At 35.3% G+C, this 72,089-nt stretch overlaps 1 protein-coding gene across 1 annotated transcript; it reads left to right on the top strand.

Annotated features, from left to right (window-relative positions):
- Nucleotides 1–35,978: 35,978 nt before the first annotated feature.
- On the top strand, nucleotides 35,979–39,598 carry LOC123675189. The gene is made up of 2 exons (XM_045610499.1): nucleotides 35,979–36,286; nucleotides 38,749–39,598. The coding sequence occupies exons 1-2, from the start codon at nucleotides 36,009–36,011 to the stop codon at nucleotides 39,557–39,559; spliced, it is 1,089 nt and encodes a 362-aa protein (XP_045466455.1). The 5' UTR covers nucleotides 35,979–36,008; the 3' UTR covers nucleotides 39,560–39,598.
- The last annotated feature ends 32,491 nt before the right edge of the window (nucleotides 39,599–72,089 follow it).

Genomic DNA, 72,089 nt, shown 5'->3' with positions numbered 1-72,089 from the left:
ATTATTTTAAACGGCCAGAGGACGGCACATCTAGACTCTCGGGCTATGACCATCTGAAAATCGCTACCACCGTCCATCGACGTTGGAAATGCAGCAAGGCAGATAGATGGTTGTTTCTTGTTAGGATTGTACGCATACTCACTATACTAAAGATGTGGTTTTGGTTTCGTCAAAAAGATAATTCATGTTAACTCCTGTAAAAATGTTCACGGTTTATGTTTCTAAATATGAAAAATTAAATGGGAAAGCTCTATATATCTTATTTTGCTGTTCATCTCCACTCGAATCAAGGAATCTGCAATCCTATCATATTAAACAGATTGTTTCTACGACTGCTTCATTTTTAAGCTATTTGAACACTCACTGCATCATTCGGTCCATTTTCGTACGTAATAAATCTCCTTACACAACTCAAATTGTATCATTATGTGACGCATTTTTTCGGAGAAGAATCCAGATACTAAAAGTACTTAACCTTACCAAAAACCGGCACTGGATGGAAGTCTTTATCAATCACCCTTTTCGACCAAACACATCGAATACCAGTGGAAAATTCTCTTAAAAGGCATTGTTTACAAACCAACTTGATACTCGTCGTGATATAATTGAAATTATAATAATAGTTATTTATAATACAAATGCAGAAGACATTGATATTCTAGCACGAGTTCAAATTCAAAAACTCGAGCCACTGAAATTGTTAGCAAAACATCATAGGAAAAACTGACTAGACCATGGCTATTAAGCCCAGAATGTCATGAATTTTCTGGAAAATCTAGCTATGAAAGCCTTCAGTATCGCGATTTTTTTGTGTTTGAATTATAAAGAGTAATAATTATTCCTCGATTGAGAAAGTCCATAATACAGATATAGCAAATATACCATTTCAACAGATTAAGAGTGTCGAAATTTCTGTTGTCGCTAAGTTGGCGAAACTGTTCTCTATATTCACGTGAAAATAAAGCACGACCATCAATTATTTTGCTTGCGGTAAACCATCTCATCAGTTCATCATAACTTTTTTTGTGATAATTATAACGAATGAATCTGTCTGATATTTTTCAAATGGAATATCAATTTCCAACATTTTAATTAATAATATATAATCTATCTGTTGTTGTTTGGAAAATGGTGAAAAACTAGTTTCGTGTATCAACGACTAGATGAAAATCATGCTCTTTGAACTGCTTGACCAGCCAGCTTATTCTCCAGATCTGACCCCCAGCCATTACTGGCTTTTTGCAGACCTCAAAACATTTCTCCAGGGAAAGAATTTTGGCTCTAATGAAGAATTGAGTGCAGAGCTTACAGCTTACTTAGAAATCAAAGACAAAAATTTTTACAGAAGAATTATTGAAAAGTTGAAGGAGCGTTGAAATATATTTGCTTTGAAGAATACGCAACAAATTTAGGAGAATAATTCATATTTGTGTTTTATAGAACCATTTTCGGCGCTTTTGAACATAGTTATATCATAATTGAATATTTTTATGACATTTATCTCCACACCAATTACTTTCTGTACACCAATTACTTTCTGATGGCAACATATCTAATAGAGTAAAGAGTATCCACCAAAAATCCATATCGAATCAACGCCATTAATATAAAAAATTTGGTCCTTCGACGTGGAATCCTTGAGTCTCCACGTTTTTCTACCTCGTTGACCGCCACACTAACACAATCAAAGCACGCCTAGGAAACAGATGAACGCTGAAATCCTCCGGTACCATGGGCGTGTCCAGGGCCTTCCATGAATGATGATCCTTGGCGAACCCAAAGTTATTAATTTTTTTACATTTTTTCCACGTCCCATGAATATAAAAATTCTCATAAACAAGCTAAGGGATGATCATCGATAAAAAATTAATGGATGTTCGCCTGTGTGCGAGAGGAAGAGAGAGAAAGGATGCTTATGGTGTGGATTTCTACGCGGTCCGTCTGGTGCTGCTGTTAAATTACCACGTTTCTCTACTTTCGTAAAGCATTCATCAGCATAGAATTGAATATTATTGAGAATGAGAAGAGAGTGAATTAGAATACGATCGAGGATCTATCACTTGAAAATCTGAATAGATAACTCTCTGCTTCAACCCGAATTTGAATAGATATTAAGATTTCATTCAAACCATCATTTATGAGAGTGAACTTTCAGAAGAGATGCACTTTGAGTGTTAAGATATGATTATAAAAGGCTAGCGAGTATGTATAATAAGTAGGTACCGTCCTCCCATTGGTGACTTTGGAGAATTCTCAGGAGTTTTGAGTGTCCCTTGAACTTAATCGTCTAGTTTTGCATTGACATTTTCATTTGTAGTTATTTCAACATGCGTTATCTAGATGTCAAGTACTTAAAAAGATGTTTTGTTTATGATTCGATCACTGTTTTGAACTAGTCTGTGACTTCCTAATGTGCAACTAGATTTTTCACTTATAAACACATAAGCTTGACCATACAGGTGATTCAAAATTCAGTATCAAGTTTTCAAGGGCGTATTTTTCAGGTCGAAATGAAACCTTTTTTTCATGAACATGTTTTCGCAAACACTTCGTTAGCGAACTACAGAGCGTTAAAGTTTCAAGATTTTGTTAGTTTTTTCTTCTTAGCTTTTTCGGTTTTTGAGATATTAAGATAAAATTTTGAATATAAGTTATAAGTTAGGTGTCTTATTTTTTTAAGGAATCCTTCAATTCAGATTCCAGACCGAATACGTAGAGTTTATTTTTTCATTGTGATAATAGGTTCGTACCTCTTGTTAAAAATTGGAATTAAATATATAGGTACAGGATGTTTCACGTTAGCAGGTGACTGGATTTTATGGCTTATCCTAAAAGCAAAATTGACAACGGACCCATCGATATGATAGTATTTTTCACGGGCTATCCAAATATGTTATTAAAAAAACTATCGAACCAAGGCATGGAAAGTTATTGAGGGAAAACCGTTTTTTTTATGTAAAACCTGAAACGTAACTTATATTCGAAATTTGATCTCAATATCTCAAAAACTGAAAGAGCTATTAAGAAAAAACTAACAAAAATTTAAAAACTTCAACGGTACGTTTGCGGACACATGTTTACGGTAAAAAAGTCTTGTATTGACCTTCAAAATATGTCCTTGATACTGAATTTTGAGTCACCCTGTATATGGTGTAATTTTCAAGTTAATCAATGTTCTGTTTTTGAAGATAATCTGAGAAAACACAAAGCAATTACTCTTATATATGATTATAGAGTTGATTCTTTAAACAATGAAAATTTTGTACCAAGTCAATTCAGAAATATTTCTTATGGTAATATACAACAACTTACCAATCTCTCAAATATGGATTTTCGGGAAATTTTAGACATTGATGTCCTACTATTGTTTCTATTCTTTTTTCTGAGTTGAATATTAGTTGAATTTGATAAATGTTGCATCATTCAGTTTTCCCATGATGTTACTTCTAGCAAAAGTAGATGGATAAACTCTAAAATCAAAGAAGCCAATCAGCGACTCAAAATTTTATGATGGGCGTGTAAGAACGTGAATACCACTGATCAATGGGAAAATATAAGAAAAAAAAGATCAAATACTGAAAAATGTAACTACTATAGCAATTTTTCAGATGGGTCAGAAAACTATACAAAGGACATCAGGAACCTAATAAGTTATTAAACGGGGTGTAGATCACTTTAGGTATTGGTTGTGTTAGTCGAAAAAGACTAGGAAAATATAACCAAACAGAACTTGATGGATCACTTCGGTATATCCTTGACAGAGAATGGTACATTATCATCAAATGGTGGAAATACATTATTTCATACCAGTTACTAATAAGATGTCTACGCAACAGTTAGTACCTAAGAAAATTAGTTATCTACCTAAAAAAGCACCAGCGTTGATGGATTGTCGGTGAAGGTACTTAAATGAGTAATTGAAGAAATTTCAAATCACATAGCGCATCTAATGAATCTTTCAATTACCACTGACAAGTTTCCTTCGCCACTAAAATCGGCCAAGGTCAAAGCAATCTATAAGAAAGATGATCCTAAGGATGTTGTAAACTACAAACTACAGGCCTGTTTTTATACTCAATCTGTTTTTCAAATTATTTGAAAAAAATATTACAGAAAAATTTTTATTATTAATAAAATATATATATACTTAATATGGATAGTGTCTTGTTGTCAAAACGGTTTTCGTAGGAACCGAATCAATTCAACCCAAAAAGCTACTTCTATTTACTTAACTGTGTTTATGAAACTCTCGATTGGGGTAAGCAGATTGCAGGTGTGTTCTTCGATCTGTCTAGAACTTTTGTCTGCTTGAATATGGACTTATTCAATTGTGGATTTCGCGGTGTAGTTTTAGACTGAGTTTCCTTAGTAGTAGATAAATGATTGTGGACATGAGAAATGTCTTGTACGAAGTTGATAACGGGGTTCCTCAGGGATCAGTGTTGGGACAGATAATTTAAATTTGATTGATTAACTTTCAAAAATTGATGATTTCAACAGGTGATACATCGATATCGATCTCTCAACACAGTCTTTTGAGGAATTCGTAGCTCTCTGAAGAGTTTTTCTCAGTTTGCTTGTTGATTGGTTCAAAAATGTGATTTACTTTCGATAAAATAGCACACTAAATTATGGATATAAAAAAAATTTTCAGTTTGAACAAATCAAAATCTAAAAAATCGGCAGCATGACATTCTTGGGGATTTCTGTCGATCACTTTTTGAGACGGAATCTTCAGACGAGGAATTGTGCAAGAAACTCAATAAATTGTGCTACTCTGCATTAGGTAATTGATTAATCTCCATACCTCAAATTTCTTTTTTGTCACATAATATCATTCATTTCGGTAATGCTACAAATATTAAGAGAATTTTCATTGCACACAAGTGAGTCATACCTATTATATTTGATATTCCTTATAGCGATTTTTGTAAGCCTCATAGCTAAAATAGATACAAAATTCTGATATTTTCCTGTTTATACCATTTACAGAAAATTATAATTTAACCTAATCGAATAATTTGAGCAAAAATGCTGACTTCCACTTTTATAACACCAGATATTCTAATATGCTCAGTAAACCATCTCATAAAACTAGAGAAATTGGGTATTATGTATGGTATCATGTTATATAATCATTGTCTCCTGCTTTAAAAGGCCCCACTGATAGAAGTTAAAAAAAGGATTTGAAAATTTTGATTTTGCAGAAGACATACTATAGCACAGAAGAATAGAGGGAAGAAGAATAGAGGAATTTTGCAGTAGAAATTTGTTTCAGTGATATTTATGTGTGATTGCTATTGAAATGATCTTTCTTGATTATTAATTCTTGATTAATTGATCTGATTTGTTTGTTTTCCTCTACGATTTCGTGCCAACCAAGAATTTCGCAAACTTCATAAATATGGGGAAAACGAAAACAATTTTTTGCAGTATGTTTGTATACTGTTGAAAATAAAAAATAATTATTTTAACTCTACCTACCACTATATTCTGTGCAATTTTCAATCAAAATTATTGAATCAATAGGAACAATTTTGGCCTCATGTGTTATCCAATATTTCATTAGTTCCGTTGATACTCGAAATAATGAAAATTATTTTCATAAAATGTATATTGCGCCTAAATTGAAACGCTATCCTAATAACACATGGTCAAAACGGATCGATAGGCTACATATTATATTGTAATTACTAATCATAGTTAGGGATTCATCAAGCCAAGTAGCTTGACATTTTAACCAACTACTTGACTTGAAAATCAAGCTCGTGAAAAATTACATACTTGAGCTCGGCTTGACTTGATTTTAGATAATTATTGCTTGACTTGATATCAAGTTACTTGATATTACTTGAGCTTGATATACACGCGTCACACGGCATATATTTCTGCAATCTCGTGCGCGCTTAGACTAAAAAAGGGTATTCCTCGAGCACCAAGAGACTGAAGCATTCGCCAGTGTGACTTTGATAGTAGTTTTCTCACATTTCTATGAAATCTTCTGGTAGTTTCAGAAATATCTTTCCAAACTTGGCCAAAATAGCCAAAAATTTTTCATCGAAGCCAGCATCTTCAGCTCCTGTTGAAAGACAATTTTCCACAGCTGCTCTTACAGTTACGAAAACCCGTAATAGGTTGAGCGATAAATCTATGAGATGCCTTATAAGTGTCTTAGATCCTGGATGGAAAATTATGAAATCAAACAAAGCCTGGAGGTTTCTCAATATTAAGAATTTTTATTTTATTATGATTTTCTTACGATTTAATTTATATTTCTATTCCAAAAAGTTGATATTTTCGGTTCTTTTATACAATGAGTTTAATAAATGAATGTGTTTTTTGCATTTCATCATTTTTTTATTGATATGACACTACATAATAAAACTGCTAAAAATCAAGTAGCTTAATATGATTCGAGTGGATGAATAAATACTTGACTTGACTTGAGATTGAAAAACTACTACTTGCCAAGTAGCTTGAAAATCAATCCAAGCCGTGACTTCCTTATCATAAAGTATAATAATAATAATAATAAGGTCTTTATTTCACAAGAAATCTCAAGGGGAAGTTCACCCGAAGGTGCTCTACCACTTAACCCTTGTTATATACAAAATGCACATTTGAACATATCTTAATCTAAAATTAAAAACAAAGAGAAAATTTTAAATAGTCAGCAGGAGCAAAATATATAAACATTAGCATTTCAAGAGACAAACAACCTACAGAGATGACAGAGAAACTACACTGAAGCGGGATCGAGAAGATATCAAGAAGGTATCAATTAATTGAAATAGTATATTAAGTATCGAGAACGATAAGGACATTTTACCGAACGAAAACAATAGTTTGGAGGAGCTCAGAGACGACTCCAATTATTGTCTAAAATCGGTAGTCTTTAACGTTCGAAATACTTATAGCGTTTTTTTGTACGATAGACACACCTTTTACTTAAACTACAAAATAATTATACAAACAATTAAAATAGTCATTCGTGGCTTTAATGTCAATGCTCGGGAGGATTCCCTTCATCTCTCGTCTTGACTGAAAAAATTTTGCATACAGCAGAACGTAAAGACCTAGGTAAGACATGTCTCATTTTTTTTATTGATATTGTGACTATATTCAGCAAGTGATAAGCAAGAAATAAATTTTTTATATCCTTGTATTTTTATTTTCTAATTTATGATTTTACACTTTTTCATAATGAGCACTCTTAAGAATTAGGTTTTTCCTAAGAAAAATACCGAATTTTCGTTCTACCAGTCTAACACAGTTCACGGCCCCCAACGTCGAAAAATCGCTGAAGAAACTCTCCCACCCCCTCTCTCTTCTTTCCACCTCCCACCCCCTCGAATTTAATTTCCCGGTTTACATACTCCGGCGTCTTGACGAGACGTGCTCGACGTCCCCGTTTGGCGCTGCAGTCGTTAGCGGAAAGAGTGCTCCGGGAGCGTTTTCTTTATGAAGTCCCTGGATGCCTCCTCCGCCGCCCCTTCTCGTGCCACCCCCCGCCACCCCTCGGCGTAAATAAAAGAGTGTTCGCCATCTCGACTGCCGATTTCTTTCGTACCGCGTGGCGCCATTGGAGGAGAGGAGTCGGCGGGAAAATTGATTTTCGTGACGTCAGCGTCGCTTGGATGCGAGCGTGTGTGGGGGTGGTAGAGCAGGGGGCGGTTTTCGGATAAAAACAAAGGTGACTCGAAGGTTTCGGATGATATGGATCGGTATTCCATGAGATCGTTCGAGTCAACGAGAAATTAGGTTGGAGGAAAATAATGATGGGTTTTTGATTTTTTGGAGTAGTGTTTGGGGATGTTTTAGAGTTGGAAAGATAATTTTTCAGCTATTTTTCAATGAAAAAACTTTTCCTCTGTGTTTTTACTACAAAAAACTGAATATTAACTATTCAATGATTATATTGTGTAAGCGCGCAGTTTCAAACTTATTTTAAGTGCAAATTATTAATATCCACATTTCGGTAGTGAAAACATGGAAAGATTTGAATGTATGGAACTTGTTTTAATCATGGCCAACTACCAAAAAGTAAATCCTGAAACAGTTCAAAAGTTCTTCAATAGTAGTGCATCATTCCTTTCACAATTCAGCAGGGTGGTGTAGAGCAAAAATGTCTGAGCTACCTCTAAGAGAAAACGAAGTGTATTTGAATAGTCGATTTCCTTATAAGAAAAACCATAATTCAAGAGAGACAAAGTATTGTTGTCAGGAGCTTCTGAAAGCTCCTTCGTTCATGTGCCTATTTTACTCTTGGAAACCACCCCAATGGCACACGTACGTTGATTCAACGGTCTATCCTTGAAATTCACGTTACCGGTTGAATATTCAACGTTGTCATTTTGGTTTCTAAATCTAAGGTTTCCGATACTTATTTACGAAGTTATATTCAACTAATTTTTTCAATGGTTAGTTTAGAAACTAGTTTTCTTTTATTTATATTACGTTTTTATATTAGACGTTATTTCAATATTGCATTGAAACCCTTCAATAACCACCTATCTATCTATCCATCTTTTCTAATAACTTCATCATCACGTTTCAATTCAACGTTGATATAAACATTCATACTCTCTGTCGTTTATTTCGGTAACATACACGTTTGTGTACAACATTATATCATCATGTTCATGTTGAATATATCTTTCAATCAACCTCACAACTTTTTTTTTGACTCAAATGGTTGATAGTGATAATGGAATATCCCTTTGAAATTAATGATGAAAGTACGATCTAATCATGTTACTATATCACGTTGTTATATGCGCTATTATATTTAGTTATCTGTGCATAATCAACCAACGTTGTTTTCTCATTATCTCAGGAGCTATCAACAAAATTTCCATTTATGAGAAAAGCGGAAATTCAAATAAAGAAATATTGGTCACAAATTTTCTCTAAACCATTCAATAATAAATATAGGTTGAATTGAATTTTTGTTTGTTTGAAAAAACGCGTTTTCTTTAATAACTTTTCATGCCTATGTTCGATAGTTTTTCCGATAACATATATGGATAGCCCGTGCAAAATACTCATATTGATCAAATTAATCACAAAATCCAATGTCCGCTTATGAGAAGTACATTGTACAAAACTTGAAGGATTTCTATTATGTTTGTTATAAGAAAGAAGATCTATAATACAGAGTGCTATTTTGAGTAACCTGAAAGTACAAAAATGATATCTCTTTATATTTATCTCTGTGATGTCCAAACAATCACAAATTTACTCAAACGGTTGTTACTATATTATATATACACTTATAGTGACTATTTGCTAGTCCAGCAAAGTCACCCATAACACGCTGAAATTGTCAGTTCATGTTGGAAACTGACGCCACAAAGAGCCGTGCTCGATTAGGACTTAGGATGACCGCTTAGGAACACCCCATGCTGAAAGCTTTAAGTTTATTTCCTTCAGGCAAAGTCCTCTGCTATATGAGTGAAAAGTGAATTTGAGCGCTGAATGCCAAACTGTCGATTATATCAGTGATCGCAGGATAAATAGTGCAACAGAATTCATCTGAAATAAAACCAGAATAGTATTGAGAACCAATTAATTCCTAACTGACAGAATCATATCAATTCACACCACCAGATCTCCGCTAACATATGCTGAAAAATTTTTACAACAACACATAAACAAGCAAGCACATATGATACAATTTGACGATGAAACAGGTCTTACCATACTCATAACCACACATCATCAGCAGATCAACAAGTCTATTATAAATCCACTGATACACCATTAGAACATAAAAACCACATCTGCTCTCTTTAGAATAATTTTTTATTTCAATATTTTTCTGCCACAAAATGATTAAACATTCATAATTAAATATTTAACGGCCAGGAGGACTTCAGTTGATAGCTATTTGAAAAGAAACATTAAAGTTTGTTATCTCCCCTTAGTATTAATAAAAATTATGATCACCTCTCTTCCGGATCAAAATTTCTAGTTTTCATGATTTTGTATTATTATTATTATTATTATTACAAGGTGAAGAGTTGAGGCCAAGCCTATAAACTCACAAAAATTGAAATATATGAAAAAATACACCGAAACTTAAAAAAATGCATTACAAAAGAAAAAGCAATTCACAGCTCCACAAGTAGCACTCACTCGCGACGAAACCAGGTGTCATAGTTGTTTTTAAGAGAGTTCACAGAAACTGAGTTCACCACCGATGAAGGTAAAGATGTATGTAGATAGAAGTACATTAATTTTCTGGTTTTAAAATCTTAGAAAGTTAAAGCACTTTCAATTTCATGGTTGAGTAGATCAAAGAGTTTTCCAATCAATACATTTCGTATTCACTATGCAATTTGTAGTTTAGGTAAAAAAAAATAATATAATAGGAATAAAACTTCACATTGCTGTCAAAAACCAATTATTTCACACTTCTGATAACACTGAGTCTATAACCAGTCATCTTACAGGGAAACGTTCTCCCTCTGCAAGGTGCTCCTAACTCACCAACCTGAAAAAAGGAGAAAAGTCTCTTGAAATTGCCTCTTCTACAAACGCAACTTGGTATCGCGATTGGAAAGCATCCGCATCAGCAGCCGATATTAATGAATACATAATTCTCCGACCGGGAATTGCTTTGGGGCGTGTCCGCGTCACCTGAAAACCCATTCATAAAATATTACCTCACTTCCTTTTGTTTCTACGGGTCCTGAGAGGTACTACGTCCGTGTGTGCCGGCGCGGGCGAAGCGGAGGGCGATAAATCCAACCGCCCGGATCGCAGAACGGCCAACCTGCCGAAATTTATTGCGGGCGATAAATTATTTTGAGGTTGGCAACACTTATCGCGAGGTCGTCAGAATTAAGAACTAAAAACGTCTAAGCGGGAAGATGGAGTGTGTGATGCCCGAAAGGTTTGCTGCCATGAATTTTGATGCGAATTGAAAAACTGGTCTGATGTTTCGACCTTACAGCTTCCATTTTTTTTCTACGAATTGTGTTTGTAAAATTTTTTATTTCATAGATGAATTATGAAATCAAATATATAACACATAAAATTTCTAAAGGAGTAAATAATTATCGGTCAACATAAAAATGCAAACGAAAGAGTCGAACTAGATACTCAATCTGGGAAGATTGATATTGACTTTAATATGCTTGTTGAGATCACAAGTATCGGTATTTGTAGTTGGAAGATGTCCATACCACTTATTCCCATAGTTATTGTATTTGATAACAACGAGTTTTTGTTCTTTTCCTTAAAAAAAAAGCTGTTAACCAGAATTTTTCAATAATTTTTCCTGATCTTATTTTTTTTTTCACTGAATAATCGTGGTTGTTGAGGCTATTATTTTCTTGGTTTTGATATAGGAAGATAATTCGCGGAAAATTGATATTTTCCGAGTTGCATATACCGGGTGGTCCAAAGGTCTGGAAATTGTGAATTTATTTCGCGCACAGGTGGAAAATCGGAATTCTGATACGGAGTCTTTAGTAATTTCGCCCGAAGAATCGATTGAGCATATCAGATTTTGAATCCACAAGGACCTCTTTTATCTCGTATAAGGCCCTTTTGAGTCCAAAATCTGATGGACTCAATCGATTCAACGAGAAAAATTACTAAGGACCCAAGTATCAGAATATGAATTTCTGCATCCTGATCTGAATGAACGCCTCCGGATTTTTGAACAAAAAACGCTGCATAGGGCCCAAAAAAGGAAGAAAAAATGTTGGTTTCAATCAATTCGGCTGCAAAATTTCCCGCTGAATCCAAATCTGCAATAAAAAAAATGGGTTTGCATTTGAAATTTCAAAGTTGGGCCTCATATCTTGTAAAAGTCCTTTTTGAGTCCAAAATCTGATGGGCCCATTCGATTCCTCGGGCGAAATACTAAAGACAATATCAGAATTCCGATATTCCACCTGTGCGCGAAATAAATTCACCGTTTCCAGTCTTTTGAACTCCCGGTATACAACAAACCGTAAAAAAATTATTTTTTAAAATTTTTTTGACACGAAGAATAAAAACTACCTCGAAAAAAAAGTTTTCGCCTCTGCGTATTTTACTATTCAATACGCCTATTTCCAACTATCGTTCGAGCCGAAACGGTTTATCGAACAGAAAAATTTGAAGAAAAGAATCTGTAGGAAATTTTAAATTTTTTCGTATTGATATGAGAAGATCTTTCACGAAAAATTGATATTTCCCGAGTTATATGCAAAAAACCGCCAAAACATGAAATTTTTAATCTTTTTTTCAATCTTCTGTCACGAAATTCTTGTGGCAAACCTCACATTCAGATTCAGCACCCCAAAAATATATAAAATCGAAGAAATCAAAACAACCCCAAAAATTTCCTGTGAAAAACACATATTGACTGGACCAAAGATCCTTGCACACAAAAATTTTCTGCGATCCATTTCCCAAATAGCTGAGGCATTCAAAACTCACTCTGTATGTTGAAGCGGAAGTGTTCAATCGACTGCAATTCATCGATCGATTGAATGCATCGAAAAATAACGTAACCACCAACCTTCCCCACCGAAACAATCACGACTGATGTCGATGCAAAACAATAAGAAGTAAGGTTTTTGATTGATGGTGGTCTGGACGTTTCGCGCCAAGGACTATGCGTGCACTTTGTTGGACGTTCACAACATATCGATAATCCATAACGAGGAGACGTTCTCGACCAGCGCGAACGATCAATCAAACAGGGGGTGTAAACTAACGTTATTTCTTCTATGCATAAACGACGAGGTAGGTATACAGGTTATGTCCGAAAATTCGAGGAAATTATAGAAGATGAAGTGGACAGTTCCCACTCTTTTCTCGATAAAGTAGTTATAGATTACCTTGTAGGACACAAAAACACAGAATTTATTATTTCCGCGCATAACTGGCATAACCTCACTTTCTTTGTTTAAGTTTACATACTTGAACTTTTTTTGATTTGAGATATTTATTCCTTGACTCGATTTCAAGCTACTCAGAGCCGTTGCTAGCCAAACTTCCGCCTTCCGCCCTAGACAGAGACCCTATTTGCCGCCCTAACAGAAGCTAACTCTGCAGAATGCTAAAAATTAATATTGATTATTGAATGATTCAATCCCTGTTCGTTCTTTCGCCCCGGTCAAAACCGCGCAGGTTTGAACTAATCAAAAAAGAGCGGGAGGGTTTTAATAAGAATGTTGCAGACATTTTCGATGCAAAAATGTTTAGGATGAGTAAATTTTATAAAGAAAAATAATTTGTGTGATTGGTTGGAAAAAAAAAAGTTCAATTCATTCTTTCAGGAATCCAGATTTCTTGAAAAATGTAGATACCTAATACCGTCCCTCTAGAACGGGTCCTGCGGTTTCAGGTTTTTCCGCTCAGTTTCGGTTTTATAAAAAACACGAACATTTGGTTTTTTTTTATTGAGATTATCGAGTAAATAATCGGATGATGCGGATGAACCATTATTTCAAATTTGAATGCGCCCACGCCCAACACTAATTAATTTGATTCAAAACATTATCTGTGAAATTATTTTGAATTCGAATACGTCCACGCCCAAGACTTAATTTATTTGATATGAAAAATGAGAACTATTAGAATATAATGGAATGTGGTAGGTAGGTATTTAATAAAAAACTTCCTATATTTCTCAAAAAGGATAAGTTGTAAACTTATGTGATGAAGTGATGAAATTGAATCCTTTCTCGCATATTTTGCATTCCATTCTGAGGATTCAACATTCTGATTAGAGAATTAAAAAAAAATAATCCAATCCAGAAGCCGCCCAAGTGGCAATAAAATTCGGCAAGCCTGATGACTGCATGTGTTTTTTTTATCATTCAGAATGAATTTTTTTATTAGAAAACTTGAAAAAATTACCAATTCCTAAAGCATTCGAGGACTTTTTTTTCACCATCTTGTGATATCAGTACGGGATAACAAAAATTCTCAAGCAAAGTAATTTTGCTAGCATGGATAATTATGTCAAATTTCATCCTAATTTTTGAATTTCGTAGGTTCATGGTTCAGGATGGAATATTATTTATTCTTGATATTTAAAGATCCCTTGAAATCTGTCGCATTAGTTCGGAAACAGTCTGTAGTATTAAATAAGCGTATGATGTATGTTCAACTGTGAATTGATTGATGAAGAATATGCAGGGTGTTCTTGAATTTCAAGTCATTTCAAGTCAAAAAAGTCCTATAAACATGAGTCTGCAAACGCTTTGTTTTCGAGATACAGGGATTTATTTTCAAGTATTTTTCTCATAGCACTTTCCAATATAAATATACTGGGTGAGATTTTTTCTGGAACACAGTCCGTTTTTTTGCCCCAGAACCACTGTGGACCACTGGTAGTTTAGAAAAATGTAAAAAAAGACTTTGATCCAGTACTACACTTTTTCTTTTCTTGTAGTTTTGTCATACCTGCTACAGATATCGAGAAAAACATTTCAAATAATTCTCTAATAATCCTCACGGGAATCCAAATCATTATAAAGATCCAGTAAGTGAGCTATGATGAATTTTTGGTATTGGTATTTATTTACCCAATCGGTAGCGAAGATTAATAAAGATTCGATAAACTGGTTTCACCTTCTCAAAAAAGTAGGACTTCAAAAATCACCCTGTATATCGAAAACAGGGGGTCCGATTCTACCGCGTATTCTTCAATAATTTCCAAATAGATTCCATATCCGGAACGAAATTCGAAAATTAGGTACAGACATTCTGACAGAACACTAGTACCTAAAAAAACCTGCAACTTCCAACCACAAAAGACAACAGCAACAAGTGTGACCAGAAGCACTACCGATCCCTTCAAGAACCAACATCAATTCTTCTCATAGATAGGTCATCGAGATACAGCCCCAACAGTAGTATAAGAAAACCCGCGTGGTTCGAAAAGACCTTATATCAAACTAATTTCCTCCACTCCCTCGTATCTTTCGTGAAATATTACCGCGTATTGTTGTCTTATCCTCATTTAGAATCTTCGTGCATGCCCATGACGGGCTCTCAGAAGGGTCATAGTAGGCCATCAGTCATCCCTCGCCGATTGATGCCTGTCTATTTGTTGCACGTCAAGAGTGCCAAGATTGGTTGCGCCCTGCTGCTAAGAAGTCGTCAGGGCTTACTGCGATGAAACGACCGCGTGAGCGCGTTTTGTTCCAAGTCAGATAAGGAGCAAAAAGCCCGGGTTCGGTGAGGTTTACGACTGTTGAAGACGCTTTGTGTCTGTCTGTGGGAATATGCAAGAATGACCTACGATGGCTCACACACATACATGGAAACTAGGGGGGCATCCAGTAACGTATTTTGGGATTTTTCGTGTGGGCTGAATCTGAAAATTACTGCCCTCTACCAACGAATAACTAATGAACCATTGTCAAAATTATCATTTCAGTATTTCCAGCCAAAAGAGGCTGGTTTGTTAACAAAATCCTCGAAGCAATAGTCATTAAATTCATATACAATAATAATAGTCCATAAAGTCATAATAGTAAAAATTCGAATCATGATTGTTCCTGTTTATCACTCAATCACTTGTTGGCTCCTTCTTGACCTTTTATTCTATGAAGGAAGCAATCCCTAGGTCTTCTATAACGTTGAGCGTTCTTTCATCGATGCCTGCTTGGTCACTAGCATTGTTAAGAATACATTATACATACTATGGTAGTTCCTTCTCTTTCTTCCTTCAACTCTGAAGAACTCATATCAACCAGATTTGATGTAGTATGTCAATTTTTTTACCAAATCTATATATGTGGTTGGCAGAATCACCATATCATGTACTACTCAGGCTTTAGTCTCATCGTAGATGCAGGGTGAAAATAAGACACATACCTACTCATGAATGTGTCAGAGGAGGTTTAGTAACAGAATCACCAACTCGTACATTAACGCGAAATAGACGAGTGATCTCGTTAATAACGTCAAATCTGAATGAATCTTCCTAAACAAGGTGTCCCCTGAACCGATGTCAACTCGGTTCATGCTGATAGCCTCGGTCATGCCTGACCAGAATATCCAAATTTCAGTAAAAGTGTCTTAGTTTTCGAGATATCGTCAGGTTATGAAAATCATCAAAATCTACAAGTCAGTCATTGTTCGGAGTGCCACAGCTACAAATGTTGGTGTTTTGTGATTCTCCTTAAATAGGTACAAATTGTTCTCAATAAATGTGAAATCCTTCCACCTTCAATATGATTTATTTGAAATCTACATCTCTTACTTATGGGATCCAAATAAAAAGGTATAACGATATTGTTTTAATCTATTATGCTCGTGTTTTCAGTAGATATCAAGCTGCATGTGATACGCAGATAAATATCACTTTGCCGTTTAACAATAGATGACTGTAGCGGTAAGTGGTAGTCGAAATAAATAGATTGTAGATGTCATACAAAGAACTTAGGTATTTGTAAACATAACGTCATCGAAATATTAGTCGATTTGTGTCTGCATCATAAAGTTATTATCGATTAAAGATGTCAGCTTATGAGCCAAATTCTCATCATTTGCGGGACGTTTTAATTTTCTGCTTCAATATGAAGAAATCTGCGGCTGAGGCTCATCAAATGTTCTCAAATACCTATGGTGAAGCCGCTATTAGTGAAAGAACGGGCGCATTGGAAGCATCACATGATCAAGACTCATGACAAACGCAACAAGAATTGGCAGGATCATTGGAGTGACCCAACAAGCCATTTCAAAACGCCTGAAAGTCATGAGAATGATTCAGAAACAAGGAAATTGGGTGCCGTACGAATTGAAGCCGAGATAAGTTGAACGCCGTTTTTTTGCTTGTGAACGGCTGCTTGCAAGGCAAATACGAAAGGAATTTCTGCATCACATTGTGACTGGAGACGAAAAATGGGTTCATTTCAATAATTCCAAGCGCAGAAAGTCATGGGGATATCCCAGCCATGCTTCCACGTCGACGGCCAAACTGAATATTCACGGTTCCAAGGTCATGCTCAGTATTTGGTGGGACCTGTTTCGCGTAGTGTATTATGAGTCGTGAAACAATCACAGGCGAAAGCAATTTATGCATTTGGTCCGAGCATTGAAAGACAACCGGCCGCAATAGAACGAGAGACATAATAATGCTCGACCCCATTTTGCGGAAGTGGTCAGGCCATACTTCGAAACATTGAAATGAAAAGTCCTACCCCACCCGCCGTCTTCTCCAAACGTTGCTCACTAGGATTATCACTTATTTTTATCAATGACACACGGCCTGGCTGACCAGCACTTCCAGTCTTATGAAGAAGTAAAAATTGGATCGATTGTGGCCAGTTTTTTCAACGCGGGATTCGTACGCTGCCCGAATCATAAAAGTAAAACCAGTTTTTTACAATAAAACCTCGAATTTCTGACAAAAACGGCGGAAGCAAAGTTGTACGCCAATGTTGGTACTACCTTATTAATTTTAATGCATATCAGAGAATTGAAATGGTATAAAGTCATAATCCGCTATTTAAACGATGAAGAAATGCAAAGACGATGAATTTTTAATTCGCCATTTTGGGAGAGTCCGACTAAAGTGGAGGAAGCGCCTGGGGACCCATATTTCCAGATCCCCCTCAGCCCTTGATGACTACTATCAGTGGTCACAGCAGTTTTTAAGATTTCTCAACTAACTTCAATAAAGTCATCATTTCTTGATGTTTGCCTGGAAAGAATTTTTCTTATGTCCCAAATGATTCCAGCAGATCCAATGGTGGTGAAGCCGAAAACTTCAATTAAGAGCAAACAACCACCCCCAATCCAGAATCAAGAAGACCCATTATTGAAAATCACCGGATTAAAAGGCGGTAATTGATCGGAACGAGCCGTTGTCGAGAGCTGCTCCTCGAACTTTTCTCCCCCTCGTTCCCCCATAACTCCTCCAACTTCGGAAAGTCACATCAACCTGCCTCCGAAACTATAAAACTTCCCGCCCCCAGTCGCAGGAAACTTTCCGTCATGTCGAGATTAATGGCTGCGATGACTTTATAAAAAGTTTACAGCCTTCCTCGGTTTTTACGAGCGGGTCGCCACTTTCGATATGAATATTTTCGGGGGCGGTTATGAATAAAACGACGCCGCTGGAGGCGTCGAGAGGGAGACTTGGAGGACGTGATGGATTCGACCGGAAAGGTCTTGATTCAATTTCGGCCAGAATGGATGGGCGAGGAAGACTAGGCGGAGGGAAAAAAACAATCAGCTGTGGCGTATTTGGGGGTGGAATTATGTGAATAAAGTTTAGAGAGAAATTAAGATGAGGTAAAAAACTTGAGTCATCATATTTGCAAAACCGAAACTATTCAGAACAGACTCAAAGCTCCAATACAGGGTGGTGCGAAACTAATGCCGTAATCCAAAGGGTAAAATTTGAAAAAATATTAGGTGTACATCTTTGCTTCTGCCGTTTTGCAATAGTCGGCTGTAGCGATTAGTGGTATTTGAAATAAATAGATCGTAGATATCATACAATAAACATAGGTATTTGTAAACATCCTCCATCGAAATATTAGTCGATTTGTGGTTTCAATTTTCTGCTGAAATATGAAAAAATCTGCGGCTGAGGCTCAAATACCTATGGTGAGGCCGCTATTAGTGGAAGAACGTGCCCAAAGTGGCGACCAGCAAGGAGGTGAAAGAGAAAAGGTTTTTGAATATGCAGAATTGGATGCATTACTTGATCAAGACTCGTGTCAAACGCAACAAGAATTGTCAGGATCATTGGAAGTGACGCAACAAGCCATATCAAAACGCCTGAAAATCATGGAAATGATTCAGAAACAAGGGAATTGTCGTACGAGTTGAAGCCGAGAGATGTTGAACGGAGTTTGAAGAAGAAAAATGGATTCGTTACGATAATCCCAAGTGCAGAAAATCATTGGGATATCCCGGCCATGATTCCACGTCGTCGGCCAAACCGAATATTCACGGTTCCAAGGTCATGCTCAGTATTTGGTGGGACCAGCTCAGCGTAGGGTATTATAAGTTGTTAAAACCGACTGAAACAATCACATGCGATCGTTATCGAACGCAAATTGGTGCGTTTGAGCCGAGCATCAAACGACAAACGGCTGCAATACAACGAGAGACATGATAAAGTGATTGTACAGCATGAAAATGCATGTTGCGAAAGTGGTCTTGGAAACGTTGAAATGGGAAGCTCTACACCCTCCCGCCGTTTTCGCCGTTCTCCAGACGTTTTCCACTTGGACTATCACTTGTTTCGATCAATGGCACACGACCTGGCTGACTAGCACTTCCAGTCTAATGAAGAAGTAAAAATTGGATCGAATCGTGAATCGCTTCAAAACCGGTTTTTTCAACGCGGGATTCTTACGCTGCCCGAAAGATGGGATGAAGTAGTTGCCAGCGATGGATAATACTTTGATTCACAAATGTATTACCAGGTTTTTACAATAAAGCCTCGAATTTATAAAATTCAAATAATCTTAGCAACCATTCGAAACGTATGAATTTTCTGAAAATGCAGCAGGTTGAAATGTCAATGATCAATATTATTCAAATTTCATCTATTACATTATTTCTTTTTTGTACACTTATCAATTACAAATATATTTTCTTCGGAAAAAGTAGGATGAATTCAAAAACCTGAAGAAGAATTCCCCTTATTCAATAGTAGTCATTAGTAGATTTCCGACTAGGATATCAAGATGAAACCAAATAAAAACACAACTTTTATTTCAAATCGATCAGCGACAATTTTGAACAATAAATACATCTAAAGAACGTTCTCGACATCGTAGGATGGTAGAGTGCTTCTGCGGAGCTTAATTAATCCCAAACCCTCTGGTGACGACATTCAATTCCTTGACCGTGAAATTAGCGGGGTCTTTGAGCTTTCTGAAATAATATTGTTCCGCATTAGCCCCACCGGCAGTTGTTGAAACTAACCTGTCGTATTTGTTGGGAGACAAAATACAGTACCTACGGTTCATGTATTTTTGTGGATTTTTAAAGCTGCCTTTTTTCATTCGATTGAAAGTAGATAAAATGACACAGATAAAATAAATTCAAGAACTAAAACTGACAATTTTTCGCATGGGTTCATTATAGTTTTTTTGAAGAAATAAAAATGTATTATATTAAATACACAAAAACGTCATTATTCAATACTCGAGTTTTGTCGATGTGTGTGTGCTCTTTCGAGGAAATGTAAATTTTTAGTTTTGTGTTTATTTAAAAGTTGAGACAATTCTGAAGAAAGAAGATATTCATAGAGGAACTTTCAAAAATGATGACACATAGTACACATTATATAAAAATGTATATATTGTTTTGAACAGCACTTTATAATTGTTTTCTTTACTTCGAAGACCCATAGTGTGCCAAAATGTTCATTCTGACTGTCGATCCATAAATGGTGTACTGAGTTTGTTTTATCCTCGGATTTTTTTTATATGGTTTTTCCATTGAAATAGATTACCTACCTAGTGTAGCACCTAGATATTTGTCTCTATTTTATCAATCCTTCATCTATCCTTAGATTTGAGTTGATCTGTAGTCATCTTTTCTTTAGAAGAACAGTTTTGCTTTTTTGCCATTTTTTCGAACTTTCCATTTAATGAACCATTTGTCATTATCTTCTAGTGATCCTTGGTGTCTTCTGTATATGACTTCTGTTCGTCAATATCTGACTGCTATTCTCATATCTGCATATAGGGCTCAAGGTTTCTTCGGTTTTTTGAGATATGTCGTATGTATTTATAAATGTATAAGATGCTGAAGACGAGTATTGTTGAGATACAGTTCAAGGGGGAGTAATATATCCAGCTATGAAATTCCTCTCTCTGAATGGAGACCTCATAGGGTGGAAATCAATTATCTGGGAATAACCTTAGGTTGAAAGCTTCTGTCGAAGCATATTGAGGTTGCTGCTAACAAAGCCACTAAGGCATTGATGACATGCAGAAGTCTGGCTAGTAGATAATACTTGGGAACGTAACCCAAAAATGTTGTAATGTATGAACTAATAATGGCTAATAATGATTTATGTAGCAATAGTCTGGCATTCCAAAACAAGTCAGAATAGCACGAGTAAAACACTCAATATAATACAAATGTAAGCCTGTGTTTGTATCATTGAGCTATGAGGACGTGCCCAACTAGGGCATTGGAGATCAATACAGATCTCTCACTTTTTTTTCTTGTGATAGATAGAAACTGGCGCTGAAGTATTCTGGTACCAAATGCTCACTTCAGGCCGCTGCCTCAGTGTCTTTCAGGCAGAGATGGAACTATGCAATAAAAAGATGTTTGGAAACAAATCTAGTAACAGAAATATTATATTAGTGATACATTCTAACAATCAGGCTGCATCCAAGCCTTGAGCTCACATATCATCGATTCTAAGATGGTATTGGAGTGCCGAAATAGCAAGAATTATAAGGTGTTTTCAGTATGGGTTTCGGGTCACTCGAGAATAACAGGAAATGAAGAGGCCAATAAACTTGCCAGAAAAGGAGCAGGAGCACTTTCCATTGACCCAAAACCTCGCTATCGTATTTATAGGCAAATGTAGCTACAAGAGTTTCAAGAGGAGGAAAAACTGAAAGTGGAACACTCGGAATCTTTCTGGATCGGATTATTCCAAAAAGTTTCATAGGAACTTTGATACTGCGAGTATCTTAGCAAGAATATGCTATACCTCCTCACTGGATTCCTTACAGAACATTGTCACCTCAGGAAGCACCTAATGAGAATGAGTCTAGAATAAAACAATGGGTGCAGATTCTGTGTGGAGGAGGAAGCAACTCCAGACCAGCAGGTAACGGAATGCCTCCCCATCACTAGTCAAAGCAAAATCTGCTTCGGACTAGAAACTTGTAGAAGTGAGGAATTTGCCTCCTTGAAGCCATCTCAGATAGTGGAGTTCATTAGAACTTTGGAACTGAAAGGCCAGCTGGAGATCACTTAATGGTGAAAAAAGCTCATTAGGTCGCAGTGCAATAGAACCCCTTTCAATCTGATCGGAATGTATAGATATTGTGTGGTAGAGGTCCTAGAATTGAGCCTGGTGGTACTCCTGTTACTACTTGTCAATTTGTAGATACCATATAATCTATTTTAACGAGAAATAATCCTTCCTCTCAGGTGCACTCACTCATACACACTCATCAAATGAAATAATCACGAGTGCTTTGCTCAGTCAACGTCAAATGAATACCCTTCCTCCTCGAATAATTGAAGACACGAGTAACTCTCGTTCTTTCTTCAATTACAAGTCACCTGTCGTGTTCCGACAGACGTACCGACACTACGATCTCGAATCACGAACACTCATCGACCATATAAACATGAAAATGGCCCAGGCGGAGAGTCACGCGATCTCGCGGAAAAAAAAACGGCTGAGAAATCTGGAAACGCGACTTCCGCTGCTGCCGTGCACGCGCGCCTACTCCGATCTGTCCTGGTGGGCTTATCGTCGGCATGCCAACTTTTGACAACCCGCTATTATCGGAATTGCCGGTATTTACGGGCCGGTAAGGACGTTTCTCTAGCTAAGGGGCAGGACCCACAACCGGGAAAATGCGTCGAAAATAGGAAAAGAGCAAATCGAATAGCCCAAAGAATCGAAAAAAATGTCTTCTCACTGTGACATCTGCCGACTATAAGGTTGTTACTGAATCAAGTATTTTGAAATTATCTGTATTTGGTAAAAATTTTAAATTTATAATTCACCTTCTGATGAAGAATCACTTTCAATACTTTGTAAACCCCTTTCTCAAATATTCCGAACATTGGTCTTCTATAATTATTTCCACGTATCTTGGTCTCTTTTTTTCTATCCCTTAGTCACTGCCATAGTTGTCCATTGACTATGTTACCCATTCTACAAAGGTAAATACAAAGCTTTAAACCGAAGAGTTTTACATCTTTCAATAGTATTCCAGCCACAATTTTCTCAGAAGATAGAATTTCTTCTTGAACATCTCAAGTTTCCGCAAACTTTTCATCATCATTTGTAGCCTTCACAGAGAGTTTTTCATCCTTTCCTTTCGACCCTGCCTGTAGCTTTGTAGAAAGAAATGGTGGTCTTCCAATTTTGTCTTCAGTAGGTAGTCGAATTGTTCTTTAGTGTTAAGGAAGGGTTTCAAAGCCAAGTATTTTCCTCTCGGTTTTGAAAATTTGTATTTTGAACACTCAACGAAATAGGCAAGAATAAAAAAGTCTTTTTAGTCAGGGTAGCTAGTCACTCGGGAATTGAAGGAAATGAAGAGGCGAACACACTTGCCAGAAAAGGAGCACAAACCCTTTCCATTGGCGCGAAGCCTTTCTGTGATATAGGCCATTGAAAAGAAACAGTTTCAAGATGAGGATAAAACCGAAAGAGAAACACTCTGACGTAATCTTCCTGGATTGGATCTTTCCAAAATGTTTTTTCGAATCTTTGGCACTACCAGATCTTTAGCAAGAATATTCTAAACCCCCTCACTGGATTCCTTACAGGGCATTGTCGCCTCAAAAAGCAGCTCATGAGAATGGGTCTAGCAGAAAAGGACGATTACAGTTTCTTTGGGAAGGAGGAAAAATCTTCGGATCACCTGCCTCGCCATCACTAGCCTACGCAAAAAATCCTTTGAACAAAAAACTTATTGAAGTGAGGAAGTAGCCTCCTTAAAGCCATCAGAGATTTTTTCGCTCACGAAAATTATTTCATAAAAGTTTTAGATGATATTTGATAGGTTTCATGGCATATCGCAGATAGGATGCTTTGCCTTCAGATTTGTGTTTAAGAGGCTAAATAAAGTATATTGAGATAAACATCTTGTGATAAAATTAAATGTACGAATACGAATTTGATCAAGCGCACAAAAGATACTGACTAATTTACTGATTTTTGTGATTGAATATCGGCTAGTTTGTTAGCGAAACACATACCAGATCTAAAAAAAAAAGATTTTGATCTGTTTCGGTTTATGAAAAGTTTCGCTCTTAGAGGCTACAGGTACGGCAGAGGGATCCAGATCACCCTTTGTATTTTTATGACAAATTACCTGGGATTGGTTACGGCTGACGTCAGTATGATATATAAATATGTAGTAAAAAATATAATACTACACTGTTAGGTTACGACGTTAGATGTCATACTGAGATGACCAGTTCATTAAATACACTTCGAGAGAATTGAATATATTGTAGGTGATGACAGTTGGAAGATTTTGGTCTTTGATAGATGATTTTTATTTCGCCCACAACTACCGTAAACATTTTAATAGGCTCCTTCGTCAAACGTTGTAATTCAACAATGAATTTGTCAGAAATGGAGAAATGCATGGTGGAGTTGCTTAACCTATTTATTAGTCACTCGAAATACATACCTAACTACCTATTTCAGTTGTGGCCCTCAACGTTCCAAAAATGTTATAAATATATAGGGAATTCTTTCTGAAATATTGTAATTTGAAAGAAAAATTTTTTCGTCATGAATTCTGATGTCAAATATTAGATTCTAAAGTACCTAATAACTATAATGCGATTAAATTCAAGAAATGCTTTAAAATTCAGTGAACAAGTATTAAATACTAAATTGTTCCTAATTATTGAGGAATCCGTGAGATTGAGGAAATAATAAACCTCTGCTTTATATTCTGAATTTGAAAAAAAAGGGTGTAATAAATAGACCAGTGAAAAAAGCAACACTCCTCAGTAAGTACCAACCTATAAACTGAATTCCACTGTCTATGCCGTGCTTTAGAATAGTTTTATTGCTCCTAAACTCCATCCAAGTTATTATTTCGCACTTTGTGGACCCGCGTTGTCGAAATAACACGTTTCGGGAAAATTACCCCCTACTAGGGTATATTTATGAAAATTCGTGCACGATTGGTTAATAGGGGGCGGGATAGCAATAGGTTTAATTGTGTAATCTTCGTATTTTATTGACGCTTGGAGAACACTTCGAAGATTTATTATTTCCACTTCTTCTCATTTCCTTTATCTCACGAAATATCTCAACTTATTGAAAAGGATATGAAAATATACTAACTGACAAAGAACCTGCAACATCCAGAAAGAGCTGCTTATATTTTAAATTTTTTTTGGTGAAACAAAGATAGTATAGCAAGGAGTAAATGATAAAAAAAGGGTTTACAATTTTTTTTAATAAATTTGTTGGTCTATCGCGATTATCTATACACTCCCCAACACGTCTCGGCATTGATGTAATAATATGGTCTATTTCTTCTTGAGGGATACTATCTTGAGCTACCTGTAATACATGTCTCAGAGCCGCCAAGGTACAAGCCTTCTTTCTATCTATGATTCCCAAACATGCTCTATGGGCGATAGATCAGGGGATCTGGGCGGCTTTTGCAAAAGATTTCACATGGGTCGCTTCAAAAAAGTTTAAACAAACTCTGGCAACATGAGTTCGGGCATTACCTCACTGAAATATTGGATTCTTGTTAAGGTTAAGGACTTAAGGTTCACTCGGGGTTCACGTCTTTCTTCCCGACGTCGTCTAACCCTTCTTCGGCCATCATATGCACCCAAGGAGAATCGAGATTCATCAGAAAAGACGACCTGATGCCACATTCCTACGTTGACGTTCTCTGCACCACTGCAATAGTTGCCAGCGATGTTCAACCATCAGAGGTAATACAAGATGAGGTCGATCATGCTGCGGTCCAAAAGACCTTATCCCGCGGTTATCCGTTCGGACAGTTACAGAATGGCCTTGTTGTCCTAACCACTCATCAGCCAAAGATCGAGTTGTCGCAAATCTGTCTCTAATGACCATAAGTCTTAGAAATCGATCTTGAATTTCATTTGTGCCCTTTGACGTCGACGTCGACTCTTTTTCGATTTTGGGCATTATCAAACCACGCTTGACAACACCTCATAACAGTAGTTGTATACACGTTATCAAAATGACAACCCAGCCTACCGTAGACCAATAATTCGACCTCTTTCAAATTCACTCAGCTGGCGATAAATTCCGCGTACATGTGCTCTAGGCATTTTAACAACAACTAAACATCAACTTTGGATCTCCTCGAACAGCTGGTTTGTTGAAATATTTAAAGAACTTGCAAAAACCGTTATTTACATGAAAAAACTTTCACGATTTTTTTCTCCGAATTAAATCATTTACCCCTTCCTATACTATAAATTTTTTACCAGAAAAAATTTTAAATTTGCTTCTTCTGGGTATTGCAGTTTCTTTGTCAGTTAGTATATGTACTCGTATAATAGTATATTATGGCTGAAAAATCCCTGGTCGATGCCTAATTTGCTTGCCAATAAGAGACAGTTATTATCATTAGTGTATTGTTTTATTGACAATAAATGAGTGACTTAAGTTTTTATAATTGAAGTTTGTCACAAAAATTGCTTCTCCGAATAAGACATGCTTTTTTCAGTAAATAGCAATTTAACCATTTTTAATTATCGTTAATAATGTTCTCTCTAAATTTCTGTAAGACGAAACTGTAGGATTTCACGTATACCTACTTATGCGTTTCGTCCCTGGCACACACACCGGACTCATCAGTGTGACTTTGGTATAATTGTGTGTGCCGTGTCACAGACGCTTGGGGAATTTATTATTACCGGGAGCCGCCGGGACTCGAACCCGGCACCTTTGTCGTATCTCGGTGCGTGAGTCTACCTCTTAACGTCTAGGCTACCGAATGCTGTGTATATATTGTTGCTATGTGGAGCTTTATGAGAAGCCGCCACAAAACAATGAAGTGAACTGAATTGACATCAAAATAACTTGTTTTGGCAGATACTCAATTTTCTTCATTTTAAAGGTCAAATGAGTCAACTTGAAGATCCAAATCATGACATCATTGAAACAAAAACTAAAAAATAAATCATCCAAAACTGTGCCACCCAGTAAACGGCAAATAAATTTAATTAATGGTATATTCATTTCACTAACTAACTAGCATTCGAGAACACCCTAGGCTAACTCAAATGGTTTTTCTAGTACGTTGTACAGAGGTAGCTATCTCAACAGATAGTCATCTTCATTCTTACTCTTATGTGAAATGGATATGCAAGTCAACATTTACAATTGAAATAACATTTTAGAGTAATTAGGTAAATGAATTCTTCAGTTGAGGTTAACTCTAATCAATAAATGATTACTTTAAATTATAAAGATCAAACGAGTCTACTTGATGAAGACAATATAATAAAAATATCAAAATTATGACATCATTGTGCCAAAAACCTTTACTATCTGATATATCGTGTGCTTAGGTTGCTTGGAGCGCTACGAAAATACCAAATCTACAGTGGAATGGATTCAGTACGAGGAGTGACGCAGGTGGCTTTATGACACCTGCAAATCTTTTAAAAACTACTGTATGCTTTGTGGGAATAAAACAACTGCCGACAAGTAAGCATGTTATGTTGAGCCCCTTGAGTAATCTCTCCCACACTCAATGCGTCGTCTCACCCATGGGATGCAGGAGAGATTGCCAAAATCAAAATTTTGTATTTTATTTTATTTTAGAAAAATGTTTGAGTTCTTATTCATGTTGATGTTATAATATAAAAGATTAATAACCAAAGGATTATTTATGATTTTAGGACCACGATCAGTACAAAAGGTGCGTCATCTCTCCCTGTTTTCCTATATAATTTTTGCTATACCAACTGGAATGACCTAAGCCAGTAAGAGAGGTTATAAAAGCTAGATTATCTCAACTTAATTATTTTCGCTCTTCCAAGTGAAAAAAAGTCAACAATACCATCCATCGACTAGTTTGTCATGCTCGAATAAGCCAGCCGATTTTTTTCCTTCTCTGTATCAGTTGGTTTTCCCACGCAAGATGTCCCAATTCGAATCAGTTTCAACACGCTCTTTCATACGTCCTCTTCTTTCTGTAGCGATTCGTCATACCGCGGGCTAGTCATGCCGATTGAGAGATACCACGTATGGCTTCCGAGGTATCGCCTCGAAAAATCATCGCTGTTTAATTAAAAATACAATGGGGACCCGTAGACGACTACGAAAGTCGTGATGTTAGGTGGCTGCATCTTGAAAAGGCAGATCGACAGCAGGATAAATAGAAGTTCTGTGACTATGGAAGAGATAATATCCTGTGGCGAGGCGGACCAGTTTCCTTTTGGTCTCTGTATGGAGCGTTTGATGCAGGAGATATGAAAAAGTTCGCCGATCTCTATGCCACAAAAAGATTGGAATACCGTCTTGAAAATGGAATTAAGAACACTACAAAAATTTTAGAAAAGCAGCAGCTTGGTGTCAACGGCTTTTGAGTCTTTTCATAAGCCTAGTTGAAGAAAATAAAGATTCTCCTGAACATTAAAGTGATTATTCAACATATGATTATGGGATTTGTGGTAAAGAATATTTTTTGAAAATGAATTTATTTACAAGGAAAGAAGAGTTATATCGAACCGAAACTACACCTTATCAAATTTTATTAAGAAAGAGTAAAGTTCATTTGAGAAAAGCAAATTTAAGAATTGCAGAAGATGAAAATTTTATTCAGAATAGGAAATTTGAAATTCAGAAAAAGAACTTCATCTTCAGAAACGGTCATTTGTATTTGAGAATAGCAATATGTAATTCAAAACGGAAAATATTGATTTCAGAAAATATAAATTGTACCTATTTGCGATTTGCTGATTCACAATTCAAACATACAAAATTGTAATTCAGAATTGATGAAAATGAATTGCCATCTCTCCGTAATATCTGTGTTGCGTAGTGTACTGGTACCTCATTTTATAGGTACTGTTCTGAATTACATATTAATTCATCTGAAATCCAATTTTATTTTTCTGAAATATAATTTGCTTATTTCTATATATAAATTCACTATTCTGAATTACTACATTTTTTCTGAATTCCAACTTCCTAATCTGAATTTGAATTTCGTTTTTCTGAAAAAAATTTAATTATTTCCAATCCAATTTTTCTTTTCTGAATTTCACTTTCCCATTCTGAAATACATGTTTTTTCTGAGATTGAACTCTGATTTCCTAGACTACAATTGAAAAAGTTATATAGTTCGTTCATTCAATAAGACTATATAATTGAGACTGTTTCAATAAACAATAGATCTTGTATTCATTACATTGTCTTATCTCTAATGTTAAACGTAGGGATTCATCAAGCCAAGTAGCTTAACATTTTGATGAACTACTTGACTTGAATATCAAACTCGTGAAAAATTGCATACTTGAGCTTGACTTGACTCGATTTTAGATCCTTATTACTTGACTTGATGTCAAACTACTTGATATAACTTGAGCTTGATATGCATACGTATCGCTCGCATATATTTCTGCAATCTCCTGCGCGCTTAGACTGAATAAGGGGATTCTTCTAGCGCCGAGAGACTGAATCATTCGCCATTTGACTTTATCAATAGTTTTCTCACATTTCTATGAAATCTATTGGTAGTTTTCGGTAGTTTCAGAAATATCTTTCTAAACTTGGCCAAAATGGTCAAAAATCGTCAGCATCTTCAGCTCCTATTGAAAGACAATATAAGAGCTGCTCTTACAGTAACAAAAACCCGCAAAAGGTTAGGCGACATATTTATAAGATGCCTAGTAGTATTTATAAGATGCTAAGTGTCTTAGATCCTGGATGGAAAATTATTAAATCAAACCAAGCCTGGAGGTTCTTCAATTTTAAGAAACTTAATTTTTTCATCATTTATCATATTGTTATGATTTATGGTTATTTAATTTATATTTCTATTCCATAGAAATTGATATTTTCGGTTTTTTTATACAATAATTTTAATAATTAAAAGGGTTTTTTGCAAGGTTCCTACTCATTTCATTATTTTTTTATTGATGTGACACTACACAATGCTAAAAATCAAGTAACTTGATATGATTCAAGTACCTGATGAATAAATACTTGACTTGACTTACTGAACTATACTACTTGAGCTTGACTTGAGATCAAGTCAAACTCAAGCCAAGCCGTGAATCCCTAGTTAAACAGTGAGATCAAAGGCGCACACTTGCAAATTAGCAGAGTCAGCAAAAATATAATGTAGCAAAAGGATTGAAAATACGAAGTATAATTGAAGAAGACTCGATTCGCCCACACAGGAATAAAACGAGATACTTTATGAAATTTCAAATATTCTGGAGGTGAAATTTTTCATGAAACTACATATTTATTTTGTTAGATATTCAATGAATATTTCGATCCAATCTGATTTGTAAGTTAGGGTTGGTTGTTAATTTATATGAAGCAGAATGATGAAGATACTGGCAATTTCCATGGTTAACTGTTATAAAACAAGAATGAAAACAATTGAATTCTGATATCCTTTCAATTCTAAGAAATATTGAAGGATATATACTCGGACACTAAAAACTGATACGCTGAATTCAAACCCTGAAGGATTCTCTATAGTTAATCGTGTATCTCCATTATTGGATAATTACATGTTAACTTTTTGTTGAACTTTGGTACTTGCTTCTGCTTGTTCACCATTATAATACTAGTGCTGAATGAATAGAATTGGGTTTTTGTCCCAACAACAATTATCTTTAGTTAGGAATATATTCTTCGAACATAAATTCGTGAAATTGATTTTGTTTCTTAGATCGATAAGAAAACTTATCGAGTATATAATTGCTAGAGTAATCAATAGGTATTCCTGTTGAGTAATACAAAGAGAACAAGAAACAGTTTATTAGTTGAGAATCGGCACTGTATTCCAATAGGTCTCCTTCAGTTATATTTTCTCCAAAAAAGATTATGTGCCATAAATGTCTTGAATTTTTATTGGGACTTGTTTGAGATAACTTTTTCTTTTCATTAGCTCAGATTGAGCAGTGCTTTCGTCTGAGTTTTATATATTTTTCACAGACGAAGTTCAAACGATGCTTGAACTTGATAAAATATTTTCAAAGAAAATTCCAGCAGCGATAGATTCATGAATTCAGAAAGATGTAACACTTCATCTTTGTGTTTACTTAAAAGTTACTACTAGTTCTTGCTGAGAAAACAAAAAAAAACAAATTCAGTCAAGATGATTGTTGTGGTTAATTTTCATCTGAAGGCGTGAAACAGTGAACGAAATTCTGTAAAATAAATGAGAAAGTAAAAGTCCAGTCAAATTTTATTGGCCAACAAAATTCTGTTTCATTAGTAAATGAAATAGGAAATGCATTGAACTTGTGCAGTGAAACCAAATGTAGTTGTAATTTTACCATTAATAAAATTTTAAGTTAAACTTAAAACTTAAAATTTTATTTTATAATTTTATTTTCTTCGCTTACGATCGGAAGTTATTGTGACGTCTATGAACACAATCTCCAACATTATGGACTCACATCTATAATGTCGACATTTTTCAATGTTTGCAGAAAAAACTTATATTTATGGAAACAAAAGAGTACGCATCAACTATACTTTATTCTCGCCAACGCTAATAGTAGTTTTGGAAATAACGAACAAATCCTAAAGATATCGAAAATCTTACGGGTCATTTCCGAACAAAGAAAACAACTGCCACATTATCGTGCCCAATTTTTCATCCCGTACCGATCTCCAGAGATACAAGTAGACCATCAATAATGCTCAGATTGAAGTATGATTGATGGGTTCCACATACCACATCGAGTATCTTCCAAAACGGAACTGGCAAAACATTAAAGTATCATAACCTAGAGAATCTTTACGAGATGGTTACATTTTCTATTTTCTGCACAGCATCACGAGAATTTGAAATTGAAATTTTAGGAAAGCCTATTTGCAGATCAGTTCAAATTATTTCTTCCTCAAAATATTCCAAAAAAATCAATATGATTAAAATCTCGGAAATGGTGTGTCCATGATAATCTGTAATGCCTTATTCTTGGAGAAAGTCCACTGTTTGATAAGCAAAAAGGGGATATCTACTTATATTACCTTGCTGGAAAAGTACGTGAGGTACGCTTTCTGGATAAGGCAATAAACTGTTTCTTGGGCATTATCACTTCAACAGCTGTAATTAAATAAAGAAAAGTAGTGAGCGGCTACCATATACAAAATCACTTTTTATTATTTCTCAGCAGTTCTATTTACAAGCTTCCCAACATTAAGCTCAATATAATATCGTCTTCTCCTCTCTCTTGCTTATTTAGAGAAATTCGCTGAAGACATTTCAATTAGTACCTACAGGGTTTTCCAACAAGGGATTTAATTTTGATGTTAGAAAAACGAGTATATTCTAAGAGAAATTAATGTTTATTGCATTGTGAAGAGGAAGGTATGCTATTAACGATGGAAAACGGAAATCAGCCAAATAGCTGCCAGGGCTACGTTTGCAACACCACATTTTCCATGGCCATTTCGCACATTTGCGGCAGTATATTCTCGATAACTTCACAAATTCCATCTTTTAGGTCTTTATTCGATTGTGGAGCTTTAGAATAGGACTTATATTCCACCTGGTCTCAAAGAAAGAAGTTTAAATCACAAGATCTCGGTGGCCAATTGTGTAAACAAGGCCAGGAAACTTTTTTTGCAAAATTGCGAATGTTTCATTGCTTGTGTGGCACGTAGCGCCGTCTTGTTGAAAATTAGCATTTTCGCATTAATATCTTCCAATTCAAGCCTTGAAAAAGCATTAAGCAAAGCTCGGTAGTGCAATCTGATCATCGTAACAGTTGTACCAGTCCAATTTCGAATAAATATAAGATCGAATCACACCACTAGCCCAAAAATCACACAAAAGAGTGCCACGTCGAGGATGAAGGGGCTTTTCAACAACCATTTTCCGAGCCCCAAATGAGACAATTCTGCTCATTAACGTAGCCTCAAAGATTAAAAAGGGGCCTCATCACTGAAAATGATATTTCGATGCATTTCGAGTACCCAATCAGCGAAGATAAGACGTTGCTTGAATTTTTATGTTAACTGAACTTTGATAGCCTAAGACCTACGTCTTTATGCAAAATAGAGTGTAATGTCGTTTGAAGAATGCCTTATTCCCAAGATCGACGAAGAATTGACTGAATTGGGTTTTCGTCAACACTGAATCGCTACAGCAGCAATATCCTCTATTGCTTTTCAGCGAATAGGAAGTGCTAATTTTTGCGAACTGCGCATGCAAAATTTTTCCAATTTTTGTTGTTAATTCAATCAATTTCATTGCATTGTTTAATCGTGTATCGTTCAATTTTTAGTAATGATGTCGTTTTTACTTGTTGAATGTCAAAAAATGACAGCTTCAAAAAAGACAGTTGGTCAGATAGCAGACTATTCATTTAATGAAAGCATTTAATGAAGCTCCGTTCTCTGCGCGAATTTAATCAAGACGTCAGTGGTGCGTATAGTAAAGGAAGCAGTCATCTTGAAAAGTATGAAAAAGTGCAAAAGTCTATCTAAATTAGCAGGCTTATCTTCTTTCCTAAACAATTGGAAAGTGAATTAATGCGTAGTAGTACTAGCACAACGATCTTGTGAATTTAGTTGACTGAAACGTCAACGGTAATATGATACTCCTCGGATTACCTCTTCCTTCCTCACATTAATCTTCATTTTACCACATGACACACACGTAACAACATTGTAATATAATTAATATGGCAGCCAATTTCGATAGCTAAACTAACAGTTTGGAAAATAGGGAATAAGCATGGTATTTTTTTAGATGAATCTAAGAGATTACAAGGAAATAACATCGTGACATGCAGACAATTTTTCAATTCCTGAAAATGTAGCTCCTTGAGTAACAGTTGGAACTTCCCCGGTAGCTCAGTTGGTTGAGCACTGGACTAGTGATTCGGAGGTTGCAGGTTCGAGTACCGCTTGAGAAGGTATCTTTTCCGCAATTGAAAAATTGCCAGCATGCCACGATGTTATTCCTTGTAATTAATTCACAGACGTTATAAAACCACTATTTCGAATGTAAGAGATGAAATTTGGTTTTCACAAAAAGTTGTGAATATAACCTATAAGAGTGTATTTATGTAATTTTCTGAATAAACTCCATTATTATTATTATTATAAGATACTCCATAGTTGAAAATATTGAAGATGAATAAATGAATCGTTATACGTGTCACTGAATTCAATGTTGTTTCTTCACTCGATTCCGTTTATCGAACTCAACGACAAGCCAACCTTAACCTAGACCCCTGAAGACACACGCACACGGGCAAACCTAATCAATCATAGAGTACCAGATCACAATTTCTAATTCGCTTCGTATGAATCAACGGCCGACAAGCCATACCATTAATTACTAGTGCTACCAGTTGCAACAACCGAAATCGACGTCTAAATAATGGCCTACAACACCAACGTTGGCACCACTGCCCACGCAATGAGATATATCAAGTCCAGCATGAATTATCGCACAGAACGCTACGTTGGAACGACGTTCTCATGTTTTTCAATTGAAAAATGGCAGTGCTGATATGATAATGAGGCAAAGCTATAGCTTTGATATTATCTGGATATTGGCTACGGTTTTATTTATGTCTGGTTGTTATTCAGGTGTGTGAAAGTACGTATCATTGCATCAGGTTGAAGATGAAGATTGGAGATATGATTTGGTACTACGGGTATTATAAGCCAGAATCTTCTATGCTTATAATTTAAAGAACAAAGAGTCGGAGAAATTTTTCCTTTTATCAATTCCCAAAATCAATAAGAAGAGAATCTGAAAGGCACCACCACTAGTATCTCCAAATGAAAAAGATGAAGATTTGGCTTATTATGTAGTAGGTAGGGTACTACGAATGTCAAATACACAATATATTTACTATAAAAAGTAATTTCTCAACCTCGACAATAAAAGAACCTGCAAGATACTAGCACCAGTACCTCCATCTACCAACCACATCAAGCAAACACTCAATGAAGATAGAAACGAGGTACCGCCGTGTGGTACCCAGCTAGATGGGACACGCATAAATTGTAGTCTACCATCGTTTCCCATACCACCTACCATAGTCGCGTCTGACGACAGGATTGGAGCCGCAGATAGGTGGGTACCTATTGGTACCATCCTACGTCAACAATTTCTGGTACTGCTTATCGCTATGGTAAGCGGTCTGATTCGTCGTACTTCCAACCGGTTGGATGTTGAACGATTAAGGGTTTTGTCATGGTTCGTAATGGTACTTGAATGGTACCAACCTGCATATATACTGGCGGCCGAGGTAAAGGCCTCACATGTTAGAATAGAAATGAATTCCTTATATAATATTTTCTTGATTGTTCAGAAACTAGAACAATTCAGGGTGATTCTATTAAATGACATTTCCTTTTGAATAAAGAAAAAGATAACGGGCATCTTTTGAGGGATTTCTCAGGCAAGACTGAAATAAAATAAATTTTTCGTCAGAAATGATCTCCATAATGTATTCATGCAATTTCACGAAGAATACAACGTACAACTTTTCTATAATTAAAAACAGGGTGATCAGAGTTTGACCTTTCAAAGAATCATTTTCTTCAGATACTCAAGAAGTATAAGACATTTTCTTCTTTAATTTAGTGTTCTTATTGCTCATTAATGATTTATTGAACTGGAATTAAGGTCCCGAGAAAATATAATTCGTGACACAGTGTGGAGAATTTATCATTCTCACAGTTCAGTCAATTTTTTTGCACAAGGATCCAAAAAAATACTCTGCAAAAAAGCTATGCATTATAAAGTAAAAATTAATCTTACCTAACAGTCAAAATTGGATGATCACTTGATTATCAACTGTCCAGACTTGATTCTCCACATCACTAACTTGTTTAAACAACTCAAATCTTTCCCCCAATTCCACAATTGCCGAACGAGAAGGTTCGCAAAGACTCAAAATTTTCAAAAATATTCCAATTTTTCAAAAAAAAATTAGAAAATATGCAATCACTTCTAGTTGATATTCTGATGATTAACTTCGAATTTGGGTCATTCTGAAAATAAGAATTCTCACTTCAAATCTCACATCAATATCAAAATGGAATCATAGATGAGGCTGACAAAGTTGTCATTTTCTCTGTGCTACTTAAACGTCAGCTCCATGTGTCAATAAAGTATAACCTTATCAATACCGCTATGGCTTCCGTATATTACCTTATCGACGATGCAAGAGACATCGCAGACTACATCATCTGGAGCACTGATGAAAAGTTCGAATTGGACAAGAAGAGATACTTCGCAGCCCTGGTAATCCAAAGGACATTCAGGGGTTTCGCTGTAAGATGTCAGTATATGAACATTGTAAAATCCGCCATCATTATACAGAAGTACGTCAGAGGGTATCTTCTAAGGATACACCTTCATGAGATAGCTGCTTCTACTTTCAAGGAAAAATGCATGAGAACCTTCAATACGTAAGTTGGTATTTACAACACTTGCATGCAGCACACATATGTACAGGGTGGGCAAATTTCGATGTTTTATCACTACAACTTTTAAACCAGAGTAGATAGACAAAATCTGATACCCCATTCTCGGTCTCTTTTTCAGAGAAACTAACAAGGGTAGTATTCATTTTTGGCCACCTTCTTTTGTTTTCGTGTTATAAGCGAAAATTGGAGAAATGGTGATATCGAAAAACATTTAAATCTCCGCTAATACTGTTGATAGAGCTCTGAAATCAAAACATTATACAGGCACTCTTTCACGTAGAATCCAGTGGCGTGCTCGTCTTTTCAAAAGGGTCTTCAATTACGGAGCTATGACCCAAAGTTATGTTTTTTCAAATGGGAACACTAGGTTTCTGTGCCATTTTTTGAAAGCTTAATTTTTCCTGAACAAACCATACGATGTTATATATTTTTGAAATCAGGAAAAATTAAGCTTTCAAAAAATGGCACAGAAATCTAGTGTTCCCATTTGAAAAAACATAACTTTGGGAACACTAGATTTCTGTGCCATTTTTTGAAAGCTTAATTTTTCCTGATTTCAAAAATATATAACATCGTATGGTTTGTTCAGGAAAAATTAAGCTTTCAAAAAATGGCACAGAAATCTAGTGTTCCCAAAGTTAGGTTTTTTCAAATGGGAACACTAGATTTCTGTGCCATTTTTTGAAAGCTTAATTTTTCCTGAACAAACCATACGATGTTATATATTTTTGAAATCAGGAAAAATTAAGCTTTCAAAAAATGGCACAGAAATCTAGTGTTCCCATTTGAAAAAACATAACTTTGGGAACACTAGATTTCTGTGCCATTTTTTGGAAGCTTAATTTTTCCTGAACAAACCATACGATGTTATATATTTTTGAAATCAGGAAAAATTGAGCTTTCAAAAAATGGCACAGAAATCTAGTGTTCCCATTTGAAAAAACATAACTTTGGGTCATAGCTCCGTAATTGAAGACCCTTTTGAAAAGACGAGCACGCCACTGGATTCTACGTGAAAAAGTGCCTGTATAATGTTTTGATTTCAGAGCTCTATCAACAGTATTAGCGGAGATTTAAATGTTTTTCGATATCGCCATTTTTCCAATTTTCGCTTATAACTCGAAAACAAAAGAAGGTGGCCGAAAATGAATACTACCCTTGTTAGTTTCTCAGAAAAAGAGACCGAGAATAGGGTATCAGATTTTGTATCTACTCTGGTTTGAAAAATGAAAATGAAAAATTCACTTAGTTTCATAATGAAAAAGGAACAACAAAGAAAGAACCCATGTACTATTAAAACTCATTTCTTTTCCGGCTTTGCATTACATATCAAACATTCCAAATCATAAAAGACTCAATTTTCTCATTAAAAAAACTATTAAGATTTGATACATGGCTCGAAGTAGTGGGTTTTTTCCAAGAATTCAAATATTCCTTGTTGTATCACCTTCAAAATAGGCATCTTTCAGAAAAATACACTTTCACTAACGGATCTCATTTTCATTTACCTTCTCATCTTCTTGTTCAACTTCCGATATCCAAAAATACTAACGACAACACTTTCGCTTTTGATCAAACACATTATTTCTCGATATTTAAATTTACAATGAAGAAACTTTGATGAAACCTGCGTTCTTTGAAAATAATGTTTCCAAGCTGTTATCCAGCCAAGTACTAACAGGTCTCGATGAATATGCTATCCAATCTGATATAGCTTTGAGAAGAAAAAGAAGTACAATTTCCAATAGTGTAATAATATCATACGATATTAATTATCTATCTGGTTAATGTATCAGCAAAATGCCATCAACATAACCATTGTCAGACAGAAGATATCCACGTTATTACGTAGGAATCATAATATAAAGTAACCCAAGGAAAATGGATGTCATCGAGGGAGAATAGCGATATACCGGTTTCACCCTTATTAGGGATCATCAGTACCGCATAACTCTACCCAAGATGACAAACAAACGAAATAGCAGGCACCTTATTGAACGCTGGCAGACGCTACTCAGTATGAATTACTGCGGTGCGCCACCCAGCGGACAAAAACCTAACTACTTCCTCCACGGGTACCTCGAAAAAGTCATCAAAATCCATTCTCTTTGGGTTACTTTCGATTATGATTCCTACGTAATAGCGTGGATATCTTCTGTCTGACAATGATTATATAAATAAAATAAATAAAATAAAATAAATAAAAAAAAAAAATAAATATTGATGGCATTTTGCTGATAGATTAAACAGATAGATAATTAATATCGTATGATATTATTACACTATTGGAAATTGTACTTCTTTTTCTTTTCATCATTCATTTCCAAATATCAGCCGTTTTATTTACTGCTAGCTTTATTGTCAACGATGGTTAGGCTTCATGCATCCACTAAGTATAAGCGAAGTCCATTCTTTTTTTTTCAACCCTGCCTTACTTTTTACAGTTTAGCCACGAAGATCCAAGCGGCATGGAGAGGTTACTGGGCGCGCAAGAATTTCAACATAGATGAAATCTTGAACGAGCGAAAGGAAGAACAGGATACCCAAGCAGCCATATCAGACTTATTCGGCAAGATATTCCGATCTCGACAACCTGGGCAATCTGATTATTCATTGGATATGGATGGGGTTGGTATGGGAGAAATGAGTGAAGAAGATCGCATCGCCCGTAGTGCGTCCAAGAAGTCACCAGAGATCCTTCAGTCATTATTCGAAAAACATCACCTACTAAGAACTTACCAGATTGAAGGGGTGCTATCTGAGCACGGTTCCAAAGAATTATCCCTCATAGAAAAATTCCTAAAGAAGCTAGATTGTAAGGAATACATGACCAACGTTAGAAAACTGTATGAAGAAGATAACACTCCCAACTTCGAGTATATCTTCAGGAATAAGAAAGCCAGGATGATCGAAGATATGCTCAGAGAACATAAGCATAGAGAAGGAGTGGAAAAGAAAGAGAGCATCAATAAGAAGATACCGAGATGCATACATCCTAAACCCTTTGTGTTGAACAAGAAACTCGAAGAGGAACCCTACGAGATGAGGATGTTGGCTTGTGAGGACTATACAGGGTATCCTTTTCCGGTTTTCAGGGAGAAGGAGATGGAGGACAATACGAATCGTTTCAGATTGGATGTACATCATATTGATAAAAAAGTGAAAAAGGAGCCACCTTATTTCATCGATCATTGGAAGAAGGTTTGCTGCAATCACAATTTCATGTACGATTTTATGGATGACCGGATTGGTTGAAAGAAGCAATTTGAGAATATACCTATTTTTAAACTTTCAGAACAGTCTTTTTCATTTATGTGATTTGGAGCAAAAAATTAGAATTACGCGAATTATTGACAATGATTTAACACTATAATTGGTCACTGATGATAAATCTTATCTTGATCAAAAATGATCAGGGAGAATCTGGCATTTTCTCAGTTAATTTGAATGAAAACATCTATATTTTCCTATCGACCATAAGTAAGTCCTACTCTGCTACAATCTACTGTGAGAGTTTTTTTCACTGGAAATGATCAATTCCAAAATATCAGTTCCAGAGAGAAATTCTCTAGAATAATTCTTCAATTCTTCAGTCAAGGATAATATTATTTTCCAAAGAAACACAAGAATTTTTCACTTCGAACATGTTTGTAAAGTATAGTATTCCAAATTGTCAAGGTACAATTCAAAAAATTCTTTGCTCTCTCTTTTATTGGTCTTTTTCAACCAAAGATATAATTCCAGAAAATTTAGAGAATTATCAGAACATTCAAGAATACAATCATGACATCTTCTCAGGTAGATATATAGGGTTGGGATAAAGTATGGAACCAATTAAATATCTTTTGAACGAAAAGTATAATATTCATATGAAATTTCAGAGGTGAGGGCAATGTCGCGAATAATGAGTTAAGGTTAACTGAAGGTTCAAAATGTTTTGTTCTTATTCATTTCGGAACTGCTGGTTCCACAGGGTATCCGGGAAAATGTGGGAAATCTCTCGGATTCAGATAAAACATAAAAAAAAAGTTCCCATCATTTTTTTCCTAGAGGTCCTCCCTAGGGAGATACGGCCTCCTAAATGACGTCACTGGAAATCCATTTTAGTGGAATAAATTTCGAACTACTCAATATAATTTTGAGGAAATTTGATATGATGAACAGTAGTAAGGACCTCTTAAAATACTGCCCTTAAACTTGAATTAGCTCTTTTCACTTTGTAGTTATCATAGTAACGTTTGTATTCCTCTCCAGTTGATCTTTCATTGTGAACAGATTTTATCGGTTCGATAACATAAACTTAAACTTTCTTGTTCCTTGAATAGCTTTCGTATCACACTTTGTTGCCGACAAAAAAAATTAGAATTCACGGTTCTTTTTAATAGAAATAAAAAAATTAATTCCTTTGTTATTTTGTTTTTCGAAAATGGTTCATTTTATCGACGATATCAAGAGTACCTTTTTTCCAGATTAATGTTCAAGCTATCCAAATTTGTTTTTTTCTAATCCTCATCAAACAGGGTATTGAAAATGTAAGCATTAAAATGTACAACCTAGTCTTCTCCTGGTGAACTGAAAGAGCTCATTTAAATTTAGGGGCAGTATTTTAAGAGGTCCTTACTACCATTCATCATATCAAAGTTTCTTTGAATCATATTAAGTAATTTGAAATTTATTTCACTAAGATGGATTTCCAGTGACTTCATTTAGGAGACCGTATATCCGTAGGGAGGGCAGCTAGGAAAAAAAAATTATGGGAACTTGTCATCACATTTTTTTATGTTTTATCTGAATCCGAGAGATTCCCACATTTTCCCGGGCAGCTTGTTTAGCGATTAATTGTGACACTCAAGTAGCTCGTCTCAACAAACTGGCGAATATTACATTATTGGGTCGATGGATTGCAGAAATTGAGAAGAAACCTGAAATGCAAAAAAATTATATTTCACCAAGACAATGCACCTTGTCACAATCTGATGAAAACCAAGGTCAAATTGAACGAATTGCACTTTCAAACTGCTTGACCACTAAGTTCATTTTCCAAATCTGCACCCCATTGATTACTGGCTTTTTTTCAGACCCCAAAAGAATGCTCCAGAGAAAAAGATATGACTCTTATATAAAAGCGATTACCGAGGTTGAAGCCTAGTTGAAAAGCAATAAAGGAGCTTTCTACAGAAAAGGTATTGAAGAGTTAGAGAAAAATTATAATAATAATGAAGCTGGCTGACTACGTTAGCAGATAAAGGCGAATTTTTGAAAAAAACATTTTTACTGATTAGGTATGGAACTTATATTGAGTGAAATGTTATTCGAATTGAAATTAATTCGTACACTCCACTAGAAACATCCTGGGATCCACTCTAGAAGAACCCTTTTCGAGTTGTACCCCCAAAGGTCTTCTCCCAAAATTTCCACAAAAAAACGATTACGAAGTGACGTAGAAATGACGGACCTTTGTGTAAACCTCCCCGCGTTTTTCCACTTGAACCGAAATAATTGAATTACGCTGCCGTAAAAAGCCCCCCCGTCGACCCCCTCCCAGCCAATGTTTGCCCAGAACCCGTACCTTATTTTCACTCCTTTCAAAGACATCAAACGGCTCTGTTTTTTCCGATTGAAAAAATCCGCAGGATTCGCATTTTCGCCGACGATCCTGCCTATTCATTATCTCGCAGATAGCCCCGAGCACCGCGAAACCCCTAAAGAGCGACAAAGGCGCCGCGGGGGTGTCTCCATTGTATAAATAATTGGAAACAGTGGTCATGAACGCGAGATCGGCTGGGGCCCCACCTGATGGCTGTGCCGATATGGAAGAATACAATGGCAGTGTGTGTTTGCCGAATCGTGGGTTTTGACGTTTACGGGTACTGTTTTCGCGATTTTTCGTGGATAGCAAAGTCGAGTGGGCCAGTAGATCATGCCAGAATAATAGTTATTTATGCAACAAGTGCAAAAAGTGAATGTTTATTGCACTTGACGTGAAATTGTCCGACGAGGGCGTTAGGCCGAGTTGGACAACACGTCGAGTGCAATAAACAATTTTTGCACGAGTTGCATACAACATTTTTTCTACGTTCATGCAAAAGCAAAAAATGATTTATTGAGGTGCGGCACTAGGTGTAGGAAAATGAAAAGCTCAACTTGAATACTTTATTATTACAAATCGGTTTTGATTAACGAGTTATTCTCGGGAGGCATTGTTTGTTTATCTCTGGCTGCTAACATTAATACAAAATAATATAAAATATGTAACTGTTTAAAACGTATTCCCAATCTCACAGCATATCTGATAAATATGTAGTGGGTTTGAACGTTTATATTTGTCATGATGACAGCACGTTGAAGTAGAATGACACAGATGAGTGCAATAAAAACTTTATTGCACTAGTGCAATAAAGAACTTCTTTTTCCACTAAATATAGTTCAATAAAGTTTTGCTTTTTGCATTAATGTAGAAAAAGTATGTAATATCAAGAATATGTACTGTATAGGTTTTGAAGTGAGTGGATTCGGAAATGAATACATAGGCGTACAACTTTACTTCCACTGTGTTTTTCCTAAATTCGAGGCTTTATTGTGAAAAACTAAAACACATTTATGATTCAAAGTATTGTCCATCGCTGGCCACTACTTTCTCTCATCTTTCGGACAGCGTATATATCCCGCGTTAAAAAACTGGTCATCTTTTGAAGCGATCCACGAATCGATCCAATTTTTCACTTCTTCATAAGACCAGAAATTCTACTCAGACAGATCGTGTGCCATTGGTCGAAACAAGTGATAGTCCGAGGAAGCAACGCCTAGAGATTACGGCAGGTGGGGTTGGACTTCCCATTTCAACGTTTCCACGCATGTCTGGACGACTTTCGCAACATATTGTCATGCTGTAAAATCACTTTATCATGTCTCTCGTTGTATTGTGGCCGTTTTTCTTTCAAACTCATTATTTGCGTTCATTAACAATCCCCTGTGATTGTTTCAGTCGGTTTTAACAACTCATAATACACTACGCCGAGCTGATCCCACCAAATACTGAGCATGTCCTTGGAACCGTGAATATTCGGTTTGGCCTTCGACGTGGAATCATGGCCGGGATATCCCCATGATTTTTTGCGCTTGGGATTACCATAATAAACCCATTTTTGATCTTCAGTCACAATGCGATGCAGAAATCTCTTCCATCTTGGCTTTGCAAGCAACTGTTCACCAACTAACAAACGCCGTTCAACATATCTCGGCTTCAACTCGTACTGCACTCAATTTCCTTGTTTCTGAATCATTCCCGTGACTTTCAGTCGATTTGAAATGGCTTGTTGCGCCAATTCTTGTTGCGTTTGACACGAGTTTTGATCAAGTGATGCATCCAATTCTACATATTCGAAAATCTTCTCTCTTTCATAGCCATGCTGGTCTTTGACGTCAAAATCACCGTTCTTGAAGCGTTGAAACCACTCTCGGCACCTTCTTTCACTAATAGTGGCCTCACCATAGGTATTTGAGAGCATTCATAGGCCTCAGCCGCAGATTTCTTCATATTAAAGCAGAAAATTAAAACCTCCCGCAAATGACGAGAATTCAGTTCGTAAGCAGACATGTTTAATCAGGAATAACTTTATGATGCTGACACAAAGCGACTAATATTTCGATGGCGTTATGTTTACGAATACCTAAGCTTATTGTATAACACTCACCAATACAGCCTATTGCAAAATATAGGAAGTAAAGTTGTTGGTACACTAATAAAAAAATATTACTGAAAATAAGTATTTTTCAATTGTTTGAATATCTCGAAGAGATATAGCGAAGTATTTGAAACAGTTATTTTTCAGAAAGGTCCTGTAACTTGAAAACGAATCAAGATATCCATATTTTGTTTCTGATATCTTATTGTTTGGAAAAAGAGATCAAAGGTCTTCGAAAATTCTTCTCGTAATCTTATAGCTCTCGAGATGCTTTCTTTATCGAATTTGGGATTAACTGGCACCATTATAAATATAATTTACTACTCCTAAAATAGAGTCAATGTATGTAAAAAAGATATCTATTAATAACATAACCGTAAAAAAATTTATATAGGTATCATATGGAAATCTAATTTGCTTGAATCACATGCTTTCTAAAGAAACCTGTTTTCATTATGCAAAGGCTGAAACCAACCATGAATAATCCAGCTCGAAGGACCAACATTTGAATTTGTCGAAATGGACTGTGATAACAATTTCAAAAGAAAGGACAAAAAATAAGTATATTAATTCTGAAATTGACGAATATTTAACGGGTCAATGAAAAAAAGTTCACCTAACTTTACTATAGTTGATCTATCTTGTAGAAGTTGTAGCAGTATCTAATTGTAATTTGAATATCTTGAAATCAAAATATTTCGGAAGGAAAAATATGCTAACTTGACATATCAGGATACGAAACATAGGAATATGTTAGCATAAAGAACGATGTAGTATCACTGAACCGCTCATGAATTCGTGTAGAGGCAAAGGACAGAGGAACCTCATATGGTAAGAGCGTACGTAAACGTTGCCACCGACTCGGAATTCACCCTCGTGTATCGCTCTATAAGTACACATTTACTTGACTAATGTGCCCCGAAAATTCCTCGAACCACCCTCCCCTGTTGTTTCTGCCGTCCGTACAAGCGATACCGTGTGCACTTGCCTGATTTATAAGCGTTTGATGCGGTATGGCTTCCCCAAGAGCAAGTTCCTTGCCAAACAGTTGCGTAGGCTTCGCCCGCGGAACGTCTGGACCCGAAAGAATTCGAGATTGATATCGGGGGTGCAGGGTGGTTAATGCCGCGTGAGCAGATTCCGCATTCATGCGAAATCGGTATTTGGACTTTTCGGTCCGACCTCGTATTACTCACCCATATGTCTTATGACCCGTATAGATTTGTATAAATTTTTGTGGAGTTCATTCAGTTAGAAGAACAATGGATGGTCAAAAATCTTCTGGATTTTTACAAATTAACAATCATCATGTCTCAAAGGAAATACATAGAAAGGCCAAGCTTCGAAAAAGGTGGTCAAGTTTACAATTACAACATTATAGGGCGGACTGATTCCATTATTTCGGAAGTAAGTTGGATGAAGAGAGGAAATTTAGAATTACGTCAGATTATTTTTACAATTGTTTTTCATTTCAGGTGAAAATATTAGGCATCATTGCCGATATTTGAGAAGAGGAAAGGGGGCAGCTAGTTTTGAAAGAATCAAGTAAACACTATGATGAAGCCCAATTTTGACTCTGTTATGTTCTCATCTGGTGATAAGATATTCAAAACTGGCAAAGTAACTGAACCATTCGATGAACAATTTGCGTAAAAATTACTTTTAACACTTGAAATGATTAATTTTGAAATATGCTTATCACATAGTGTAACATGAAAGATTTCATATGAATTATAAATATCATATCCAAGTCTTAATTGTGCTGGAATAATAGGACTTTCCAGAATAAACTTGACTATTTTCCTCAAAAAATTTCAACCAATCATATTAAAAGCATATAATGCGAATAATTCAACAACGAACCAATATTTTTGAATATAAATGCAGCGTGAATATATCCTGGTATTTGCATGTGTGCTTCAGTAGAATATTCTGTGATGTTTTAAACATTCGAGAACATATGGGATGATTGCCAAAAAGATGTTATTCATTTAAATTACAGTTAATATTTGAACAAATATATGATAATTAAGTGAATGTTTTTTCGGGAAATAGTGCTTCATATATCCCTCTTGCTTGCCAAATTATCGAATATTATCCCTCCCGCACTTCCTGCAGTGGAAAGTATTTGGCAAGCACACGGGATATAACTACTGAATATTGCACTGATTTTACATAATATTAGAGTAATGTCCGTTTATAAAGCCTCAGTTTTTAGTGAACTTTCTGTGTCTTCTGCAGTTCATACTGGCAGTGCGAAAAATAGATGCTCAATAATGTGCAATTAAAATATGCTTACAAAATGACCGATTTTTCTAATTTTGAAAAATATAACATGCTGGAATCTTTCATTGAAGCGAATTCAGTAACCACAGGAGCCTTACATTTATATTCGAAGAAGTATTCAGGAATACGAATTTCGAATGCCATTTAGAACCATGTTCAACAGAAAAGAAAGAAGTTCAACCGGCAATTAATTTCTAGGATCTGTAAGAGTATCATGTAAACCATAAAAATTAATGAGCAAAACGTTTTAGAAATTTTTGAATATCTCGAACAGAAACCAAAATATAGGGAAATACATTGTTTTCAGATACGCCCGTTAACTAACGAAATAATCAAGACATCTATGATCTGCTTTCTGATATCTTATTATTCCGAAAAAAGTGATGGGGGTCCTTTGAGATGCTTTCAATGAGCATCGAATATGGGACATCCTGTATTTCGACGACAACCATATATTCATTGGAAAGACTATTAAGTCCAATAAAAAAAACTGAGAGACGCAATAGTCAATTTTTTTTCTTATGGACGCCATATTGGTTCTTCTATGAGTTGATGAAGAAAAAATTACGAATTCAACAATGTACCACACTCTTCAAAAATATTGAGTCTAGCTAAGCAAATTTGAACTTCCTTTTTATTTTTGTTTGAATAGTAGGCTGGTGCCAGAATTTTCATTTACTTTGTTACTTCGTTCAGTTGTTATGTGAAACCATCACTCCATTTTTGTAAAAACCTAATTCCTGTTCGATAAGTAACCTCATATTGCTTACATAATCATGCTGATACCTTGACACTCTACATAACGTTTAACTGGCAATGTCTGTAGAAATTGTTCTACATAATTTAAAAAACTCAAGTAATGGTTTCACATAACAACTGTCAACAAAGTTAATTAACAATTCTGATATTTATGGAAATGCACTGACAGAACCCTTCAAATGTAATGGTAATGAAAATACATTGTTATATCAACATGATAAATTATTCAAGTAGTAGTAGTCTATGAAATAATGGAAAACAGAAAAAAACTGACGACACCTATATTGATAACTACTAACCGAATTTCATGGAGTAATCTCCAGAAACAAAAAAAGATATCGATTTTTAATTTTTTCGAGATATCTCGGGAACCATTGGAGACTAATCTCTAAGGCCCAGTTTCACCAAACAGCACTTGATCCCAGATTGATTAAACTCCGCTTGTTACTAAAGCAGGCTCAACAGTGTTTTCTGTTTCACCATGCATCAACCCGTCCGAAGATGATCGCGATTAACCAAATCGCGATTAAATAGTTAAACCATTTGGCAACGTTGTGAACAAAAAGTTATATAGTGTTCTGTATCGTATTAGCAGTGATGACCACCATTGGCGCTAGGTGTCTGTGTCATTCATTCATAACTAATAACATTTCAAATCATTTGTCATCTTGTAAACAAAAAACAAAGTTAAGTTAAAAAGAAATTATCCCATTTCACAAAACCACACATTCTGGAAAAAAAACTATATAAGTAATTTTATTAACTTATTTATTTTTATTAACAAGTTTAACTGCTTCTTAAATAATATTTCGATCAAACATATCAATAAATTATTCTTTGCAATAAATTTCATAAAACACAAAAACAAAGTTTACGTGTATTTTAAATGGGAAATATTGAGCCTATACATATAGTCATATTTTGATGAAATTGACCCAAAAATTAGAAATTTCCGGAAAAATAATTACATAGACAAGAGTTCCATACTGATAAATAATTATTAATCTCAACTTGAAAGGTTATAATCCTCCAAAAATGGCCGATTAGTGCTAAATCGCGATTGGTCGATTAAATGGCGCTTTGGAGTGTGGTGAAACGCTACATTACATTAATCGTGATCTAAGGCCTCACTTAAGAGCTAAGTCAAGATTAAAGCATTTGGTGAAACTGGGCCTAAGTAACGCAACTTTTTTGTAATTTAAGTCACCCTGTATTTCTAACGGTTTTCGATATCCCTGTAATGCATCTCAAAATAGTTCTAACCCTGTATATTCAAAATTGCAATAAATATCTCGGTCATTCGTTGCAAAATCCAAATATTTCATTATTAATAACTTCGTCATTATTCTCAGTAAGCCAACATTTTTGTTCAATTGTTTCTTCACAATATTTCAGCTACCTGCTTAGTCCTTCTTTCACCGCCAATATTTTGTCACCTCCGTCATGTTCCTTGAAACGAGCAATCGCAAAAATGTGTGTGGTCCATCTACTCAAAACGAGGATCCTTCTCAACCGTCTTGCCGCATGACCGACCTACCATTCATCCCTAAGCCGATCCCGTCATAGCCTACTGAGTCCAGGATGACAGCGGTGGATTAGACGGACCGCGAGCTGTCCCGATCTAAATGCTGTACACCCCTCACCACCTGTCCCTGTGTTTTTGGGATTAGGCCGCGTATCATGGGAGGCTAAGGCCTGTTTTGACGCTTAAGCTTTTTCTCGCCCCTTTGTTGAGCGTCGGGGGTAGTCAAGGTACCGTGAAATGGATACTTTTATTCGGGTGAGCTTAGAGGGCAACGGGGCGGTTTTTTTCGGGGGAGAATAATTACATTTTGCGACAATGAGGTTGTGGCGTACTCGTCAAATTCGATCAGACTTGATGATGCGGAAATGTTGACTGCTGTGGCCGCTTCTATTCTTTTGTGGATGGCTAGTTTTTGTGTTCAATGTGTAATATAATGATAGGGGGGTGATTTGAAGAATGTGTTATTAACTTAACGCAGTAATAGTCTAGCACTTGACCATGCAAGTATTCTATTATCGAAACTAATGAAAAAATAGTATATTCTAAAACAAGTTGCAGAATGGACTCCTATTCCAACACGAATACGAAATTCGAAAACGAGCGACGAAGGATCGAGTTTTGGAACGCATGAGTGTTGGAATTGCCTTCTGCAACGAGTATTAGACGATATTTTCTCTATTTCAGTTTTGTGAAATATTGTCGAAATTCAATGAAAAATTCAGATTATGCATCCTAGTGACATTTGTATTGTATCTTGGCAGTTGGTGTGACTGTTACGAAAATTGACAGATTACGGAATTTCAATTTGAATTGTACGTTTCGAATTTTGAAATAATTTATAATTACGCATTAAATTCGTGAGTTATGTCTGACGAAATCGATTTAACACCACCAGAATCAAGATAAATTTCGAATAAAGTTGCAAATCATTTCACTATATCCAAATTATATTATATTGACAATTTGACGTGTATTGAATTTTGATAGGATTGGAAGTCTGTGTAGACAACCACAGAACGAAAAGTATAACTGAAAACAATGCTGTAATGAGTTCATTACAGCAATGTTTTTAGAACTGTAATGAACTCATTACGATACTGAAATAGAGAAAGAAATTTACATTTATTTATTTCATTATTTTTTAATATTTGCAACAATTGTTTCGCTAACAATGAGGCTTCATCAGGTCACATTTCGACTGAGCTTGTATATATTTGACAAAATATGAACATTGGCCCGAATGGCCGAAATAACATGAATACCAAATAGGATATAATAAACTTTGCAGATATATTGGACACTTGCCGCCTGGCATTTCCAAACTCTCTGAAGAAATTCAATAACAAGGATGAGTTTACATCTGTTCATTGAAAGGAATATTTCGGGAATTATATATAAACATTCATTTGAATGAACAACCAGATGTTAACTCGTCTACGCATTATTAAATTCCTTGAATTTCATGCTGTATATGGTTTTTCAGTTCTTTTCTTCTCCAAAGTATAGCATTCAGTTGTTTTCTCATTCATTTGGCTACCTACTCGAATGGTTCATAATTTCAGACTAACTCAACATTTCACCCATGAGTCCCGGACACAACACGTATTTTTTTTTTAAATTCAACTTTTTTCGTCAACACACCAAACTTTTCTATACTTTTTCTGTAGAAATATTCGTCTTTACTTTCGAAATTGGATCAAAACTCAACAATCATTTCTTTATTAGGCAACTATTCTTTCCTTGGAAAATTCTTTTGAGGTCTGCTAGAAACCAATAATCACTGGAGGCCAGATCTGAAGAAGAAGCTGGGTGGTTAAGTGGTTGGAAACAAATTTGTTCAATTTGATCATAATTCACATCGATCGGTGACAAGGAGCATTGTCTTGGTGAAAGGGAATTGTTTTTTGCATTTGTTTCGTTTTTATATATTTTTAAACAACAACGAATGTATTGTCACTTAACCTCTTCAATATATCGATCCAGACTATTTCTATATTGCGATGTTTTGATACGCGTATATTGACGGTTGGTATTGACAATAAAAATGTGGTATGATGCAGGTGGTGCATCTATGTGCCAAACCCAGGACTTACTGAGTGACAATTTATTCAATTGAGCAGTAACCATAACTTTCATGGTTAATGTATCTTCAGATTATGAAGAGAGTAATTGTGTAATTGAGGTTCAATCATTCGAAGTGATATTAAATGAACTTTTGGGCTCATTTATGACTAGTTTTTTTCTTATAAAAACAGCGGTTATATTTGGTTTTCTATATCACCACTAATTATTTTGGTAATGATGCAGAGATGTAATTTATTCGAATAGAAAATATGATACAGGTATGCTAATATTCTTGAAGAAGTCATTATATGTTAAAAATTAACAATGAGTACAATATTTAGTACAATATCCAAACGAGTAATATCATCGTATGATATTAATTATTTATCTGGTTATCTAATGTATCAGCAATATAATTGCCATCAACATAAACCATTGTCAGACAGAAGGTCTCCACGCCATTACGTAGGAATCATAATCGAAAGTAACCCAAGGAGAATGATGTCATCAAGGGAGGATAGCGATATACCGGTTTCACCCTTATTAGGGATCATCAGTACCGCATAACCCTACCCAAGATGACAAACGAAATAGCAGGCATCTTATTGAACGCTGGCAGTCGCTAGTCAGTATGAATTACTGAAGAGCGCCACCCAGCGGACAAATAACCTAACTACCTCCTCCATGAGTACCTCGAAAAAGCAGAATCCCACGTCAACAAGGAAAATCTTCCGTTTTTAGCCTAAGCGACATTCATATTGAAAAATAACAAAATAAAATGGCTGTTATTTGGATATAATTGATGAAATTAACAATGAGTACAATATTTAGTACAATATCCAAACGAGTAATATCATCGTATGATATTAATTATTTATCTGGTTATCTAATGCATCAGCAATATAATTGCCATCAACATAAACCATTGTCAGACAGAAGGTCTCCACGCCATTACGTAGGAATCATAATCGAAAGTAACCCAAGGAGAATGATGTCATCAAGGGAGGATAGCGATATACCGGTTTCACCCTTATTAGGGATCATCAGTACCGCATAACCCTACCCAAGATGACAAACGAAATAGCAGGCATCTTATTGAACGCTATATGTTAATTAATATTCTGAAGTGAAGTGTGGGCAAATTGCCGTGTGGAATAATATTTCTCACAGTATGAGCAATACTCAGTTTTGAAATTGAGTAGGCTAGAAGAATACACTACTTTCCATAGCAGTTGTATGAAAAGTATCGTTTGTGGTGAAAGTGCTTTTTCTCACTCGTGTGTTTGCGGCAATCGCCTTTCAGACTCGTGCCACAAACTTCCACACTCGTGAGAAAAGTTATGCTTTCTTCATTTTTTGCACAATATACTTTTTCCTACAACTGCTTTGGAAAGTAGAATACTCTACTTTCCAAAGCAGTTGTAGTATATATGAAAATAATTTACAGAAGAGGTTCCATCCTAATAGCAGAGTAACTCATTTAAAACCGATTTAAGTTAAGTTTTTATTTCATTATTTGCTTAGAGTGAAAAGGATCGATCATTGTACATTCTAATTTTATTAAATTTGTAGAACCTGGGTAGGAGTTTTGTTGCCAAATAAGCTAAACCACCCCTAGAAATTTATCTTTAGTGTCTCTTGGGTATTGTTATTGTAACGTTACACATTTTGGCCAAAATGTGTAAATGTGGCTTATTTGGCAACAAAACTCCTACCCAGGTTTTTACGAATATAACAAAATTAAAATATACAATGATCGATCATTTTCACCCTAAACAAAACAATGAAATAAAAACTTAACTTAAATCGGTTTTATATGAATTACTCTGCAATTAGGATGGTACCTCTTCTGTAAATTATTTTCATCCTTCTGAACACCAGATCTTATCAGGAAGCTTTAGTACTCCAATCCACATTCAACGAAGTTGATGTGATAACGCCAGGTATTACGCAGGTATTCTTTCAGATTCAGGAACTAAAGTGGTTTAACGTACGTACTATTCCAAATTCTGTATCTCAAGGAAGTACTTCTTGATATCTTTCAATTCCAAGAGAGGTTTCTGTTGTTCCAATCCCACGGGAGGTTTTCTTTGTTCCAATCCCACGGGAAGTGCGAGAATCCCGACACAATTCTCGCCGATAAATTAGATTCCAAATCTCAAATTGAATTAATAAATAATGACTGAAATCTAAATCTTTGGTACGTATCCTTGCTGAAGTCTCGACTTTCGAAAAGCCCAATTTCATTGGTCTAACAAGCGAGGTGCGGGCAAAGTATTGCGAGGAATAATATTTCTCACAGTATGAGCAATTCATAGTTTTGAAATTCAGTAAGCTATGAAGAATACACTATTTTTCATAGCAGTTGTAGGAAACAAAATTTCAATACTTCGTGAGACACTTGTTGAATACGGAACTATCTAATCCCAACCACAAAACATAAATTTCGCAAATCATAAACCCAACATCACCCGTTATTCTCGCACAAAAGAAACAAGGAAAACAATCCACAACCGCCCCTCGAAAAGAATACCTATTCCCTCCGAACCCCCAAACAGGTATCATGAACCTATACAGATAAAACTGCGATGTTTTGATTCCCGTAACTTGCAAATCGTCCGACCGTGTAATGCGACCTTTATGCTGTTCATTTTAATCTGGTTCCGGAGGTGAGAGATATGCGGGATAATACAGGTCGGACAAAACGGGTCGGGGTTTAAAGCCGTTTCGAGTTACTTTCGACGATGATACCATACATGAAATATACCCACGGTCGTCACCTATTATGTGCGAGTAGCTATGTACGTTTTGTTACCGTTGTTAGACAGATGGGCATGATTGTGACGGATGGGTGTCAAAATGGGGAATAATATTTGGGGTTATTTGAATGGTTTTATGTTTTATGATCTTCTAAAGCTTTTTCGCATTGGGAATTCCGTGTTTTTGGATTATGATAATTATTGATGATAGTAAAAGTAGAGTCTTTAGGCTTCCATACAGATCATGGTTATTTTGGTTTATTATTGTCATTATCACTTTTTAGCGAAAACGGTTCATCAAAATTCCTTTTATCATACATCGTTGTAAGGAGGCTTCCAAGACCTTTTAAATGAAGTATCACTCAATCCCTCTACCATATTCAATTTTGACAGGTTCAAGCGCTCCCCCTTAGGGGTGTTACTCCTTCAAGCCTCAAATATACGTCAAAAAATTTCCCTGAGATGGAACTGCGTGTGTGTATGAATTACGATATTTTTTGATCGTCTTGTAGGTAAGTGCAAAGTGAGTGTTCATCATATTCGGAATTTGTCGATTTGCCTTAAGATTTGATACATTTAGGTGGCTTATGAATCATCTCGTTTAATTTGAATAATCTTTTAGAGGTATATCCATATTTGGGTAGTCGCAAAATTAGTAGTTTTGAATAACAATAATACAGATGACTTCAACTAATGTAATTCCCTTTACTGTATGTTATCTAAAATTCCTAATTTTTCTACTACTCAAATGTCGACATACCTACCTCTAACATGTAATAAATATTTGAAAATTGTTCAAATTGAACGAGTTTATTCGATCACAGCCATCCAAACGTATCACTTTGTTGATGATGTAAATGAAGCTATAACTCCAATATAATAGCATTTAGGGATAGGCACTGAATATTAATTATAACATATTCAGTATTTCTTAAGATTTTCAAAAGGGAAAAAAATACTCAGAAGGAAGAGTGATGCATTTGAAATAATAAAGTTAATTAATATTCAGGAAAAAAAAACTTGTCGTAGGTGTTGGAGACCTCCCATCCCATGGGTACGGCCTTGATACCACTAGATATAAAATTTCACCTGATGCTAAAATTTTATCTGGAGGAGTATTCGGCATGACTAACAACTAGAAAATTAGATAAAAACTAATAAAATAATGTTTGAGAAATCCAAGAAAACAACAATTCAGGGCAAAAACTAAGTTTGGAAGTATATTGAACGTTCCATTTTTGAAGTGGAAATTACAATTTTGTATTTGATTATTTGATAAAAATTGGTCCCGATTCCAGCATATGAAATCCAATCTGATGATTCTGATTCTTTTTTCTTCAGTATTTTGATTGACAGCAGATATATAGATAGATATATGTTCATTTAGATTCAAATATGAATGACCTCTTCAAGATTTTGAAGAAAATAAATATGCTTCTGCATCTAGCTCAAGATATGATTTCAAAGAGTGTGCACTGGCCCGAATGCCCATTAACGTTAATTAACTCTTGTTCATTAACCTTTTTTGACCAAAGCTGAAATGACAGATGTTCTATGGGAATGGTTCGTTAATTCGAACTTTTTCGTGCTCATTCTAATATTTTTCGCAGAAGTTGTTGCCCATGTTAATATTGAATTTGCCACCAAAGGCATGTTTTTGAACTCTTTGCCAATTTGGTTACGTATTCAAAAAAATTTTTGTCAGTTGTTACATTTGGATTTGTCGATCGTTTTCTTGACCGCCTTGGGCAGTACTGAAAAATTTACATGAATCTTCAAGGCAAGAAATCAAGGAATATTCTTATGTTTTCTACCGAAATTTTATAAACCACACTCTTATTCACAGAATATTTATTAATTAGTTTATTATTAAATCGTTGACAAGAATTGAGGAAAGCTATGAAACTCTCTCAATCATCATACAACATAACAAATGATATACAAACTAACTCAATCTTAAATTGTCCAGATTATTTTTGAAATGACTTACACTCGTCAAATCACAATGTTTACATTTTCAGAGATAAACTTACTAAGTACCTAAGTAATTTCCTCAGTAATTTTTGATTTCTAGATTTTACATCGTTGTCGAAACAATTACAATGTGTTACAAATTCAGTAGAGTATTATGTTCACTGAGAATATGAAATATTTCATTTGGATCGCGTAGCCAGAATTATAGAATATTCGAGTAGAATATATATAATTATTCACAATGTTTCCGCAATAACAGATTCTACTATATCCAAATTAAGGTTCTATATGGAATATGTAGAATAATCACTCAAATGTTCATGCCAAATTTCAAAAGGGACATATCATTAGTAGCCTTCATCCAGATAAACTTACCGATAACAGTGAAATAATAATATCACACCTCATATACAAACTTTCACCGAATAAGTAGGTACGAAAGTTTTAAGGGACTGAATCTTTGTTCAAAATTGAATGTATCACTAACAAAACTACACTCTCCGAAAATTATCTATTCTATTTTTCTTGAAATTTCTGAAGATTTGTGCAAACAAAATGTGACAACCACGACTAAATTTTTGAGATTCCATTCACAAATGATCCGTTCTTGCAAAATTTTGTATTTTATTTTCATATTAGTGAACTTGTTTCTACGAACACAAAACAAGAATTCAAATAATTTTTGCAATGAATCGTTCCTTTCAATATTCGAATTGATAAAATGTGTTTCGTTGAAAAGTTGAATTGATGATTGAACATTAATTTAATCAATATCTACAAAAATCCCAAAATTCAACTATTCCATACTGACTCTCCCAGGCATCTCTTAATGAGACCTCTAGTAAGCTTAGAGGCATTAAAGGAACCGGTTGTGACTAATTATTATTCCTGTACCTAAATGAAGAAGGAGTATTATAATGATATGCAATCATTACATTACGATTCCAAATTTCACATAACGCACTTTGATTATAATGAACACTGAAAATAATGTTTGAGTTGATATATTCAGTACCTAGGTACCACTTGAAGAAATATGAAACCGAGGCATTCGCCATTTTGTAACGTTAGCTTTCTACACACTTTCACTTTTCGTATAAATTTCAAAATATTAGATGTTGTCTTCACGAGTCTCCTTTAATTTCCTCCTTTTCGGGATCATAGCAACGAGCGAGACGTAAATTTTCTCTATAAAGATTGAGGTTTCTACATATAATTAATGAACACAATCGGCAAAACCAATTTTGATAAATTGTCTTGGTACAATGATGATGAATGGTTTAGATTCGAGATGAACCCAGGTGTTATTTCTGCATCTATAAAATATTAAAAATTAGAAGACCATAGAAGAGGATAGATGTTTTAGGGAAATTCCATAAATTTTTTTTTTTTTTTTTGAGAATTCATCAAATATGATGGATGCCAAATTGATGTTAACTCCTCAGACATTATGTTGGCTGTAGTTAAGTAGTAATTCAATTCATATTTCATTCTGTATTTTCATTTCATAATGGGAATTAATTGCTTACGCAAAGCTGCAGCTGTAGCGGTAAGTGGTAGTCGAAATAAATAGATCGTAGATTTGATTTCAAGAACGGTGATTTGACGTCGAAGACCAGCGTGGCGGCGGTGGAAGAGAGAAGGTTTTCGAAGATGCGGAATTGAATGCATTATTTTATCATTGGAAGTGACGCAACGCAACAAGCCATTTCAAATCGCCTGAAAGTCATGGGAATGATTCAGAAACAAGGAAATTGGTTGCTGTACGAGTTGAAGTCGAAAGATGTGAACGGCGTTTGTTTGCTTGTGAGCAGCTGCTTGCAAGGCAAAGAGAGAAGGAATTTCTACATCGCATTGTGAATGGAGACGAGAAATGTTACGATAATCACAAGCGCAGAAAATCATAGGGGTATCGCACCCATGCTTCCACGTCGACGGCCAAACCGAATATTCACGGTTCCAAGGTCATGCTCAGTATTCGGTGGGACTAGCTCGGCGTAGTTTATTATGAGTTGTGAAAACCGACTAAATCAATCACAGGCAATCGTTATCGAACGCAATTAATGCGTTTTAGCCCGGCACAAACAGCCACAATACAACGAAAGACATGATAAAGTGATTTTACACGACCCCCTTTCCAATACTTGGAAACGTTGAAATGGGATGTTCTACCCCACCCGCCTTAACCTCCAGACGTTGCTCCCTCGGACTATCACTTGTTTCAATCAATGGCACCCGGACTGACTGACCCGCACTTCCAGTCTCATGAAGAAGTGAAAAATTGGATCGATTAGTGGATCGCTCCAAAAATGACCAGTTTTTTCAACGCGGGTTCGTACGCTACATGAAAGATGGGAGAAAGTAGTGGCGAGCGATGGGCAATACTTTGAATCATAATTGTATAATCAGTTTTTCACAATAAAGCCTCGAATTACGGAAATATGTAATATAATGATCATATAATTATTTTCAAAATCAATTGAGCCAACCAGACGAAGCCATATTTCCGTCAAAGAAAACATCTATAGACTCCATCACCAATATATAAATTACCAACAATGAAACTGTAGAAACACGTATTACGCCCTGAAAACCCACAACAAAAACGAATTTGAAACCTGTTCAATTAACCCGTCAAGAACAAACGCGACCAAACCTCCTCAGTCCCATGTCCCAAAATTACCATACAATACCGAGCGTTCTCACCTCCCTCCCACCCCCGCGACCCGACGTCACTGACGTCTGTCGTTCGCAGACACAGCCTACTTCGACGTCCCCGCAGATCAAGAGATAGGTCCTTTTGTTGGCCGTAATCTCCAGCACACTCCGGCGTTGCGTTCGACGTCCCCATCTGGCGATAGCCGCTTGTTATTCTTCTGGTGCGTCACAGGAGGAGGAGGAAGAGACCAGTCGGGATATCCGGGAGTGTTTTGGACGAGTCCAGATAGCTAGAGACCTTTGAGGATGGTTTACTGTTGGAGATTCTTATCTGGGACGTTTCGAGAATTGTCGGAGGGTTGGTATGACTCGTGTTGTCGCTTGGTTACATGTCAAAGTTGTTATGGAGCTAGAGGGGAATCATCGTCATTTTAGGGTACCTAGTATTGACAGATGAGATAATGAACCACTTACCTACGACATTTGAACTAGAATCCAAAGTTTTTCAAAAGCAGTAGAATGTAGAATAAAAAGTGTATAAATAATATGACTAGAATAGAAGGTGTGTAAATATGACTGAAATATAAAGTGTAGAATGAGAACTTTTGAATATGACTAAAATTGAAAGCGAACAAAATAAAATCACAACAGCATATCAACATATCATTTTTCTCCCAGAAAATGTGTCTTTTCTAAGAATTTTAACACTTTTTCTTCATGCTCAGATTCCTCCATCAAAATAGTTTCAATTGTATTACTCAAAGTCAATTCATTGCGTATACTTTGGTATTTTTTACGGTCTACCAATACATGATAAACTGTGAGTACCTGATTAAAATCTTCATACCTAGATTGATGAATTCCCATTAGCATGTTGAGCGATGAGAGATTTGTGTATCCTATCCTCAATCTAGTCAGAGAGACATCTTTCGCACGTCCAAGCTGCTGATTTAGTTTTCCTTTCTGTGCTGTTTTTTTGATAGCCCTTAACTTGGCATCGGTTTTGTTCCAGTCGGTTTGCCTTTCCATTTTTCCTTGTAATAAGCTATTAGGTCAGTTTGGTTGATTTCATTTACAAAGTTGTTATCATAATCTCCGGTCACTGCTAATCTAGCTGTTTGGTCGACTATTTCATTTTCTAGAATTCCGGAATGTGAGGTAGTCCAGACAAATACAACAGATTTTGATTGTTCCTTGAGCTATGTGAGGGAGGCTTGAATCTGTCATCTTAGTAGCAGTCTTAGTAGTTCACCTCGAAATTTGAGATAACCAGCTATAAACTTGTATTTTGACATCATAAAAGTTGTTTCTCTATTTCAGTATCGTAATGAGTTCATTAGATACAGTTCTAAAAACAGTGGTGTAATGAACTCATTACAGCATTGAGTTGAGTTATATTTTTCTTTTTGTGGTTGTCTACACAGGCTTCCGATCCTATCAAATTTCAACACACGTCAATTGTCAATATGATATAATTTGGATTAAGTGTAATCTGTCAATTTTCGTAACAGTCACAACAACTGCCAAGATACGATACAAATGTCACTAGGATGTATAATCTGAATTTTTCATTGAATTTCGACAATATTTCAAGAAACTTCACTGAAATAGAGAAAATATCGTCTAATACTAGTTGCAGAAGGCAATTCCAACACTTATGCATTCGAATTTCGCATTCGTGTTGGAATAGAGCCCATTCTGCATTCCGAAACTTGTTTTAAAATACACTATTCAAAACCTACATATGGTAGGGTGTCTGCGACTATAAAATCCAAGGTCAAAAATTGATTTTTTGCTTATATCTCGTTGGGTTTTTCGCAATTTTTTATCCTTCAATATTGTAGAGCATTAAATTCCCTAGAAGTTCTGTTCGGATAAGTTTTTTTGTACATTGTATCGTTTTCGAGATAGAAGCCAGAGTCGCAAGTCCCGTCAAAAACACAAATCAGCCACTTGAAATTGTATGTTCGTAGTTATCAAGGAATCAAGGATACAGTTCAAAACTGACGAAAGAAAAAGACAGTTATAAGTGTATCGATTAAAGTTGTAAAGTTATAGAAAATGTTATATTCTACAATATTGACAATGACAACAAAAAGCAAAAAAAGAAATATTTGCAAAAATGTGCAAAATATCGATTTTATGACCTTTGACCTTAGATTCTGATAGTCGTAGACAGGCTTCAAGGTTTGAGACAACCTTTTAGTATGTCAACATACAAAAAATACGTCACCATCTCAAATTTCAATAAATTCCGCCGATAAATTTAGTACTGATGATGGATTCATTATTTCATTAATATGAAGACTTACCTTTCTGAGCAAAGGCAGAATAGTTATTTATAATACAAGTGCAGAAGGCATTGATATTCTTCCACGAGTTCAAAATTCAAAAACGAGCCACGAAGTGGCGAGTTTTGGAATGAACGAGTGGTAGAATGAGCCTTCTGTACGAGTATTATACATTATTTTCTCTAATTCGTTGCATTTTCATTGAAATTAATGAAATATTTCCATAAATATATTTTAGTGATTTTTGCATTGAAAAATGTTGATTGGCAGAACTGATTTCTTTAAGGCAAATTGATGAATTGACAGATAAAGCCGTGGCGGAAAGTTCGGAGTACCACCATAGAATAATAAAATATAACCATGAAAACTGTGCGTTTCTGATATATTCTCGCACGATTTTGTTCTACAAGATGTGGAAGAATGAACGGAATAACCACAGAATTAGAGAAATTATTTTTTTATAGTCAATCCGTACTCACCTAGTCCTACTCTACCGCTGATAAGAGGATTTACAGTTACTTCCGGGACCATTCGACTTACTTCGTCATCTAAAAAGTTAACTTCCTATCACCTGTGACTCTAAGTTTCGTTCGTTTTGACCAGAATCCCATGAATATAGACCTAATAATTTGCATTCATGCTTCTAATGTCTCTATGTTTTCAACTCTTTCTTTTTCTCCTTATTTTTCGATGTATATTTCACTACTATTTATAATGAGGATATTATAATCATTGTATAAGGATTACATTCATTAGAGAATGGTATAATATTGGCGATTCTTATCTCGGCCGTTTCGGAAATCTCGGAGGGTTGGTACGACTGACTGCTGGGTTACTGTGTCAAGGTCATTATGGAGTTTGAAGGGAATTAACGCAATTTTAGGGTCGTATCGGCTAGATAAGACAATAATCCACTTTCGCCTCCTGAAGTCGAACCCAAAGTTCCTCAAAATCGATTGAATATTCATCATTCTCGAAGTGAAACTTCGCGATGCAAGAATGACACACTAATACTACCAGATAGCACTATTAATCATTTTGAAAACTAATGGTCTTAGTCAATGAAAATTACCGAAAGGATTCTTACAAATTTAATCTAAACAATGAGATTTCTTAAATTCTGGTAATAGTCCATCGGTGGAGTTATTAATAGGTATAAATGAATAAATGGTCTACTCAACTTTATATATTCAATTAAATATATATAAGCAATGAGAATTTTGCGACAAGCGTATTTATTTGAATGGAAAACAGAACTGCATGTGTCTCGTACACAATGTATTTTCATAGAATATCACTAGATCAAACTTCCTTCAATTGTTATATTACGATGTTTCTTGAACTTACCTGTTGTGCCTTAGATTAGCTGTTCCCAATACATTTCTAATTTTTATCTACGAACTTATTCAATTCTGGAATTTGGTAATCGATCTCGTTTTACACTTTTTTTCAGTCATTTAATAGTATATTCTGAAACAAGTTGCAGAATGGGCTCCTATTCCAACACGAATGCAAAATGAATGTTGGAATTGCCTTCTGCAAACAAGTATAGGTATTAAACCACATTTTCTCTATTTCAATGGTGAAATATTATCGAAATTCAATGAAAAATTGAGATTATACATCATAGTGACTTTTGTTTTGTCTCAGATCTTCTTTTTGTTTAAGGTCCGGAATTTACATTCCCTTCGCCTCTAATTTCATTTCTCCTATTTTATGTTGTTGATCGGGAGGCTTTCCTCCCTACTTCATGTTACTATTTTCTTCTATTTAGTTCTTTGAAAGAGGTATTTCCCCTTATCAGTCATTCTTACTTTGATTTGTATTATCTTTCTTAATTCCTTATTATCGTGCTCTTTCAGCGTCTCTATTATCTTCTTTCTTTGTTTATTGACTATTTCTTCAATAGTTTCAATTTTCAGTTCTTCTCTGATTTGTTGGTTACCTAGTTATATACCATGGGGCGCCAACCGCTGTTCTTATTACTGAATTTAGTGTACTTTGCAACTGATCATTATTATTGTCCTTCGTATTGTACTAGGTAACTCCTGCATACGTAATGCTTGGTATTAGCACTACGACGCTTCCACTACGACATATTAATCAAAATACAATGTTCATGGAACCAACGAATAAACATGAAGTAGAGGCAATTATAAAAACAATAAAAAATAATAAAACACCTGGATTAGACGGGCTGAGGGCAGAAACCTTGAAATGTATCTCTTGTCACATCTGTGAACCACTTGCTTACCTTGTCAATCAAACCATCTCGATGGGAGAATGGCCAAGAAGTCTCAAAGAAGCAATAATAAAGCCCCTATTCAAAAGCGGAGATAAGACTAAAATGGTGAATTACAGACCAGTATCAATAATTTCAAACATTGCAAAGATTTTCGAAAAAGTTATCAAACAGCGACTGGAGAAATATGTGTTAGATAAAAATATTATCTCAAATAGACAGTTTGAATTTCAGACAAACAAATCCACTGAGGATGCGATTTCTTTGCTTGTATCAAATATTTATGAGGCTTTGGATAGGAGTAAGCCAACTCTGTGCGTTTTTTTAGACTTAGCAAAGGCCTTCGACACTGTAAGCCACCCACAATTATTGGATGCCTTGGAAGACATTGGTTTAAGGGGCAATGTGCTTGATCTGATGAAGAGCTATATATCTAACAGACAACAATATGTCAAAATAGGGAATTGTATAAGTGACGCTTTCGAGGTAAAGTTTGGAGTCCCACAAGGAACTGTATTGGGGCCTATATTATTCACTATTTATATAAATAATCTACTTGAGTTGGATAGCCGTGGAAAGATAATTAGTTTCGCAGACGATACAGCCATTTTATATCAAGCTGATAGCTGGAAAGAACTCAAAGACCAAGCTGAAAATGACATGAAATCTATCAAAGATTGGATGGATTATAATTTATTGACAATTAACTTCGAGAGAACAAAATATATCACATTCTCTCGCTTAAATAGAAACTTACCAGACTGTGAAACACTGAAAATTGATGAGAATTATGAGATTAAAAGAACCGACTATATCAAATATTTGGGCATCATTATAGATAGACATTTGAGATGGGATAAACATATAGATAACCTCAGCAGAAATCTCAGGTGTTTACTCTATAAGTTTAGACTTCTGAGAACCTTTCTGGACACAACCAAACTCAAAATGGTCTATCATGCTTTAGTAAGTTCACGATTAAACTATGGTATCATAGGGTGGGGTGGAGCAATGAACACACACCTCAAAAAAATTAGTATAATACAAAAAAAAATCTTGAGAATAATCTTAAGAAAACCTCATACCTACCCGACAGATATTCTCTACACGTTTTATCGTTCCATTGTGGTATATCAATTCAAAAATAAATCAAGTCTACAATCTCTGACACATCAATATGACACGAGGAACTATGGCACTTGCTACAAAACTCCATTTTCAGCTAAAACAGTTGGCCAACGCAGTTTTGCTTATTTGGCACCGAGAATGTATCAGATTCTACCCAAAAGTCTAACAGAACTTCATAATCTACGCCTCTTCAAGAAAAAATTGAATGAATTTATTGCAAAGTACCCGAGAAATGAACTCGTCAAAATAATAGACATGAGAAAATAAACATTTGTGACACTGTATTATGTTGGTGCCTTCTTATATCTTGCGTTTTATATTGTATATATATATGCCTTCATTAGTGCACATTTGATCTATACCATTTTATCTGTGCACGCTTTATAGGTGTGCAATGTTTTGTTTGTACATTTTATTTATATAAGTATTATACATTTTTATCTACATTGTATCTGTTCCTTGTCTACATTTTGTTTATACACATTTTTTAAAATAGAATTAGTATTAGTATAGCAGCCAATATCTTAAATCCTGACAACTCACGCACAGGCAATCTGCCTTAGTGAGTTTTTTGCGGTTTATTGAAACAATATTTTAAATGTTATTGATTTTTTATACAAATTGTACTTTTTCAATAAACTATATATTATTATTATTATATTATATTATTATTATTTTTATTATCTTCAGCTTGTTTTCTAAAGAAAATTTACTTCTAGGGTTGAGCAATGGGTACAATCTGCCGTGCAATTGCCTTGTCTTTTTTCTGTTTTCTTCTATCTGCTTGTTAAAATTAATTCTTTCATCCAGTATTACTCCCAGATATTTTGCTTCCTTTTTCCATTCTATCGTCTGGTTTTCTATTTTGACGTTTCCTGCTCTCTCTTTCTTTACTATTGTTCCTCCGAAGTAGATTACAACTGTTTTCGATGTGTTCACTTTGAATCTCCATTTCTTGAAGTATTCCATCAGTCTTTTGTTTTGTATCTTGGCAGTTGGTGTGACTGTGACGAAACTTGACAGATGACGGAATAAGAATTTGAATCGTATGTTTCGAATTTTGAAATAATTTATAATTACGCATTAAATTCATAAATGCCTGAAGAAATTAATTCAACACCTCCAGAATTAATAGAAATTGCGAATAATGTTGCAAATCATTTCACTATATCCAAATTATATATTATATTGACAATTGACTTGTGTTGAAGTTTGAAATAATAGTCTGTGTTGACAACCACGAAACGAAAAATATAACTGAAAACATTGCTGTAATGAGTTCATTACACAGCACTGTTTTTTAGTACTGTAATGAACCCATTACGATACTGAAATAGTGAAAAGCTATTCACACTCTCAATGAGTAATAATATTAGGCTATAGCTTATCGCCGATAAATTACCACTCAATCCTGTTTCAACGTCACAACTGATCCCAAATCCCGTTTTTCCTGTTTTAATCCTGGACAAATGGTCGACAAGTTCCCGTCTGATTTAGATGCGGTCGTACAATGACCAGGCGAAAGCGCAGATTATTTTAATTACACAATAAATAAGCGTGATCGTTAAAAATACATGCGTCCACTGCGGAAACTGGGTGTTAGCAGTTGAAAGAACGGAATTTCACAGAAATATCGATATTCCTTCAATATATTCCTCTTTCTGTGAACGGTATCTAATACTATGAATTTGTCCTGCATATATCTATTAAATTTATTAATTTATATTCGACTTACTCAACTCGTTCTGTTGAATACTAATCTGAAATCGTAACGCATAACTCTAAAGTTAAAATGTTAGATATATTACCCTGTAATTGTTTCCAATATGTGGAAAAAATCAAACTCTACTTTTATCTAACAGGGTTATCAAACCTGGGCAACAATTCGGCCAAGTTTGCTGGCCGCCGCCCGCCTTTACATATTTCAGCCTTGATTCTTAAAAACAATATAGGGTTGTTTCGCTCCGCTGCGTTTGTCAACATTTCCTGCAATAAAAATATCCAAACCCCCTTTACTAAACTGAACAATTTCTATAATCCCAATTAATTTTCGTAGCAATATTGAAACTTTTCATGCCCTACCGCCCTTTGTATCTTGTGGTGTAATAGGTAATCATTCTTCGATCGTAGGTACTATCATCGTGAAATTGAAACATCATTTTCACACGAAATGTATACAATTCGACCTATGTGAAAATTGAATTAAGTGATTTTTCAACTTAACTATATTGATTATAAATTTGTTGTTGCCTCTTGTCAAAATCGATAAAAACCATGATCAAATTGAAGGAATTGCGTAAATGATGACGAATGATTGTCAAGATGCCTTCCAGTTACCACTGGCTTTTTGCAGACCTCGAAAAAATGCTCCAGGAAATGAAATTTGGCTTTAATTAAGAAGTCATAGCCGATATAGAAACCTATTACTATAGCAAAGACTATTCTTTCTACAGAAAATTGAAATGGCAGAGGTGCGTTGGAGTACATGTATCTCTCTTGAAGATGACCATGTTGACGAATGAAGTTAAATGTTTAAAAAAGAATGTGTTTTTACTCATTCATCATTTTTTTGTTACAATGTTATCGAGGAAACGGAAAAACAAATACAAATAATAATCGATTCATGTTTGGAAGGTTCAACTCATTCCCTATTCGATATTATGTGTATAAATATCGACACCAAATATTTATTTTTCAAATTATTGTTTAATTTAAATGCAAATGTTTAATTTGAATCGGGATTTGAATGCAACATGTTCTTTTCCCATTAGGATATTCCGCAGTTCAGTGTTATTAGTGTTATTATTGTTTCCCATGTGGAAGCTAGATAAACTATATTCAGAGGATATTCATATTATCGATTAACTTCATATACACACAAAATTTTATATTAGTGGAATCTAACGGATAGATATCATGATATCAAAATTTCACAAAAAAAAATTGTCACAATGGAACCAGTGGCGGCAAGTGACAGTATGAGATAGAGGAGCACATCAGAAAAAAATGTTTTATTATTATTGATGGTAATATGATTCACTTCTTCCGACATTACACTAGCCCCATCAAATGTTTGAGTTACCAATTTTCCAAATCAAAATTTCTGAATTTGGCAAATAAAATCTTCAGCAGAACGCCCAAAACTCAAATCATAAAATCACATGAATCGCTCAACAAGTTGATCATTTAGGCCAAGTTTCACCAAATGCTTTAATCTTGACTTGGCTCTTAAGTGAGGCCTTAGATCACGATTAATGTAATGTAGCGTTTCACCACACTCCAAAGCGCCATTTAATCGACCAGTCGCGATTTAGCACTAATCGGCCATTTTTGGAGGATTATAACCTTTCAAGTTGAGATTAATAATTATTTATCAGTATGGAACTCTTGTCTATGTAATTATTTTTCCGGAAATTTCTAATTTTTGGGTCAATTTTATCAAAATATGACTATATTTATAGGCTCAATATTTCCCATTTAAAATACACGTAAACTTTGTTTTTGTGTTGTATGAAATTTATTGCAAAGAATAATTTATTGATATGTTTGATTGAAATATTATTTAAGAAGCAGTTAAACTTGTTAATAAAAATAAATAAGTTAATAAAATTACTTATATAGTTTTTTTTTCCAGAATGTGTGGTTTTGTGAAATGGGATAATTTCTTTTTAACTTCTGCAAGTTTTCGACATTTCGAAGCACATCACTCGACATTTTCGGCAAAAATTTTGTTTTTTGTTTACAAGATGACAAATGATTTGAAATGTTATGAGTTATGAATGAATGACACCTGACACCTAGCGCCAATGGTGGTCATCACTACTAATACGATACAGAACACTATATAACTCTTTGTTCACAACGTTGCCAAATGGTTTGACTATTTAATCGCGATTTGGTTAATCGCGATCATCTCCGGACGGGTTGATGCATGGTGAAACAGAAAACACTGTTAAGCCTGCTTTAGTAACAAGCGGAGTTTAATCAATCTGGGATCAAGTGCTGTTTGGTGAAACTGGGCCTTATTGCATTACGAAACCAACAAAGCAAAACCCGATTTCCCACTTCCCGATCAAGCCGAATGGTGCAGAATAATTGCAGTTCGCCCGTTGGCCCTCTCAAGGAGACGACTGTAGATTGAGGAGTGCCTCAAATATATTATTAGAAGTCGCATCCAAAAGCGTAAAAATATGCTCGATATCTCGTCGCGTCGATGTAGATAACAAGCTAGACAAGGAAGCGCGATAGGCATGCCTTACTTCTTGAAAATGAAGTGAGATGAATATACAAGAATAGCGAGATTATAAGAATATCTAGATATTATGGAACAGAGACCCATTGCCGTACCGTATGAAGTGAAATTGAGGATGAGATAGAATGATATTTTCGATTAATACATATAATTACCAGAATTTATTTGGCGAAGCACTACCTCATAGGACAAGTCGCCACTGAATGGTAAGAGATTTCATGGCTTGAACATTCGTTTCCCTATTTTGAAATTGATTTTTAAATTTCAGTTCTATTGAAGTTCGGAATTACGAAATCTTTCATGATTTTCAATTCCTACTTAGTTGGGCATTAGATAACATCCAAATTTCGACCTTCTAAATGTTCCAAACGGAAAATATTCAATAAAAACCAAATTCTTCTTCAATTTTGAAGATCACTAAGTTCAAATTAAAGAAGCTTAGAACAAAAATTGCATGAAGAACACCATTTATTCTTCAAAAGGCAACCCTCCAAAATTTTCATATCAATTTCGAAACGATCTGTATATTTTACTCCTCAATTTCAAACAAAGATTTGAAATTCATTGCCACGGGATATCGATTCGAATATTATTATGAATTATGAAATAATCTGGCGTTATGCTGAAGGGGAAGTTTGGATATTTCCAGATCAATTCAAACCGCCACATTATCCCGACCAAATTTTACAAAAATTATACAAAACTCTTTTCGAAATCAGTAACACCCCAAAATCCAAATGATTACACCTTTCCCAACACTACCTACCTATTTTTCTACTTATTTTACTAATTTTACTTAAAGCCTTCATTAGCCCTCATTATTTAGGGAACACTTGACAATCGCATATTCATATAATCATGCCCTAAGATGATTTTAATCACGTAGGCTGCCTTACTTCTATCCCCCATAACCCCCCTACCCACATCCAATCGGCTAATACGCGACAACCGATCATGTTTGACATTTCCTTTCGACAAACGTCCGACCATGGCACACTCCAACACGCGTACCAGCCAAGCAACGCAACTGCACGTGACCTTTTCACCGACGTCGGGGAGGCGTCGCAAATCTGGACTGCTGTGATCGAAGACTTCATATCAACAAAAAATATTTGGAATATTTTGTAAGCATAGAACTGGATTTTCTTGTCAAGTTGGACCCACTGATTATGATATTCTGTGATCAACAAAGTGGTTAAGATTCTCAGAGTAATAAACATAGATAGAGGGAGGATATGTCATTTTCTTCAAGTAAATTTTGTCCCCAACATGAACTGTTAGAGTTGACATGAAACGAGCGGAAATGAAAACATATCAGCGATAAGATATTTCACTCAATTCGCGAGTTTCTCCACAAAGAACACACTTCTTATGTCCTATAGTGAATCAAAGTTTCATATTAACTCAAAATATATTGAAATAAATACCTAAATATAGCAGAAATTCAAAAAGCAAACTTCAAGCGCGTCAAAAGACGTGAAACAACCGATGACACAAGGACAGCAAAAGTTGCCAAACCGTGGATTTCAGCAGCTAGATACAGAAAATAATAAATTTTCTGCTTATTATAAACTCGACAATTAGGATGTCGCATTCCAATTATTAAATATATTTCATTCAATATTCGTAAATTCGTAAATATATCACAATCCGAAAACGTAGTCTAACCATGTTGGGGAAATGTAAAAATTGCGTATACTTCCTATATCTATGTGTATTACTCTATGGTAAGATTACAGTGATTTAATAAAACACAGTGGCTACAATTCGTTCAAATTGAGCCTAAAAATGTCGAACCATATGGCTTAACCATTGACTCAAGAATACAATTGATTGAACTGAACTGACCTTTTGTCAAAATTAGTATTATTAGGTATTTGATTGTATATAGAAAAAATTCATTCAACTGAATAATACTACACTGACTTAATATAATGGGCCTTACATTTTGAATATCCCAAAAATCAGGTAAACGGAGAATGTAAACAAAAATCCGCCATATTTTGGCTCAGTCAATCAAAAACAAGACTACGCCTGTCGCCACTGGGGATTATTAAGTCACTGTAGGTAAGATAACTAAATTTGACATTTTCATGAATTGTAATTGATTATTCATATTAGAAAATTTGGCTTATGGCTTATGGATTCTCAGCAATCCCTACGAACAATTTATTACAATTCATGAAATGTCAAATTTAGTTATCAAAAAATAGAATTTCAGTTCATTTCTATGTTTTCCGGAAGTCACAGACTACTCCACCCAGAAATTACGGATCCTTCTTAGTTCAAGTTTTTTCTCGATAACTCTATAATGATAAGTTTTCATTTTAGGTACAGGATTTGCTTAAGTAACCCAATCTCTTCTTTACTTAAAATAGACTGAAAGAAAGAAAAATATAGGTCTCATAAACATCCTGTACATCTTTGATCCAAACTGCGAACAGTCTTATAATACTACGTAATAAGTAATAGCAACAGTAAGTTTTTATCTGAAATAATTTTTTCTGCAGAAATATTCGAAAAAAAAAGTGAGCCCTCTTCACCACCATTTTTCTAAGAAAAAAAATGGCATATCGCTGGAATTTTCATCAAATAAGCTATCTAATGATGCAATAATATAATGGGTGTACCATTTGAAATAAGAAAGCAGTAGTTTTCCTTTATAACCGGAAGTTGTAAAAGGTCTGAAAATATTGTATTGAGAAAGTCATTGTCTCAAACCTCAATATGCAAAGTTTCTGCACAAAATTAAGATTTGTTTACCATGAACGTCAAATATGCCATCGCGGTGAATCACCTTGTATGCATTTATGCGTTCTCCAAGGGTGACATTGGCGCATGAATAACTTTTCGAACAAACATTTTATTTTTATAAATTTTGACATAAAAATAGGGATTCACGGCTTGACTTAATATTCAACCTACTTGGCTTGAGCTCGACTTGAATTCAACTCAAGTTCAAGTCGAATATTTTCTAGTTTAGTTTTTCTAGTCTAATCAAGTATTTTTTTATTAAGTACTTGACTTAACATTGAAAAACTACTACTTGACTTGAACTTGAGCTGATTTCAAATCAAGCTCAAGCCAAGTATGTAGCTTGAATATCAAGTCAAGTAGCTTAAATATCAAGCCAAGCCGTGAATCCCTACATAAAAATATTATACAAAAAGTCTCATCAAAGACTGAAAATGCGGTTTTTATAAAAATAAAAATAAAGACGTAAAAACATATTTTGAATTCGTGCATGTAGCAGAACAGGATGGTAAATCGGAGGAACCTTTGAGATTGCTTCACTCATCATTGAAAGTGGTAGGATCTCAAAATCTCTGAGGAAAAGGAGTAGATAAACTTTGGCAGATCACGCAAATTCCACATGATATAAACCCCTCCTAACAATTCTTCAAATACAATAATAAATATAACTATTTGAGCCTTGATATCTTCGATGACGAAATTTCGTTCGTATTTTCTTTCGGGTGACAAGGTCCCCCCTTCGAGCCCCTGGTCCCTCCACGCCGGATACGGCGCTTATCGTCCTGGCACCGACATTCGATGCAGGACGTCTGGGTCCGCCAGATAGTGCACGGAACGCGTGTCAACGGCAGTGATAGCGCTGCGATCGGGGGCTGATTGACGTGCACGCGGCCTTCTAGATTAACCGCGTTAGTTCCGCCAGTTGCGACGTCCGTCAGGGGTTTGGGCGGTTGCAGAATACAGTTTGATGAGTACGATACAAAGATTCATTGCGTTTAAAAAAAAGTATGCGTGGGATACTTACGTTACACGGACAGTTCATTTCTAGAAGGCCTGGCAGCTAAATTTCAATTCTAACAAAATTTTTGGATCAATTTAGGTATATTGAAGCAAAAATCTACATCAAAAATTTCTTGAAGAAATTAAGCGTCTCCCTACTGTAAGACGTCGTGAAAATGGAGGATTCCTGTTTCTTGCAGCTGTTGTTGTTGAAATTATTGAAAAAAAAAGAAAAAAGGCAAAGAAAACGTGGACGAGAAAGTGGATTCAAATTCTGTCTCAAAAGTTTAGTTTAGGTCTATACCTTCTTTAACACCTGCTCCCATCCTCAAGGACTTCTTCATTTTCGACACTTCATGATTATCGTGCTTCTAATGCTTCTGATTTTCTATGGAAGATTTTTAATAGT

This window comes from Harmonia axyridis, chromosome 3 (assembly GCF_914767665.1).
Source record: "Harmonia axyridis chromosome 3, icHarAxyr1.1, whole genome shotgun sequence".
NCBI lineage: Eukaryota > Metazoa > Arthropoda > Insecta > Coleoptera > Coccinellidae > Harmonia > Harmonia axyridis.
The sequence above is the reverse complement of the archived record's forward strand: the minus strand, read 5'-3'. Positions and strand labels throughout refer to the sequence as shown.

Excerpts from the sequence above, each read along its gene's own strand:
- LOC123675189 (XM_045610499.1), top strand. The coding sequence starts at position 36,009 with ATGGCTTCCGTATATTACCTTATCGACGATGCAAGAGACATCGCAGAC. Across the intron at positions 36,287-38,748 it reads TGCATGAGAACCTTCAATAC|TTTAGCCACGAAGATCCAAG; the intron begins GTAAGTTGGTAT and ends TACTTTTTACAG.